This window comes from Camelina sativa, chromosome 11 (genome assembly GCF_000633955.1).
Source record: "Camelina sativa cultivar DH55 chromosome 11, Cs, whole genome shotgun sequence".
Classification (NCBI taxonomy): Eukaryota; Viridiplantae; Streptophyta; class Magnoliopsida; order Brassicales; family Brassicaceae; genus Camelina; species Camelina sativa.
In genome coordinates this window covers 15,608,296-15,680,090 of record NC_025695.1, presented here as the reverse complement: position 1 = coordinate 15,680,090, position 71,795 = coordinate 15,608,296, and the positions used below count along the sequence as shown (strand labels likewise).

At 37.1% G+C, this 71,795-nt stretch overlaps 7 protein-coding genes, 1 long non-coding RNA gene and 1 other non-coding gene across 9 annotated transcripts; 3 read left to right on the top strand and 6 right to left on the bottom strand.

Annotated features, from left to right (window-relative positions):
- LOC104723506 lies at positions 16,661–17,551 on the bottom strand. Its single transcript, XR_757360.2, has 3 exons — positions 17,462–17,551; positions 17,148–17,293; positions 16,661–17,042 (listed from the first exon to the last, which is right to left on the bottom strand). It is a non-coding gene; the product is annotated as an uncharacterized LOC104723506 (long non-coding RNA).
- LOC109127281 (uncharacterized mitochondrial protein AtMg00810-like) lies at positions 34,330–35,023 on the bottom strand. The gene is made up of 2 exons (XM_019231865.1): positions 34,486–35,023; positions 34,330–34,403 (listed from the first exon to the last, which is right to left on the bottom strand). Exons 1-2 carry the CDS (start codon positions 35,021–35,023, stop codon positions 34,330–34,332), a joined length of 612 nt encoding a protein of 203 aa, XP_019087410.1.
- On the bottom strand, positions 40,668–45,567 carry LOC104732004. The gene is made up of 16 exons (XM_010441891.2): positions 45,352–45,567; positions 44,888–45,082; positions 44,511–44,585; positions 44,194–44,361; positions 43,801–43,964; positions 43,249–43,467; positions 43,045–43,171; positions 42,631–42,819; positions 42,419–42,505; positions 42,183–42,340; positions 41,949–42,068; positions 41,632–41,857; positions 41,479–41,538; positions 41,224–41,397; positions 41,020–41,129; positions 40,668–40,952 (listed from the first exon to the last, which is right to left on the bottom strand). Exons 1-16 carry the CDS (start codon positions 45,565–45,567, stop codon positions 40,778–40,780), a joined length of 2,463 nt encoding a protein of 820 aa, XP_010440193.1. The 3' UTR covers positions 40,668–40,777.
- Positions 46,349–47,995, top strand: LOC104723504 (probable cysteine protease RD19C). Its single transcript, XM_010441890.2, has 4 exons — positions 46,349–46,840; positions 46,951–47,070; positions 47,156–47,402; positions 47,485–47,995. Exons 1-4 carry the CDS (start codon positions 46,391–46,393, stop codon positions 47,763–47,765), a joined length of 1,098 nt encoding a protein of 365 aa, XP_010440192.1. The 5' UTR covers positions 46,349–46,390; the 3' UTR covers positions 47,766–47,995.
- LOC104728008 lies at positions 48,113–48,604 on the bottom strand. The gene has a single exon (XM_010447053.1). It carries the CDS (start codon positions 48,602–48,604, stop codon positions 48,113–48,115), a length of 492 nt encoding a protein of 163 aa, XP_010445355.1.
- On the bottom strand, positions 59,270–60,655 carry LOC104723503 (probable enoyl-CoA hydratase 1, peroxisomal). The gene is made up of 3 exons (XM_010441889.2): positions 60,070–60,655; positions 59,631–59,913; positions 59,270–59,530 (listed from the first exon to the last, which is right to left on the bottom strand). Exons 1-3 carry the CDS (start codon positions 60,477–60,479, stop codon positions 59,426–59,428), a joined length of 798 nt encoding a protein of 265 aa, XP_010440191.1. The 5' UTR covers positions 60,480–60,655; the 3' UTR covers positions 59,270–59,425.
- Positions 63,926–66,010, top strand: LOC104723502 (GDSL esterase/lipase At4g16230-like). The gene is made up of 5 exons (XM_010441888.1): positions 63,926–64,399; positions 64,665–64,795; positions 64,870–65,115; positions 65,211–65,469; positions 65,565–66,010. Exons 1-5 carry the CDS (start codon positions 64,156–64,158, stop codon positions 65,798–65,800), a joined length of 1,116 nt encoding a protein of 371 aa, XP_010440190.1. The 5' UTR covers positions 63,926–64,155; the 3' UTR covers positions 65,801–66,010.
- On the top strand, positions 66,954–67,026 carry TRNAV-UAC. The gene has a single exon. It is a non-coding gene; the product is annotated as a tRNA-Val (tRNA).
- LOC104728007 (glycine-rich cell wall structural protein-like) lies at positions 68,580–69,290 on the bottom strand. The gene has a single exon (XM_010447052.1). It carries the CDS (start codon positions 69,288–69,290, stop codon positions 68,580–68,582), a length of 711 nt encoding a protein of 236 aa, XP_010445354.1.

Genomic DNA, 71,795 nt, shown 5'->3' with positions numbered 1-71,795 from the left:
AACCCGTCTAAGTCGTCCATCGAACACCAAAGGACGCTAAACCCAAACCTCAAAGAAGTGGTGAAGAAGGAGATCCTTAAACTATTGGGAGCCGGAGTTATTTTCCCAATCTCTGACAGCACTTGGGTGAGCCCAGTCCATGTAGTGCCAAAGAAAGGAGGAGTGACAGTAGTCGCAAATGAAAGGAACGAGTTGATCCCCACCAGGACGGTAACAGGGCATCGAATGTGCATCGACTACCGCAAGCTCAATGCAGCCACCAAGAAGGACCACTTCCCCCTTCCATTCATTGACCAAATGCTTGAGCGTTTAGCAAACCACCCTTACTACTGCTTCCTGGATGGTTATTCCAGTTTTTTCCAAATTCCGATTCACCTGGATGATCAGGAGAAGACCACCTTCACATGCCATTATGGCACATTCGCTTACCGACGGATGCCTTTTGGATTATGCAATGCCCCAGCCACTTTCCAGCGCTGCATGATGTCAATATTCTTCGACTTGAATGAGGATATTATGGAGGTGTTTATGGATGATTTTTTGGTGTATGGCTCATCTTTCTCTTCCTGTCTGTCTAACTTGTGCAAGGTTCTTCAATGTTGTGTGGATAAACACCTTGTTCTTAATTGGGAGAAATGCCATTTCATGGTCACCAATGGGATTGTCCTTGGCCATCGAATTTCTGAGAGAGGAATAGAAGTCGACAAAGCCAAGATAGAGGTGATGTCCAGTCTACAACCTCCAAAAACCATGAAAGAAATACGAAGCTTCCTTGGTCATGCTGGATTTTATCGAAGATTTATAAAAGATTTCTCCAAGATAGCTAAACCACTCACCCAATTGCTATGCAAGGACATCTCCTTTGAGTTTACTACAGACTGCTTGGAAGCTTTCCTAACGATCAAGCAAGCCTTGATATTGGCTCCAATAGTCCAACCACCCGGTTGGAACCTGCCATTCAAAGTTATGTGCGATGCAAGTGATTTTGCTGTTAGAGCAGTTCTGGGACAACGCAAGGATGGTAAGTTACAAGTTGTTTACTATGCTAGCAGGACACTCGATGGGGTGCAAACCAAGTATGCCACAACAGAAAAGGAGCTACTCGCCATAGTCTTTGCGTTTGAAAAATTCAGGTCCTATCTGGTCGGATCCAAGGTCATTGTGCACACAGATTACGCTGCATTATGATACTTGTTAACAAAAAAAGATGCTAAACCAAGGCTGTTACGGTGGATCCTGCTTTTGCAAGAATTTGATCTTGAGATAAAGGACAAGAAAGGGGTCGAGAATGGCGTGGCACACCACCTTTCTAGGCTGAGAATTGATGAGGAGATCCCCATAGATGACCGACTACCTGAGGATAATGTATATGTGGTTGCAGCTTTCATGGATTGCTATAAGGAGAAGGCTGATGCCAAGGTTCTTCAACAGATAGGTAATGATTCCCCATGGTATGCTGATATCGCAAACTACTTGTATGCTACAGAAGAACCTCCGAATTCACTGGATATGCTAAGAAAAAGTTCCTACGAGATGTGCAACGTTACTTCTGGGATGAACCTTATCTCTACAAGCATTGTGCTGACGGCCTCTACAGGAGATGCGTTCCAGAATCAGACATTCAAGGGATCTTTTTTCACTGTCACGGTTCTAACTACGCAAGACATTTCGCTACCTTCAGAACCGCGACAAAAGTGCTCCAAGCAGGCCTTTGGTGGCCCACCTTATTCCGAGATGCACACGACTTTGTCTCCCAATGCGACTCCTGCCAGCGACGAGGGAACATAAGCAAGTGGAACGAGATGCCACAAAACTTTATTTTGGAGATCGAGGTGTTTGACTGTTGGGGAATCGACTTCATGGGGCCTTGCCCGCCTTCTTATGGAAATCTCTACATACTTGTGGCAGTGGATTACATTTCCAAATGGGTTGAGGCTGTAGCAAGTACTACCAATGGTTCGAAAGTGGTCCTCAAGATGTTCAAGCACATAATCTTTCCACGGTTTGGTATTCCCAGAGTGGTCATAAGCGATGGAGGAACTCACTTTATCAACAAGCTCTTTGCAACTCTTTTACAGAAACATGGCGTGACACACAAGGTCGCCACTCCTTACCATCCGCAAACCAGTGGGCAGGTCGAGATCTCAAATCGAGAAATCAAGAGCATCATGGAGAAGACGGTCAACTCAACCAGAAAGGATTGGTCTTTGAAGCTCGATGATGCATTGTGGGCGTATCGGACCGCTTACAAAACACTCATCGACACTACTCCTTTCCGGCTAGTTTATGGGAAGTCATGCCACTTACCTGTCGAGTTTGAATATCATTTCTTATGGGCGACTAAGCAGATGAACTTCAACGTCAAGACCGCAGCAGAGAGACGCCTTATTCAGCTGAATGAGCTTGATGAAATTCGCATGGATGCTTATGAAAATGCCAAGATATACAAGGAGCGGACCAAGGCCTTACACGACAAGAAGATTATCCCCAGGGACTTTGCTGCAAATGATTTGGTTCTTCTCTTCAACTCGAGGCTGAAGATTTTTCCTGGTAAGTTGCGTTCTCGTTGGTCCAGACCTTTTCGATTCAAGGAAGTCATGCCTTATGGTGCTGTTGTGCTTTGGGACCAAGAAGGTAAAGAATTCACTATCAATGGTCAACGCCTAAAGCCGTACCTGGCGGATTATGATCCGATAGAGACCTCTCTCCCTCTGGAGGAACCCCAAGCTGTTTAGGCAGCAAGAACAGTCAGGCTCGAGACTCTAAACAAGTGCTACTGGGAGGTAACCCACAGTATTTGCGTTCGCTTACCCTTCTCTTTTTGGTTTTGTTTTCTTTCCTTAGGAAATTTGTTATTTTGTATCCTTTACAGAGACACTCGAGAATCACGTTTGGTAGTGAGCTTTATTTTCAAGAACAGGTTCGACACGCAGAAGATGTGAATCCCTTTTCAAGAAATGTTCCGTAGCCGTCAGGATCAGCCAGCTAATTTTGGATTGACTGATCCCCGTTCCAGGTAAGTAAATAATCGAGAGAAGTAAAAAAAAAAAAGGTAAGGAGAGGGGAAGGAAGGTAATTGGTATTCCGGGTTTTTGGACTTAAATTGAGCCGGGTTAAGTCCGGATTCGTGTTCAAATTCCCAATCATAAAACCTAATTTCTTTTCTCTCTTCCTCCTTTCTCCCTCGCCAAACCCTTCTCCTCTCGAATTATCCTTTGTTTTGATTCAATTTTGGGTTTCTACCACTCGGTTTTTCATCCTTTGTCCAACCCATTTGTTGTATCAATCGGCCGACCAAGGTAAGTTCTTCCTCTCCCGATTTATGTTCGATTTTTGGCGATCCCAAGGTTTAAATTTCTCAATTTTTCTTTTGAGATTTGTGTTATTCTCTCCTCATGTTTCCAATTGATGCGTGAATTAGTGAGATTAACTGTCCTAACTGACTCTTGGAACTAGATTTCGGCTGTTGAGGCTTGAATTTAGCATAGGCTTGTTCCATGGGTTGATTAGCATAGGGAATTTTAGATTACCTTCCTTTTTCTCACATATTGGTTACTTCCTATTTTGCAGAGGATGCCTAAACGTCGTTGAAGTGGTAAGGAGACTGCCACTCCTTCCGAGGAACCACCAAAAAAGGTTTGGGATGATGAGGATACTAAATGTTTGAAGCTACTCAATCAGTGCAAGCTGGAGCCAACTCATTTTGTTGACCGGGACCTTTTTAAACGAATGGGTGTATTAACAGACTTTGATGAGTTAGTCTAGAACATGGGGTTTGGTACTTTTGCTGAGAAGGCATGGGACTTGCATGAGCGGCTCGCACGAGAATTTTTCGCCACTGTACAATTGGATTTGCCAGAGGGAGCTGACACGGTGGCTGAGCATTGTTCGATCAGTTTCTTCTTGCTCAAAAAGCACTATATCATCTCCATGTTCGATCTCTGCGAAATTGGTTTTCCAAGAAACAGACTTTGCAAGATGGAGAAGCTCGACAGTAGGACGGAAATTTGGAAACTGATTGGAGCTGGGCAATATGTCTCTCGTGGAGCTAGACAGTCTCGCATCCGCAACCCATTCCTTCGTGTCACTGCAAAGTTCCTGAGTAACACTATCTATGCTAGGGCTGAGACTAGCACATTGCAGCTGCCTGAGTTGTGGATGTTTTTCCATGGTCTTCGTAGGTTCTCCACGCCCCGGATTCGCCTATTTACCAGCAAACTCATGACGTTAATTTTGGATTCCTGCTTGCTAAGGAGTTTGAGCAGGTGCGGAGGAACATGGTTCATGCTAAGAATAAGAGAGTTCTGATCGGTAGCTTGGTGACTCCTATCATCGAGTATTGTGACTACTTCGGCTTCAACGCGGAAGTTGCTTTATCTCAAGCATATGTTTACCAGGGAGATTTTGGTGCGTCACAACTTCTGCTACCGCTTTAAGGACAAGGCTGGTCACCTTCGCTATATGCTGATCCCTAGGCCTTTCTGTACTTCACTTCGTAAAATTCAGAACATCGACTTTGATCCTCCTGCTGATGCCGTTTGCGATATCTACGACGTTCTTTTGGAAGGGGAACGTGAACCTGCAGCCACCAGATCCCGTAGCGGCACACTCCCTGTGGTTGCATCTACATCTTCACATCCGTCTCATTCCCTTCCACCATTTCCTCCTTTCGATGTGAACCAGTTTGTTGCTGCCACACCTAAGGAGCCACCTCACTCTGAGTTTGAGAGTTGGGTATATGACACTCAGAGGAAGAACAACCTGTTTCTCACTCGACTGGCTACTTGGCTTCAGGCTCTTGCACCGTCCTGTTTTGCCCCACCACCGGCTCCCACGCTGCTAGTGACGACGAGGACGCAGCTACTGAGCCTCTCGGCTCTGACCATTCCGCGACCTCCTTGCCTTCTCGTTAGTTCTGACCAGTTGCTATTTCTTTACGGTTTCTTCTTTTTCTTTTTTAGGATTTTTTTTTCTTTTTTTTTTATTGTCGGAGGTTTCTTTTCCTTCGCTTTTCTTTCACACCGGGATGGTGTGAAGTAAGTCCGGGGGAGGGATGTCTCCAAGTTACTAATGTTGTTTTCTTTTGGTTTTTCTTTTCCTTTTATCGAGTTCTTCATCAAAAAAAAAAAGAAAAAAAAAACTTGGAAATTATGATCATTTCTAGGAATCTTTGCTTTGATCTAACACTCTTATGATTACTTTTGTACCTCTGATTTAGAATGAAGCTTGGAATGAACATGAGCAGGCTCAACACGCCCCAAAAGACACTCGCCAAGGAGGACAATAAATTGAACCAGAAGTTGTCTCTAGCTTTGATAAGACTTAACCGGATTTGATTTCTTACCTTGGGGCTTGGTATACATCGGACAAGACACCTCCCTTAAGCCATACAAGACATGCATCTCCTCACAAAGTATGCTTCCCCTCTCTCTTCCCTTCAGTACTCAGTAAAAAAAAAAGAGAAGAAGAAGAAGAGGATATAGGTAATAAAGAAGTGAACCGAGGGTTGTGCGTAAACCCGTGCATCCTTCGAAATTCATGGAAACCTGTCCGCAAGAAAAGAGCAAAGGATTGATAAAAAAAAAATGATACCCTAGAAAATTAGGGAGAAATCAATCCTTTGAAAGTGAGAAAAGAGAGAGGAAAGGAAGCATATGAAGGAGGTCTTGGGCGATAAAAGGTTGAAGGAGTCAAAAAGTTCAATGATCGATACTCCCATGGTAAGACCGCACCTTTTACTAATCTGATGTAGAGAGACAATGATGGGGAGACTGAAGGTTCTCTAAGGCTGTGGAGTTCAGAGTAGGGAGTGTTGATCCTAATCATGGGCAGAGTACAAAAATTAGTTCTTAATTTGATTTGATGAAGAGTGCAAAGATGAGGTTCCCAAGCATTTGTGAGTTTCCACTTACAAACATTTTCTCTGTTCCTGAGTTTTTGTCTGTTCTTGCTTGAGGACAAGCAAAGATTCAAGTCCGGGGGAATTGATGTGTCTGTATTTTATAGGTTTTAGCCATAGTTTTTATATTTGTTTTGAGTCTTTTATTGAGTCAAAGTGTGCTTTTAGAGTCTTTTTAGTGTTTTATGAGTGTGTACAGGTTCTAGGCTACTTTGGGAGGAAACTGAGTGTTTTGGGGATGAAGACATACATCTGGAGCCAATTTGGTGAAGACTGATCGGACTAGTAAGCAGATGGAGCAAACACAGAATAAGCGTCCAGGATCGGCTGATCCTCATTCGGATCGACCAGTCCCGTACCTGAAGCAACTTTTCCTTTTTCGTTTTAAACCGACTTTTAGGGTTTTATTTTACTATTTAATCACGAGACTCGACCTCTAGAAAGACAACTTTTATTCTACGCAGCTTTTGAGTACTTTTAAGCTTGGGAGAAGATCTCTAATCCTTTGTATCTCTTTGGAGAAGATTTCAGAACCCTTTTACTTCTCTTTGCAATTCAATTATGATTTCTTCATCCTTGTTTTGTTGTTCTGTTACTTCTATATGTCTGAGTAGTCTCTCTGTTGGGTTTCAGGTTTCAAAAAGGGGTTTTCATGATTCTTTGAATTTAGGTTGCTAGATTTGGGATTGATCCATTGTGTTCTTCTTCTATTGTTGATTATAATGCTTAAACTAGATTAGCTACCTAGTTTATGATTGTAGGTTAAATTCATCTAGGCATCAAAAGTGTTGTTGAATTACTTGAAAAGAACATAGGAGAGCAAGATGATCCTTAGCCAACGAAAGTTGAAGTTAAGGCACCTTGTGAACAAAATCAAACTTAAACTTATTGTTTGCTAGGATTGCTTAGATTCAAACGATAGTTTAGAGTTTTATCAATTCCTTGCATAGATAACTAATGCTGCGACAGTAGGTTAGTTTTACATTCGAGATTTGAGTTCAAGAACGGTATCTAATGCTTTCCCAACCTATCATCTAATTTCGAGATTGTTTCCCCTAATTGATTCCCTACGCCCAATACTTTCTCTTGATTGCAAAGCTTTTATTTAAATTCTGCTTTTAATCAGTTACTTGAAGCACAATCTTTCTTTTTGCCTTAGCTATATTCAAATCTATACAATTTCATAGTGCATCGTTTGGTCTCTGTGGATTCGATCCTGAAGTGTTACGACGATACCACTAGATCGTGGTGGAGTACACATTGGGGTTAATTGACCTATTGATCACTCTTCAACGTCAACACATCCAATGTTACCAAACTCAATGACACCAATTACTTGATGTGGAGCCTCCAGATCCATGCTTTGATTGACGGCTATGAACTCGCTGGCTACCTTGATGGATCTCACCCTGCTCTGTCTCCCACCATTACAACTGATGTTGTCACCGTTCCAAACCCAGACTTTGTTTTCTGGAATCGCCAAGATCGCCTACTCTACAATGTTTTGCTTGGTGCCATGTATGCTCCTGTTAAACCATTGGCGTCTCGTGCCACTACTGCTTCTGAGGTATGGGAAACTCTTACGTCCATCTTCGCTAAACCAAGTCGTGGTCATGTTCAAGGTATCAAAAATCAGATTAAGGTATGGACTAAAGGTAACATGACTATTGATGCTTATGTGCGTGGTCTTGTTATTCGTTTTGATGAGCTTGCTGCTCTTGGGAAACCGCTTGATCTTGAGGATCAAATAGAGAAGATTCTTGAAGGTCTTCCTGAAGATTACAAACCGGTCATAGATCAAATCGAAGGCAAAAATGTTCTACCGACCATTACCGATGTTCATGAACGCTTACATAACCATGAATCTCGCCTCATTGCTGCTGCTGCTTCTCCGACCCCGTTTCCAGTCTCCGCCAATGTTTTCCAACGTCGCATGGACAACAATACCAACAACACCAACAAAAACAACAGCACCTACAACAACAGGAACAACGGTCGCTCCTGGAACCAAACAATGCAAACTCGCTCCTTCAACAACAACAACTGGCAATAATCTCAAGGTAACAACAACAACCGGTCCTTCCGTCCTTACTTGGGTAAGTGTCAACTTTGCAACACTCAAGGACACAGTGCTAGGAGGTGTCCTCAACTCCTCTCGATGCAACCTGCTTCACGCAACAACAACTGCCCCTTCACTCCGTGGCAACCTAGGGCAAACATGGCTGCTATTGTCGACTCGAGTGCTACACACCACATCACTTCCGACCTTAACAATCTCTCGCTGCACCAGCCCTACACTAGTGGTGATGATGTTGTGATTGCTGATGGCACTACTATGCCTATCACTCACACGGGTTCTATGCTTCTTCCCTCTCAAACTAGAGCTTTAAAATTGGATAAAGTTCTTTGTGTTCCTGATATACATCGCAACCTTATTTCTGTATATCGTCTTTGTAACGCTAACAGGGTTTCTGTTCACTTCTATCTTGCCTTCTTTCAGGTGAAAGATCTGAGTACAGGGGTCCCATTACTCCAAGGTCGAACTGATCGTGGCTTGTATGTGTGGCCGGTGAAAAATCCGAATGTTGTGGCAATGTTATCTTCTTCTGGTCCAAGAACAAGTATTGTTTCATGGCACTCTCGCTTAGGGCATCCCTCTCCACCTATTTTAAACACTATTATTTCTACTTTTTCTCTCCCTGTTGCTTCTTCTACTCAAAAACACTTATCTTGCTCAGATTTCCTTATTAATAAATGTCACAAGTTGCCATTAAAACACTCTACAATAACCTCCAATCGCCCTCTTGAGTATATTTTTTCTGATGTTTGGACATCTCCAATTCTCTCCACTTAAAACTACAAATACTATCTTGTTCTTGTTGACTATTTCACCTGTTACGTGGCTAGATCCTCTTCAACGCAAGTCTGATGTTAAAGACGTGTTCCTCACTTTCAAGGCACTTGTTGAGAATCGTTTCCAAACAAGAATTGGGACTTAGTTCACCGATAATGGCGGTGAGTTTGTGGCTCTACGACACCAGCTCTCCACACATGGCATTACACACCTTACTTCACCGCCTCACACTCCGGAACATAACGGTTTGTGTGAACGCAAGCATCGTCACGTTGTGAAACAAGTCTCACTCTCATGTCTATGGCTTCACTACCAAAGGATCATTGGCCATATGCGTTCGCTACAACTGTTTATCTTATCAACCGGATGCCCACTCCAGTTCTTGGACTTCAGTCTCCATTTCATAAGCTTTTTCAACAACCACCAAATTATGAGAAGCTTCGAGTGTTTGGGTGCTTGTGCTACCCTTGGCTTCGGCCTTATACACAACATAAGCTTGCTGATCGGTCTCAAGGATGTGTTTTTCTTGGCTACTCTGCTACTCAAATTGCATACCGTTGTCTTCACATTCAGTCTGGCCGCATATATACTTCCCGCCATGTTCAATTCGTTGAACACATTTTCCCTTTTCGTGAGTTGGTATCGAATAGTTCTGTCCAACCTGGCTTGTGTGCCGGTGCACCGTCATCTCTGTCGTCAGTCACCACGATTCCAGTGGCTCCGTCGCCAGTGAAACCACCGTCATCTCCACCTTCTTCCTCATTGTCGCCGCTTTTGCCATTGTCGCGACCTCCTATCAATAATACCTATCAACGTCGTAATAAAAATTTGGGTCAGCCTCAAGGCCCAACAACACATTCTACTACACAACATGGATCCAAGGCCCAACAACCAAATGCCAATTCAAGTCATGGTCCACTTAATTCATCACCTTCCTCTGCTCCGACGTCGACTATGTCTTCTATGCCATCGAGTTTGGGAACCTAAGATAATGACCTTCACCTGCCATCGTCGCTCTCATCTGGTCAACACCCTCAGGTATCGTCTTCTTCACCCTTCTTCTTCTCCACTCTCGGGGCCTAGTGCTCCTTCTAACAATGAGTCGAGACCCACGACTCAGCCACAACCTCGATCCACTAAGCCTACTGCTCGACCACAAAATGAGTTGCAACCCACAACTCAGCCACAACCACCACAAATCCACCCACCGCACCAAGCTGTTCCCACTCGACCACAAAACCAAACACAACATAATGAGACACCGCAAAATCACCACAAAATGACAACTCGATCCCAAAATAATATACACAACCCCATCCACAAATACGGTTTTATGGCTACATCTCTTCACTCTTGCTTGACTGAACCAACAACAATTGCTCAAGCACTCAAAGATCCTAAATGGGGACGGGCGTGTTCGGTTGAATATGATGCTCTTGTTGCTAACTTTACTTGGATTTTGGTGCCTCCTAATGCTCAACAGAATATTGTCGGCTGTCGATGGGTGTTCACTACAAAATTTCTTGCTGATGGGACTCTCGATCGCAACAAAGCTCGCTTGGTGGCTAAGGGTTTTCATCAACAATATGGCAAGGACTATGCTGAAACTTTTAGTCCGGTTATCAAGTCTACAACAATTCGGGCTGTCTTAGATGTTGCGGTGAAGAAAGCATGGCCTATCAAACAACTGGATGTAAACAATGCATTTCTCCAAGGGGAACTCACTGAAGAGGTTTTTATGTCGCAGCCACTGGGTTTTTGTTGATAAAGATAGACCCTCTTACGTTTGTCGGTTGCGGAAGCCAATCTATGGCCTTAAGCAGGCCCCTCGTGCATGGTACATGTCTCTCAATCAACACTTACTTGATACTGGATTCACAAATTCACTTGATGATGCTTCATTATTCATTTGCACCTTCGACCAACACATCACGTACGTTCTCGTCTACGTTGACAGTATAATTGTCACCGGGAGTAGCTCCAACATTGTCGCTGCTGTTCTCACTGTCTTCGCAGACCGCTTCTCCATTAAAGATCCTGTTGATCTTCATTATTTTTTGGGTATTGAGGTTTCTAGGTCTCGACGTGGGATGCATCTTCTGCAGCAAAAATACATCATCGATATTCTTTTCAAAACCAATATGCTAGAAGCTAAGCCAGTCTCTAGTCCATTACCAACATCGCCCAAGCTCACACTTGCCAGCGGTTCTCCTGTTGAAGATGCTTCTCAGTATCGGTCTGTTGTGGGAAGCCTACAATATCTCTCATTTACACGGCCAAACATTTCTTATGCTGTAACACTAGTCTCCTATGTACTATTTATATGTGTGTGTAACTCATTGTTCTTAATTAAGCATTATTACAGCCTCTTTACTTCTCACATGTTGTGGTGACTGAGCTTTTGGCTACGTCTTTGTGCGACACACTCAATTGAATTTTGGCTTCATTGGTCATATCTTAACGTCTTGAGGCTCCTTTGATTATCATTAGTAACTTGCACAACCATTACTCTCATCATTTCAGCCTACATGATCATTATTAGCAATTGAAAGGATAGCTTATAAGCGATCTGTATGATCTTTATTAGCGTTTATTGGTGACCTTCACTATAGCTTATACAATTGAGATTTGACTCACACAACCATGGTTGTCTAAACTCTCACGTGAGTGATTTTTAGAAGGACTTCTAAAATTTTCAGAGGCTTTGCCTTCTACTTTTTCAAGCATTGCTGTTTGTTTACTCGTTTTTGGAGCTTTCAAGTTTCAACCTCTCGCTGACTTTTCGGAGGATGCGGTTTTCTTTTTTAAGTAGCGCCTGTCGTTTATTTGTGTTATGAGCTTACTCATCCTCTTACCAAATCTGGGAGGTGCTACACCATCGGTTTCTAAGATCGTCAAAAAGTAACACCTGCCGTCACTTATTTGTCACAGTGACGTTGGTTGCCGCTTTTATTTATGGAGGTCATGCCTCTCATTTTTTTGTAATGAGCATTCGATGCTTCTTGCTTCTTAGGAGGCTTCGCGTGAACACAAACGCATTATTTTGTTGGTGCGTAGCTGTCGCCAATGATCTTTTTGGAGGTGATTTCTCCTGAGATTCTCTAGTGTCCGTTTGTTACTATTTCTTTTAAGCTATGTGACTGTAGCCATCTGATTTTACATCAGAGAGCTTTTGTCTCTTTAATAATTTTGTATAGTTTTCTTCACTACCTTTTGTTCGTTCTTACCCAACAACCACAATTATTATTTATAGCGGTGATTGTACGTACTCATCGTTTTTCTTGGCTAATAACCGTAGTCACTACCCTTATAAGTGAGCTTTTTGTCTCTTTAATATTGAAACAATCGTGGTATAGTTGCTTTTCTTTCAGAGATTGTGCCCGATTGTGCCAGATTGTGCCCCTACTTTGCTTTGTAGTGTTCCTCGTTACTTTCCTTTCTGTAAACGACAATGCTCATCATGACTCAGTTTACTGTGAGTATTGTGGCTGTTTCTTATTTCTCAGGAGTTTTTCCTCTGGTTTTTGTAGGAGTGACCATCATTACTTTGATTTCTGTAACGATCTTTTTCACATCATATACTTTTACCGCAATCATGCATGCGATGCAACCATTATTGACGTTTATTTATAGTAAGGCTTTGCCTCTTATTCATTATAATAAATTGCTGGTCACCATTACATCATTTGATGAGGGTGTGTCCCTTTTTTTTTGGAGCGCCCATTTTTGGTGCTTTTTATAATGAGGGTTGTCCCTTCTATTTTTTGATGCGACCAATGTCTGGTGCTTTTTATTATGAGGCATCTCTTATTTGATTTGTCCTGACCATGGTCATTGCACACTATAGATTTTTCAATTATGTTTTAGTATTGGGCATCGTTGCCACTTCATGTAAGGAAGTTTTTCCTCACTCCAATATGAAGTCTGCTTCCTCCATCGGTAAGCTACTTTTATTTTGTTAGAATATACTTCTTCAATGGGTAAGTACATTTTTATTTAGTGGAGTTTGCTTCCTCAATGGGTAAGCAACTACAATATATTTGAGTATGCTTCCTCAATGGGTAAACATCTTTGTGTCTCAGAGTCTGCTATCTCCATGGATTTGCAACTACCAAGTTTATGTATTTTTAAGTTTGCTCCCTCGATGGGTAAGCAACTTCCAGTTTATCAGAGTATGCTTCCTCGTCACTTATCTTTGTTGGGAGACATCGCCTCTGATTTCTTTATATAATGAGCACTTCTTATATCTTACGAGGTTTTGCCTCAGCTTTTGTATTAAGTGATCATCATCACCTTTTCTTTGTTTGGAGGCATTGCCCCCTAGTTTATTTATTTGTGATGAGCATTATATGCTTATTGCATCTGAAAGGACTTTACCTCTTCTGTTTTATTTTAGTGACTATTGTCACTTTCTATAATCAGAGACATTGCCTCCAAATTTTAATAGTGAGCATTCTATGATTCTTATGATTTATGAGGAGGCTTTGCACCTTTGTTTAATTTTTAGCAACTGATAACTCTCTAATTTACATGTTTTAAGCATATTTTTTGTTTATATTTTGCATTATATATACCCTAACCTTAGCATTTTTAGGTCATTAACTGTAGGAATTCGCATTTAGGCCATTTAGGGTATTGCCTTCTTGCATTTGCACATTTGGGATGAAAACAGGTGCTTTAGAGCCTAAAATGGGGAGAAACAAGGTCAAATCCGAGCATGTACCCGAAAGAGCTATTGAGCAGGAAGAACAGTCCGAACCCCAACCCGATCGAAGAGGATACAAGAGTAGGAAGAACAACCCGAAGACCTATCCGAGAAGTAACCCGACCTCATCCTCGTGCACCTCATCAAGCAGACCCTTGGGCAGGACTGGGAAGCTAGGTTAAAAGGGTTTCCATATATAAACCCCCCTCTTCTTCCTCTCGCCCTAGCACGCAGAAGACACTCAGAACAGAGAGCTAGAGCTTCTGAACGAGAGACTGAGCGATTCAAACTCTTTTTCCTCACTTTGTTAGGATTTATTTTCATTTTTGTTGCTATTCCTTTAGATTTCGACTTTGTACTCTTTTGCTTTTATCTTATTTTCAATACAATGCAATTTTCGTTTATTTGTGTTTTTATGTTTTCTGCAATGAGATCTGAGTAGTGAAACAAAGTTTCTAGGGATGAGATAGACAATTATGTGTTCTTGATCAGTTATGATGTCTTAGCTTGATTGTTTATGTTATATAAATTCTTTTCTAGATTGATGTTCTTAATGCCATTTTCAGACCGAGAGGTTGAGACTAGGTCTAGAGTGTTTTACCATCGAGAGATGTAGATGAAATGCTTGAATCAATCAATGCTAGAGATTTACTCACTTAGCCTAAGAGATTAGATGTGTAAGGAGTTTATTGACAATAATGAATCGGTTTGTATTGCCTGCTTGGTCATGTTTCTCCAACGAGAGTTGGGTAGGGGAGTGATCAAGGTTGATTGTTTCTATCACGAGAGTGTTTTAACAAGATTTTAGAGATTCATTGTCTAGGGAATATTTGCTTGAAGCATGTAGGACATCCATACTGGTCAGGAACATTTAGGAGTCGATTACCCCATCCTTAGGAGCTTTCACATCTTGATTGTTTACGTTTTTATTCATAACTCGACCCTATACCCGAACTGGTACCCGATCACCAGCTTCGTGTACACCTTCGAGCTGTTCATACTCTTCTTCTTTACCCGTTCACTCCACCCGATCTTGTACTCGAATGCTTGCATCGAGTGCTTAGGTCGTGTGGTTCTTGTTTATTTAATTTCTTTTAATTATTTTAGGATTGTTAGATCAAACCCCATAACTGCTTGGCTTGACTTGCATAGTTTGATCATATCTCATCTGTTAGCATAACAACCATTTGGATTGATAACCCTTTGTACTACAACTGCATAGGGAATTGATATCCTGAGTGAAAATCCTGTTATCAGCAACCGTAGCTACTTTATTTCCATTAAGCTTGTGATTTTTGTCTGGCAATGACATCCATCGCAGTCATCTATACCAACAACATCAACCATGGTCGTTGCTTGTTATGCTTGTAAGAGGTGTTGCCTCTTATTCGATTAGCATTGGTCATGGTCTGCAGGCAGGCCTTTTCCTTTACTTTGTTCAGTAGTGATCGTTGATCACAACTTTTTTTTTGTTCTTGTTTTTCTTCTATTTTGAAGCATTTCCTCTTGATTTTGTTCAATAGTTGAATTTCGTCATAATTCCATGCACGTTATGACTTTGCCAATTATTCCGGCGACGTCTCGCTAATAAGTATTCTTTAAGCGACCATAGTCACTTCTATTTGCTAGGAGGCATAGCTTCTGTTTCCTTTTTGTATGACCTTAGTCGTTGATTTTTTTTCTTCTGGTTGTTGTATTTCCTCTCAACATATGTGATTGTAGCCAATTTATCCTTTACGCGACCATAACCACGTCTTTTTGTGTAGCGATTGTAGTCAAATTATCTTTACGCGACCGTATCCACATCATTCTATATAGCGATGGTAGCCGCTTCTGTTCTTTTCATAGCAATCGTGATCACTTTTTCTATTTCTCATGAAGCTACAATGTTTTAGCCAGCTCCTTTTCAAGTAACTTAAAAAACAAATGTATTGCTTCAAGTTACTCGATGAACTTTGACCTCTGTTGCAAGGCACTTAACCTTTACCGTAGATGAACGTAGTCTTCCAGGCTATTTTAGATGAGCACATAGCTTCTGTTACCTTTAGAGACACATCTATATTTATTTATTGTAGATGCTTATTGCTAAACCTTTTGTGATCTTACGGATCCCTTGTTCTTAAGAACTTATTTTTTTTTATCAAATTCTTCTACAATACACGTACACCAATATATTTCCAATGTGCATGCATGCTCAATTCTTAATATATCGTTTTTATACGTATATACATACAAGTAGCTAAGCAACTAGTTACTTATAATTAAACCATTAGTGACAAGGGCGTGACTTATCTACTTATCTCATGGAGCACAAAGAAAGGATCTAGATTCTAGATTTAAAACAACTATGGTACTTTAAAGAGAATTTATGAATGGTCATTAGAAAACTTATCTTGATTGGTGCCATATTGGCTGTGTTTGCAGTTGAAGCTTCCGGGAGCCGCTATGAATTTTTGTGGATCCTCTTTTGGCTGATGCAAAACAAGCTTCGGTTTGATCTCCACGGGAAAACTAGTCTTGTCATGTAGTGGATGTTGGACCCCTTCTCAATATCCTCAACAACAGTCATAATGACTACTTGAATGTTGGAGTGACCGTGGTCACTGCTACAATTACAGAACTTTTCTTTAATATATGAGACTTTGCATCTGTTTTAGAATACAGCTTTTGTCTTGATTTCATGTTGTTTTGCGCCATGCTTGCATAGTTGCATTAATTATTGCTAAACCATTGTTGCTTACGATTGTCAGAATTTATGAAGCATCACACAGTAATAAAAAGTAATACTTATCTTCTATTGGTGTTTTTTGTTCTTCCAATTTCCTTCCTTCGTCCTTGTGCGTAATTCTGATCTTACGTTGCTCGACAAGCAGGTTTGTTGTTGAATCAGGTTGTTGTTATGAAACTTCACCATCACTACAAGAAAACACACCATTTGCAATTCCTAAAAACGTCACAAAACAGTCGTAAAAAACTATTTTACAACTATTTAATAACTATTATTATAGATGGTCGCTAAATAAGTAAGTCTTAAAATAGTCCTAAATTTACGATTCTTTTGTGACAGCATAATATGGTCGTGTATTAGAAACTAAATTGTGACCATAATTATATGACAGATTTGAGACAATTTTGCGACAAATTAAAAAAAATTAATTAAAAAAATTAAAATAAAAAATAAAATTCATATATTTAAATTATTTCGTGACAATTTTTCTTTAAATTAATATATATATATTAATATTAACAAACCATCCAAACTGGGAATTGAATAATTTTTACAGAATTGAACCGACCACTAAATCACGGTTATACCGGATGCTAAAATCAACCAAAAAAACCCTAATCACCCTAGTGAGCCCTCAGCCGCCGCAACCAAATGCTGTTTGCCGACGATCCCCGCTCCAAGGATCCTCGGTGGTCTCGTGGCATCGGATCTGTTTATGTTCTTGAACGACGAAACAAACGGCGGTGAGAATCTTTCGCTGTCTAAAGCTTGTGAATGGGAGAGACGGAGAGAAAACAGAGGCGGAGAAAGAAGAGTGGTTGAGTGGTTTGAGTTTAACGCTTCCAATCTGTATGACCTAAGAGAGAAGCAGTGGAAATGGAGAATGAATCTGATAGTCTAAATCTTAATCTGAACTCGACAAATCACGAGAAAGAGAAGAGAAAAGAGACGAAACAAGTACCTGTTAGATCAGAATCATAGGGTTAAGCGAGATGGTGGTCAGCCTGTCGACTGGGGAGACGCATGGCGAGTCGAGGAGGAAGAGATCAGAACTAGATTGTAGAGGAAGAGATCGGAGCTAAATCGAAGAGGAAGAGATCTGAGTTTCTACAGTGCATGAGAAGCGTAAGGTTCAGGTTAGGAAGCGAATAACAGATGAACTAGAATCGTTAAAATTTTTGTTGAATCACTTGAAACTAAGATTTGATCTGTGTATAATCAATGGAAATATATGTGTTTTGAGGTTAAATCTGAAAAAACTGTAACTTCTCTTACCAGCGGCGCTGCAAGGTAAAGCAACGAAGAAGAAGAGCATTTAGATTTATTTTAAGTAAACGTGGCTTCTTATTTTTTTAATTAATGAAATAAAGATATGACATACTATATATAATACAAATATATGTCGTATCCTCACCTGGTCACAATTTACATAACACTATAATAATGTCCAAACGAAGATTTGGTTTATAGAATATGAAAATTGGAATGCAATTGTTTAAGATATGATAATTTAAATTATTTAGAAATCAGAAAAATACAATTAATTATATATAAACAGATATATAATTAACCCACTACCCTTATTCCAAATAATTTCACATTAACCGGAAAAACTAAATAAAATAGTGGAATGGTTGGAATTTTTGGGTTTGACCGCCCAAACCAAATAATTTTGGTTTCATATTTATTTTAGTTGTGTATATGATTTTGAATACAAATTCAAAATTGTTTATATAATTGTCTTTTTTCTGTTCATAATTTAGGCTTTCAATGATTATGTTTTTTTTTTGAAGATTTAAGTATTGGATTTTAATTTTAGATATACTCAGTTTTAAAAGATAAAAATCTCAGTTTAAAAAGATAAAACAATGTTTTGATAAGTTAGTTTATAAGATACATAACTAACAAGTTTCAACTGAAACCACATGTAACACTTGTACATGTCACAGAAAATACAAATATTTTGTTTAAAACATTGATAAACAAGAGTTTTATAGAGATTTTGTGTATGTATTACTCACGATAAAAGAACATGTAACACTTAAGATAAATTTTGAATTTATGGATGTTTAGTTTATAATCATTGAAATTTAATACTTTGAGAAAGTTATTATTGATAAGGTGAGCAAAACAAATCATAAACATCAACCTAAACATGTAAATGAATCTCAAATGTGAAATTTCAAAATTTCAAAATATACAGAGTGGATAAACAGTCTTAAAAGAGTAACTAAATGAGGTATTAGTCGCAAAGTCTTCAGATATCAGTCACAATATCATCGCAAAAAGGTCTCTAATTGGTAGCAAAAGAGTGACTAATTGAGATAGTCGTAATGTAGTGGCAAATCAGTCGCAATGGGTGACCATTTTAAGACTACCATATATACGTCACAAAACAAAAATCTTGAATTCTACACATTATATACAAAACTGTTTATATAAATCACTAAGGAGAACTCATAGTAGTAGTATAAAGTACATGTAATAGTAAGATTTGGTAAAACAATGTTTACATCATTTAGTTTTAAATTTTTTTTCATTGAAACACATTCTCGTAAAAGAACATATAACACTTGAGATAAATTTTGAATTTATGGATGTTTAGTTTATAGTCATTGAAATTTAATACTTTGAGAAAGTTAGTATTGATAAGGTGAGCAAAACAAAACATAAACATCAACCTAAACAAGTAAATGAATCTCAAATGTGAAATTTCAAAATAAAAAATATAGAGAGTGGGTAAACAGTCTTAAAATAGTAGCTAAATCAGGTGTTAGTGGCAAAGTCTTCAGATATCAGTCACAATATCATCGCAAAAAAGGTCTCTAATTGATAGCAAAAGAGTGACAAATTGAGATAGTCGTAATATAGTGGCAAATCAGTCGCAATCTGTGACCATTTTAAGACTACCATATATACGTCACAAAATAAAAATCTTGAAGTGAAGTGACCTTAGTGCAGTGGCAAATGGTAAGTCCTTAATGCACAAGGCACCATCACACCCGGGATCGAGCCCCGCTCCCTACGAATATAGGGATTTGGCTAATGGGCCGGTCAGTTGTGGTCCAATGGTTGACAAAAAAAAAAAAATCTTGAATTCTACACATTATGAACAAAACTGTTTATATAAATCACTAAGGAGAACTTAAAGTAGTAGTATAAAGTACATGTAATAGTAAGATTTAGTAAAACAATGTTAACATCACTTAGTTTTGAATTTTTCTTCATTGCAACACATTCTCATAAAAGAACATGTAACACTTAAGATAAATTTTGAACTTATGGATGTTTAGTTTATAGTCATTGAAATTTAATACTTTGAGAAAGTTATTATTGATAAGGTGAGCAAAACAAAGCATAAACATCAACCTAAACATGTAAATGAATCTCAAATGTGAAACTTCAAAATAAAAAATATAGAGAGTGGGTAAACAGTCTTAAAAGAGTAGCTAAATCAGGTGTTAGTCGCAAAGTCTTCAGATATCAGTCACAATATAGTCGCAAAATTGTGATGTCTTTGTTACTAAATAAGGGTAAAAAATGCTAACGCAAATAAGTCCTCAATATGCGACGTTTTTGCAACTTGCTTTACTGACTATATAGCTGGTCACAGTGTAGTCGCAAATTGTGACTATTTTGAGATGAATTTATTTTCGACGCAAAATAGTCCTAATGTAATCGCTAATTTTGTGACAACCTGTCCCGTAGACCCCACTAGCCCCCCGCTAGCTTGTCCCCATAGGCCCTAATCTGGCCCTGCAGGGCATCGATCCTAACCCCTCACCGTGGAAAGGAACTCACATCCAAATCCACCATTAGGTTATTGGTGCGCCAGACGTTCCTCGAACCCTAGTCCCCACCCTTTTAACAACCTTCCGACAGGACAAGCTGTCACCAATTGATCAACAATTTTTATGTAACAACTCGTCCCGTGGACCCCACTAGCCGCCCCCATGGACCCCAAGCTGGCCCTGCAGGGCATCGATCCTAACCTCTTACCATGGAAAGGAACTCACATCCAAATCCACCAGTAGGTTATTGGTGCGTCAGACGTTCCTCGAACCCTTGTCCCCACCCTTTAATAACCTTTCCACGGGACAAGCTGTCACCATTTGATCTGCAGGTCAATTGGTGACCAGGGTTCGAGGAACGCCTGGAAAGGTTGTTAAAGGGTGGGGATCAGGGTTCGAGGAACGTCTGGCGCACCAATAACCTACTGGTGGATTTGGATGTGAGTTCCTTTCTACAGTGAGGGGTTAGGATCGATGCCCTGCATGGCCAGCTTGGGATCCACGGGACGGGTTGTTACAAATTTAAGACCCTTTTGTGACCTTTATGTTTTGTCGTTAATAAGCGACATTTTTCTCTCCAAATTTTTTTGTAGTCGTTAAGTCGTCGCAAAATAGTCTCAAAAGCATCGCTCTATTTTGCGACTGAATAAGTAGTCACAAAATGTAGTCCCAAAATGCACGTTTTCTTGTAGTGTGCGAATTATATTCTTGTTAATACATTCCAGTGATTAGGCTCCGATCCCTGTTCGGTGCTTGGTTCTTATCAAATAAAATCCATGAGACGAATGATACTGATCTTCCGCAATGCCAATCCACCGTAATACTGATCTTCCATGAGAATGATACTGATCAACCGTCACTATACACAAAGTCTCAAGTGTGTTCCTCCATGCGTCATGGATCATGGTAGTGTTTATCATGAGACGAACGATACTGATCTTCCGCAATTGTCTTTTGTAGTTTCCTTTGAACGACATGTGCTTGTGATCTTATACCTTTTAGTGTTGGTGGCTTTGCCCCCAATCATTAGATTCTCCATCACCATAGTAGATTTCATGAGCTTATCTTCGATCTCATATTAACTCATATAAATTACCTCTCACGTCGTTCATACTCACGTAGTTAAAACTGCCCCTCCTTCTAGCGCCAATTGTTTGGGCAAATTTTAACCGTCTTGGATCAACACAGTTCTACGGATAAACGCTTGAAGAGATATTTTATTCATGAGCCTTTTTTGTTTACAGAATTTGTAATAATAATAGATTAGAATCCTCTAACACATATGGAAGAAGGGTTTTCAGAAATCTTGACATAAATATGTAGAATCCATGGGCGTGTCTATGGCCATAGCCATTGATTCTTCATCATTATCTCTTAGAAGGTTTTAGGGTTTTCTCCTTTCCTTGTGGAATCTCCCCCTCCTCCTCTTTACGTTTCAGGGACCTCTCTTTATAGTTGCCACTAAACCCTAGTTATAGTTGGGTTGGACTTAGTATTATCGGTTGCAACCTCATGTGTAGACTTAATAAATAAGTCGGTCATATGAGGATTATATATTAAAAATATAAATTATTCCTATCTTTGTGTTGAATATTCACAATATACACGACCCTCCACATGATATATAATCTTATCAACATAACATACGGTCTATTAAAATAACTAACATCGGTTTAAGCTTACCTAACCAGAGTATAACTAAGAGTGAATTTATTTTCTCCAACAATCATAGTTTTTTTTTTTTGCTATTTTATTATTATGAGTTTTATGTATGTAATGATTCAACATTATCTTCATATTAATAATCAATGTATATCCATCCTTATTTCTTGAATCACTGGAAACAAAACACAAGAATGGTGAGAAGCGATGTTCTTGAATATTAAATGGAAGAATGTGTAGTGTTTGTGCTGAGGTAAGCTTCGATTTGTTGTTATGTAACATTGATATTATTATGAAGTTTTTGGTTGGTATTGAAACTAAAGTTTATCGGCTCTATGTTATAAAGTTGTGTTATCTTTTATGATATTATGGTTATAGCTTTCCATAAAAGATTGTGGGTTTATCTAATAGATGATTCTTACTGATTCTTATTGATAGTTTAAATAGAGTATAAAAATAGAGATTAGCTAGGGACAACACCAATAATTGACAATATGTACTTTACATAAACTTATTTTAGTGCATAACGCCATAACTTATTTAAACAAGGAGATACTTACAAAAACCTCATGCTGGTCAATTTTGAGAATGTATATGGAATATTTCCTAAAATTTGTTTGACCTCAGAAAGTTGAGAATAAGATGATTTAACATGAGGAAAAAGAAGATAAAAACTAAACAGAAATCAAATTAACCTTCTAAGCAGTATACACCACCTTGGTGAGAATAGTAGAGTCCGAGCTTCCCAAAAATGAATCAGTCCGACTAATTAAGACTCCATCAATTTCAACAAAGATCTGAAAGGTGTCCGGCTGGGGAGAAGATATTGTACTTTAGTTGGTGCCATGTTTTGATTATAATGACTCTTTGGAGAGTTTTATTAGTAGTAATGCTCGGCGATGTGAGATTTTTTTGAAAGGTTATGATGAAGGTAGTGGCGATTAATATTGTTCGATGTAAATTGATGGGAGGGTGAAGATAACGAAGTGGAGAGGCGGTGAGATTTGATAACGGTAGCGTTTTTTTCTTCTTTTTGGAGGAAGATGAATCGTTCGAGTTTCAAAGGTGGAGATGATGGTCGATAGTCAAGACAATGACGACGAAGGATAACAATCCAAACCAAAAATTAGATTGATTTATGCTGCTGATGTGGCATAAAAAAGAGTGTTTTAGAATTGCTGATGTGGACACTCTAAGAATGCTCAAATTTTTCCAGTAGTAAAGTTACTTTAAAAACATAACCACAAGTGTCTTACTTAAGCAAAGAAAAGAAAACCTATATTAATATTTTTGAAGTACAAATTTTGTGTTATACCCTTTTAGTTTTATTTATTAAAATTTTTATTTACAACATTAACCCCTCAAAAATTTCTAAAAATAGTATCACGATAGATTTTGTTTCCTAAATCTATATTAACATCTATAAAGTACATTTTGTGTTTTACCCTTGAAGTTATATGTATTTAAAAACTTATTTACAAATTTAATCCCTAAAAACTTTCCAAAAATAACATCATTTCAGATTTTGTTTTCTAAATATTTTACATTTCATTCCAACCAAAAATAAAAAACAGCAATCAATATTATATAGAGACATAAAGTCATAAACTATGATATATTTTCCATTTTATTTTCCAAACCTGTGAGTTTTGATTCTTAACGTAAAAAAGAAGAACTTCGATTCATAATTATTTAAATATTATAATTCATATATATATATATATATATATATATATATATAAATTTAATAAAATTTAAAATATTATGAATATGTAAAATTAAAAAAGTAAAAATACTATATAATGTGGTTATAAAAAGGACATGTTGGAATTAATAAAATATTTTAAAATATGTGCTAACACGGGTTAAATCCTCATTTTTTTATTTGCCAACACTATAAATATTATAATATCTGACATATAAAATCAATTTGTTTTACCTAAGATTGTGTAAAATAATTAATTCATTAGGAAAAATGTGACTTAATCACGTCATATAAATGACTTATTATGTATTCAGATCCCTTATTTTTTGTTATAATAATTAAAAATCGAAATAGAATCTCAAACACTAAACAAAACAAACTAAATATAATAAAAAAATGGTCATATAGTATTTTATAGGTTAAAAATTAATATAAACATTTAGTCGCACAAACGGCAGAAAATAGGTTATTTCTCTATTTATAAAACATCCAATATTTAACAAACGAATAGAATATAAAATATAAATAATAATAAAACTATATGTACGCGGTGTACCGCGGGTTAAAATTTAGTTTTAATTAGCCCTGGGCATTCGGGTTCCCGAACCCGATCGGGTTTGGACTTTCGGGTTTTTCGGGTTTTTGGGTTTAGGCATATAGAACCCATTCGAATTTTTTGTACTTTCGGGTCGGGTTTGGGTATTATCCGTTCGGGTTTGGGTTATTCGGGTATACCCGAATTCAAAAAAATCATGAATAATTTTTTTTTAATCATTTTAAAAATTTCAGAACACATGTATATATAGAAATATTTATTCACATTAGGAAAAAGAAACTAAGATGGCAAAATGGTTTAATATGCACTTTTAAATGTCTAAGGTACTGGGTTCAATTCTTCCTAGATGCATTTTTACATTTAATTCGGATTAGTTCGGGTTTTATTTCGGGTTCAGATATTACCCGAACCCGATCGGGTATCCGAACCTCAGAGGTACTGAACCCGATCATGTTTTATACAAAATCCGAACCCAAACCGAACCACTTACTTTACTTCTCGTCTAGTTTAAATTAAGAAAGAATACGATTGTGTTTTGAAATAATTGAATAAAATATTTAATTAGAAAAATATTTTCCAGTATCTCTTAAATTCTAAATTAATTGAAATCTCCTCAAAGATACCATGCATCGAGGTATAGACGCAGCCAAGGTCCATTATAAAGTTAAGTTTGAAGAATTTCTGGTAAATTATTTTTTTCTTTCTTTGTGCATTATAGCAAGGTCTAACAGTTATATCTTTGTATCCTATTCCCAGTGCATCAAGAAGGTTGAGGATTCTGAACACAAGTGGGAATTTGCAAATGATGATTTTGTGAAAGGCCATTATGAGCTTGTGGACAATTCATTACACTAGGAGTTGTGGCAAGACTGCAATGAATAATCAAGAAGGAATTGGCTGAGAGTGTTTGGCCAAAGCTAATAAAAAGTCTCGCCAGCTTGGTCGTGGTTTTGAGAATCTGATCAATAAACCTATCTGTCGTGAACCCTCTATCTATTTCTGTTTATGAATTCCTTCATGTATCTTTATAAACTTCTGTTTGTGACTTTTTTTTGATAATTTTCTTCTTAGAACAATGTTGCTCTGTATCTCTCTGTATGCATGAAGACTTTTTCCTTTCACCAAACACTGTCCAATTACAATACATCTTAAATTCAAATCATTTATCTAAATCAAACTTACAAAATTTGTCCCCAGACTACTTTGTCATCCTTCTAAGAATCGTTGCTTTTCAAAAGTACAATATATTGTGTAACACCCGTCCCGCCTTATCAGCCAAGACAATGTGTTATTCAAATGGTCCTGCCAAAATGCTTCTTTCTTAAAAATAAAACTCTTCAATCATAAAACTTGTTCAACAACTCACAAAGCCTTTAACCTGAGGAAAAAGATAAAAGGGTGAACACAATGACGACATTCTAATCACATTCAACAATAAATGCGTAGCATAGAATCAGACTCCACATTCTTGACATATATCCAACAAACATAACGGTTTCACATAATACTCAACCTAGCGTATTCATAATATTTCTTAAACCATATTTAAACACCAACACATTCATCAATACACACATTCATAAACTACGCTAAACCGAAATCTCATCAGCTTAGCATGGCACGAAACAAATCTCATGTTCGTCCAATCGCCAGGTACGAAACAAATCTCATGTTCGTCCAATTACCAGGTACAAAACCAATCTCAGGTTTGCCCATCACGAGTCACGAAAAAAATCTCATGTTCATGCCCCCATCACATAATCTCATTTCATATCATCATTCCACAATCATCATGTTACACATCAACTCATTATATCATGCATCATATCATCATACCATGTCATCATACATTATAATCATATCATGCAATATCAAACAATAGACATAACCAATCACATAGTTTCCAAACCTATACAAGCAATTCATGAAAAACATGCTTAGAAAATAATCATTGTGTTTCTGCGATTACCTTTGCCACTTAAATGATGGAAATCAATTCTCCTTTCCCATGTCAGAACCAATATTAGAGAACACTCATACAAGTTGCAGCTCCATCCATCCTCAGTTTGCCAACCAAACATTATAATGTCACCATTTATTCTATACCAATGAGCCTCATAAACACACGGTTAAAACCATAACTAACCGTTAAAACCCCGATCCCACCGTTGAATATTTAGGTTATAGTACCGTGAAGCTCCCCACAAAATCTCAGCTTGATCAGGTAATTTTTGGACCACCAAACGCCGTTCCAAGGAGACAACCTCAAATCAAGGCTAGTTTTGACACTATGACCAGTGTGAACATAAACGTTTGTAACATCCACACTACCGTCGATGTCTTGAATTTTATCAATAGGTGAATCACCATCTTCATTAGGCTTGAGAGATCTGTTCTTGTGGTTGGAGATATGAGGCTGTGAACATGTTAGAAGCGTGTTGTGGGCTGTCTTTGGTTGTGTGTAGTCCGTTTTTCTCTGTTTTGCAAAGGTGAGTGCGTGACCGTGACTTATCTAAGCCATTAGATGTGTAATTTGTGTGATTTGGTGTGTTTGATTGCTTTTGTGAGTGTTTGTAGTGATATTCGTGCTTGTGGGAGGCAGATTTGGCATCACCGACGTTGTGGCGACGTTTGGAGCCAAGAGAATCCAAGAGAATTTGTTTCGGCGATGATCCGCGCAACTGCATAGATCGATACAAGATGTGTATTGGTCGATGCAGCTAGGGATTAGATGGAGACGATGGGCGTTGCATCAATTGATGTAAGGTATGCATCAGTCGACGCATCTAAGGATTCGATGAAGATGATGAGCATTGCATCGGTTGATGCAAGAGGTGCATCGGTTAACGCAACTAGGGATTTGACGGTTGCATCGGTCGATGCAAGGGACGTTGCATCGGTCGATGCGAGGAGTGCATCGATCAACGCGGAGAGGTTGCATCGGTCGATGCAAGGAGTGTGTCGGTTGACGCAAGGGCGCAGTGTCGACACATGTATTCAGAGTTGTTTGGTTTGCTTGCTTATTTGTGTGTTGTATGTGTTTATCTTTTCGCTTGTGTGTATAGCCCAGTAGATGGGAGGATCGCCTCACTAAGTATTTCTGGTAATACTTACGCCTCTCTTTTGTGGTGCAGGTAAAGGCAAAGTGTGATCGTAGAATCAAGGCAATGAAGAGGAGAATGTTCTAGAGGCTCGATTGTTTGTTCTATGTTGTTGTTAGGTTGCTAGAATGGAACAATATGGTGTAGAACGGTTGTTAGGTTGCTGGTTTGCTGTTATATGACTTTGTTTATGTTATTGGTATTGCTGGATAGATGATATTGTTTAATCGTTTATTTATTATTGGTTATTGGATTAATGGTAGTGATTTATGTCATCCACTCTTGTTTGATTGGGGTTAGGTTGCTAGTGAGTATGAGATCAATAGATGTTAGGGAATTAAAAAAAAAACGGATCGGGTTATTTCAATCACTGACATTTGTTTTGAAATTTTTTTATACACAATACCCATTTGATCTTCTTTGTATATAAGATTGACTTTGGGGAGAACAAAGAGCATTTGACTGTTTTAGTTTTGTTCAAAATTCTTGGACGTTCATCTGTACTGCTCTGGTGTTATATGTGTTTCCTTAACTTGGAAGTTCATTCTTGGACCACGTTTGGTATATATTATATATTCCTAAATGTGATCCATTTTCTCAGGACAGAACAATAATTGATGAAGAGCTTAACGAGTCACATTTGTCTAAGTCACAATTTTGGACTATCAATCTTACTCTATGGAGTTATGTAGATGAAGATCAAGAAAGATACACAAGCTTCTAGAATAAAGCTTCATGGAGTTCCAGCTTCCATTGTATCTGGCATAGGCAGTACCTTCTTAAGTGTTTTTTGGAAATATTGTTTCAAATTATCTCGGACCAAGCTTAAGTAAAGCACTGCTTCACTTTGTGTATACAAGGAAGAAAGAAAGAAGTGGAGGAGGATGTGTGGAAGAATCAAATGAAAAGTGCGAACAAATAGGAGTCAATTGTATATAAACTATTGTAAACAACTCTTCTTTATGCATTGTATTGCAATACAATTGAGAGTGTAACAACAACATATGATTGTTGAGGGAGAAGAGTGATGGTCTAGAGAGAAGTTATTCTAGAGATATTCATATCAAACAGTGTATCAATTCATTCCGATAATAAAGAGATAACTTCTTATTTCTTATCAAATTCATACTAGAGATTGTCTTCTTCACAAAAAGTGAAACATGTATTCTCATTACTTGAATGTATAAATTAGCCCTGAGAGTTCGGTTTATTCGGTTGGTTCGGTTCAGTTATTTCGATTTTTTGGTTTTTTCAATTATAAAAATGTATACCGAATTGAACCGAAATTAAAAACGGTTCGGGTCGGTTCGGTTCTCGGGTTATTCGGTTTTTGGGTATAAAAACCGAAAAAACCAATTTTCATTGTTAAGTCAAAAATAAATGGGCCAAACTAAAATAAAAGCCCGTTACTTAACATAGAAAATAAAGATCTGTAATAAAACAAAAATAAAATAAAAGCCCGGTCCACATCAATGCACTCCTTGTGTTGCCCTAGCCGCTAGCCGCAAGCCACAAGAGATAGTTTGTTCTGTGAACGGTGATGGGAGAAGAAGGAAAATAATTGGAGAAGGACATATGAGAAGAAAAGAAGAAGATCAGAGAAGAAGAATAATAAGAATAATACGGAGAGGAAGCAGAAGATGGAGATGATGGGATAAGATTGGATGAGAGAAAAGAGTATGAATAATAAAAATAATAAGAGAGTAAAAGAAGAATAATAAGGAGCAGAAGACTGTGCCCTCGTCACCGTTGAGCCGGAGCCATTGTTCGTGAGAAGTGAAGAGTTGTTCGTGAAACTCTTTTCTTATATAATAAAGAGTTTAGAGAATCTCACCAGAATTGTTGTTTTTTCTCTCTATCGAATATATGTCTAGTTCGTGAAAAAACAAAAAAAAAGACGAAGAAGTGAAGTCACTCGTCAATCATCAATGTATTAAGGTTTAGACTTTAGATTTAGTTCGGTTAACCGTTTGGTTCAACTGAACCGAACCGAAATAACCGAGAACCGATTTTAATTTTAGAAGCTGCCGATCGGTTCTGCCCTAATAACCAAACCCAAACCGAACACTCAAAATTTCGGTTCGGTTCGGTTCGGTTATTTCGGTTCGGTTTTTTATCCTATGGCTAATATATGTCAAAAAGTCGTCTCTCCAAGCTTTTATAATTCTTGGTACTACTGAAGATAATCTCAGCAAAATGAACATGTAATCCCCGCTCTAGAGACACATTGCAAAGTATGTGAGGGAGATGGGTGAGAGACATGCATGCGCAAAGAGTCGTGGATCTGTTGCGTTTATATATATATTGCTACATGCTTTACCTCAAGGACATTGGAAGCTTTTCATATAGAAAACACTCAAGCTGTAAGAATAAAACATATATATATCATCAACCTTTCTATAAGAAATAAACCAATATATCAGAAACATGCATATCTTCTTACATATATGTGTTGGTCCACACAATTTTTGGTGGTTAGATCTTGTGGAAGTCAAAGGAAGAAACTCCCATTATATCTCCATCCTTCTCCTTTGGCATCCAACTTGGAATTGATCCGTTTAGCATATTTCCACATAGATAGCTGCAAGAGCAGTAAGAAAGTTTCATGCATGAACAAAGACTTCTTCAACACAACATCTTCCACTCTATTTATTATGTTTTGGAGTGAGATATTTTACCCATTTGCAATAGCTATAACCACTCTATTGATTTGATGGTCTATATTTGGACTATGAGATGAAGACAAACAACCACAAAAATGTTTTATTTCTTCATAACAAATGCACAAAATTTGCTAAAAAATTGCACAAATATTTACATAGTCAGAAATCCTAACATCACTATAATAAATGTATAAACTAATTGAATTTTAGTATAAAAATTTTATGCATAATACTATAAATAGTGAAAATTACATTAAAATAGATAAACTGATTAAATTTTCAGTTTAAATTCAAATTTTGGGATGAGGTTTGAAGTTTTTTATTAGAGAAACAAGAGGTAACTGAAAATTTGTTCCTTTGTTAATGTAATGTTTTAAAATTTAACACACACCTAAGAGAATTAAAATGTTAAAATATTTAGTTACCAAATCAAATCCATGATTTTGGATCAGAACAAGACATTATTTTTTTGGATAATTGAGAAGATGCTTGTAGAATACAAATGATCTTTGGAAAAATTTTATTCACAAATCTTCATCTTGGCTTATTGGAGTTACAAAATTACATTATTCATATAATTTGGTCTTGATCAATGAAGCTTATAATGATGCAATAAATAATTTTGTTGTAAACATGCCCCTCATTTAAACAATCCCTTTCATATTTCTTATAATAAAAAATTTAGGTGACAATTTAATTATTTAGCATAATAGAATTTTGATTTTTGTTTTCACTTGAGATGATGAAAAAGAAAACAAAGAAATAATGTAGGAAGATATGAATCCAAGATACTAATTTGTTGTATTTTTATAAAATTTAATTATTTAGCTTAATATAGTTTGATTTTTGTTTTAACTTTCAAATGATGGGAAGGGAAAAAAATAAGAAAATTAATAGAAATTACACATGTCAACAGGTTTTCGAATATTATCCGAACCAAACCCTAACCACCAAGACACTAGCCCCATTCAAATATTTATCACTAATGTAATGTGTTTGAATCATGATTAAATTTTCCGGTTGAGGTTTGGATTTCTAGTTTTTGCTCAAACCTAACATTGATACTTGAATTGAATCCGTAGATTATTTAAGAAAATATATTTGCACATTAGTACAGACTTATTAACAAATACTTATTTAAGAAAATATATTTACTAATGGAAGTAAATATTCCCAATGCTAACATAAAACTAAATATAAAACTAATATACCTTTTAGAGAAATTATCTCATAAGTTGAATTAGTGCGATGCGAATTAGTCAAGTCAATAAAATAAACAAAAATTATTAAGTAGCCAAGAAGTTAGTATCTTATAAAAATACATCTCTTCAACAAGAAACTGTTACACTTACATAATCTATGAGACCGAGTAAATAAGTTGGCGAGAAGGAGGGGAAGAGAAGAAAATGATAAGAAAATATACTAGAAAACTAGCTACGAGTATTCCTCCGTACACTAATGTTTGATAAGACTTTACTCCAACTGTGTATTTGTACTCTATCTTACAGCATCTCATGTTCTCCCTTTCTGTTTCCAATACATGTTCTCCCCTTTTGTTTCCAATACCTGTTCTACGTACCTGCAACCACGTTTATTCTGTAATGTTACATTTTTTTTAGTAAACAGAAGGAAAGAAAACAAAAGGTTTTAAAACTTACTGTTGTGTAAACATGGTGGTCTGAAGAATCTCTGAGCTGTTGAGATGTGCATCGTATAGCTTGTGGTCGTATAACAAAAAAGATAGATCCACCAGTTGTTCTTCTACAGTCTGTTGTTATAAGAAACAGACACAAAAAACTAATCCTGGGCATTCGAGTATACGTTCGGATTCAGGTAATTTGACTTCGGGTTCGGGTAATTTTGGGTATACCCGAATTCAGTTAAAAAAAAAAACAAAAAAATCTATTTTCTTCTGTCGTGAAAAAAAAAAAAAAAAAACCTTTAATTTACATGCTCTAATTTTGTCTCCTTTAATTTAAGCCCTCTTCTTGTCTCTTTTTTCTTCATCTCTCTTTTCTTCAGCCAAAAACCCTAATTTTGTTTATCCATTGCCACCACTTCAAGCATCAAATCTTTTACATGTTCTACCAAATCTAACAATATCTATAGCAAATTATATGTTATGATTCATATTTATCTTCCAACCTCATTCACTCTTCAAACCCATCAAAGAATCACTCTTTTTTTTTTGTTCAGATTTGCTAGTAATGTTTCTAGTAAAATTGATCTGGGTATGAAAAAAAATAAAACAATTATCGATTTTGTTGATTGCAAAAGAAAAAAATAAGTCAATTTTAGAATATATGAATATATATAAATACTTCATGTTTTTATACTATGACAGAATAATCAAGGTAGCAAAATGGTTTATGATTCATCAATTAATGTCTAAGGTAGTGGGTTCAAACTCACTTAGATGCATTTTTGTATTTATTTCGGGTTGATTCGGATCTACTTCGGATATCGGGTAATACCCGAACCCGATCGGGTATCCGAATTTCAAAGAAACTAAATCCGATCTGGTATTTAATACCACCCGAATCCGAACCGAACTGCTTATTTCGGGTCGGGTTCGGGTTCGGGTTTCGGATTCGGGTAAAATGCCCAGGCCTACAAAAAAGAGAGAGTAAGAATATAATCCCATTATGGTAAGAAAACTGAAATCGTGGAGTGTTCTTCACTTACGTTTAGATATTTCTGTAAGGGTATAGAGGATTAACACCACAATCTTCTGCTTGGAAAACGCCAAGCAAACACTTTACTATTTATTCTTATCAAACTCTTAAATGGGTACAAGAATAAATCTAAGCACACTTCTCTTCTCTATCTAAAACTCTCACCAATATAGATCTAAGAGAATAACCCAACACTCACCTTCTTAGCTTTCTTTGATCAGCCTTGAAGTTACAGTCTCACACAAAAGGTTTTTCCAGTGTTAAGAAAACCTACCCCGATCCCCCAAGATCTTTTATATTCGATCTCACTAAATCCTAACAAAAAGATCTTCAAATCTTCATTTTAAGGCAGTTATTTGTTTGCCAAGAACTCCCTTTTCTTATCCACCGAGAATAATATTCTCCAAATATCTTCTCTCTCGATTCTGCATTATCTTCTCATTCCACCAGCGATCAGACTTGCCACGTCAGCTGCGCTTCCTTGCTATTCTCCACTTGTCTGTCCTCAGATGCAAAGTTCTGTGTCCTAGCAGACCTTTGTTCCAAACAACATCCTGCTGCAGCAACTGCATCTACAATCTCCCCCTTTTTGACTATGTTTGATAAAGAAGCACCCAATCCTCGAGAACATGAGAGAATAAAAAACCACACAAAACACAAGACACAAAGCAAGGTCCAATAAGAGACAAATGCAACCGCCTATTTGCTCCCCCACAGCAAAACAGTCAATTCACAATCCAAGTCCACATCTCCCCCAGCTTGTTTGGCAAACATGAGTCAAAAACAAGTAGAAAACAAGTAGTCAAGTCAACCAGAACACTTACATGTAGCCATACATAATAGTGCTGGGATCACCCCTGAAATCAGGTTAGACAACTGTAAATACAGTCTTCCTAGCACAAACCAGCACCTGAAAGTATTGATTGAGCATGCAAACCAAGCTGAAACCTCTTGTTACTGCAACCACTTGAGCAACAACTTAGTGCAATAAAGTCCATTCCGAGTAGGAAGAAAACAGTCATGAAGTTTTACGCAGCTTAACACTCAGAGACCTCATACCTCATAGAGAATTGTTGAGGAACCCAGAGAGAGATCAACCATGATATTTTAATTTTAAACATATGGAACATACCTGGAAACCTCTCCTTGTGAGCTCATGCCAATCGTTTGTATCAGCACACACCTCAGATACTACCACAACCTCTTGGATTGTCAAAGATCATCAGTCGACAATGGTGGCTAGACTTTCACATTGTCATGCCTTCAGTCCTTTCGATGCAAACCAACCATGCATAGTCAGCTGGAAATTCTTTGGAGAATCGAGAAGCAAGATTCGTCCCCTTTTGTTTTTTTTTTTGTTTTTTTTTTCTCCACTGCTTTGATGTTTCACATTGCTTGGGACTGCCACCTTTTTGTGCTTCGAAGATCTTGACATGCAGTGATATCATTTGGCTTAAACAATCACTGAAGTCAGCTTAAGCCTCTGAATATACCATAGGGATTTGTCTCTCCTCAGCTCTTTGACCTCCTAATGACATGACAACGTTTTACAGGGACATGGACCGGCATGACAGGCAGCTATTTTCCACTCAGTCTTTAAGTACAAGACAACTACTAACCTCTTATATATACTAGGATTTCCACAACTCAACAAAGAATTAGATTTCACAGATCCCAATGGACTTTCGCAGATTAGTGAATCTGGTAAAGTCCAAAGGTTTAGTAAACAAATCAGCCAGTTGAAATTCAGTACGGACATGATCAATCTCAATCAGTTTCGCCTTAACCAATTCCCTAATGAAGTGATGTCTAATATCTATGTGTTTAGTTTGCGAATGTTGAACATGATTTTTGAGATGTTTATTGCACTTTGGTTGTCACAATGGACTAAGATAGATTCAGAAACAATACCATAATCGACAGCCATCTGCTTCATCCACATCAGCTGTGTGCAACAGCTACCCAGAGCTATGTACTCAGCTTCAGCTGTTTACACTGTTTTGCTTCTTGCTGTGCCAGGATATGAGATTGTTTCCCATGAAGAAGCATCCACCGCTTGTGCTTCTGCGATCATCCACGGAACCAGCCCAGTCAACATCACAGTAGCCTGTAAGACTGGTGGTTGTGTCCTTGGTATATTAGATACCAAGTTCGACTGTGCCTTTGATGTACTTGATGATCTTCTTCACAGCCAGGAGATGTGACTTCTTAGGTCTGGCTTGATATCTGGCACATACACCAATAGCTAAGCCAATGTCCGGACGACATGATGTCAGATACAGAAAACTACCAATCATCCCTCGATACAGCTTCTCATCTACATCTTCTCCTGCTTCATCCTTTGAGAGCTTGTCATTCACCCCCATAAGTATCTTGGCCTCCTTACTGGTTGTAAGGCCAAATCTTGTTACCAAGCCCCTCGCATATGTGCTTTGGGACATGGAGATGCCATCAGCTGACTGTTGTACCTGCAAGCCCAAGAAATAAGTTAGTTCACCACACATACTCATTTCAAACTCATCAGTCATATTCTGGACAAACTGATTGACGAGTTGCTGGCAGGTTGATCTAAAGACAATTTCATCGACATAGATTTGCACAAACATCAGGCCCTTGTCAAGACTAAGAACGAACAGATTTTTGTCCACACTTTCGCGAACATAGCCTTGATCCATAAGAAACATAGTCAACCTCTCATACTAGGCTATAGGTGCTTGTTTGAGTCCGTACAAAGCTTTCTTCAGTTTGTACACATGTTGCGGATGCTGTGGATCCTCAAACCCTTTGGGTTGCTCGACATAGACCTCTTCTTAAAGAAACCTGTTAAGAAAGGTACTCATGACATCCATCTGATGCAATGTGAAGTTCAAAGCACATGCCATGCCAAACAGACAGCGAATGGATTCCAACCTTGCCACTGGTGTGAAGGTTTCATCAAAGTCGACTCCTTTTACTTATGAGTAACCCTGAGCATCAAGCCGAGCTTTATTTCTCACAATATATCCATTTTCATCACTTTTGTTCTTAAAGATCCATTTGGTTTCCACCACATTGACATCCACCGGTCTGCTTGTGAGTTCCCACACATTGCTGCGAGCAAACTGTTCAAGCTAATCTTGCATAGCAGCTATCCAAAACTCATCTGTCAGAGCTTCTTTGTGATTTTCGGCTCAACCGAGGAAACAAAACAAGCAAATTGTACGACTTCAGAGTCTTGAGGCACCTGCTGAATTGATCGATCGCTGTTTCTTCCCAGCTAGATGAAGAAAGTCAATCTGCTTTCCCCTTGGTAACTCTGCCCCCCCCCCCCCNCCCCCTGAATCTCCCCAATAACATCATTAGGGGAGTGATTCCAATGCACCTGAGAGACATCCGGAAGAGGACAATCCTTAGAAGGAACACAGGGAGGTGTTGTGGAGGCTGGAGACTCAGGAACACTAAAAGGCTCAGGAGCATCAGTTACCGAGTCATCTGGGTGTGGAATTGGAATGAGCGAGACTCACTGGAAAAAAATATCATCGAACACCACATTGACAGTTTCCTGAACAGAACGCAGACACTTGTTGTAAACACGAAAAGCAGTATTGTTTCCTGAATAACCCAGAAATAACCCATCATTGCTCTTGGAATCGAATTTGCCCAGCTGGTCTTTGTCATTTAAGATGTAGCATACACAGCCAAAGACATGGAAATAACTGACTGATGGAGTGCGACCCTTCCACAATTTATAGGGTGTCTTGGAGGTTCCTGGTCGAACATACACCCGATTGATAATGTAACATGCAGTATTGACAGCCTCATCCCAGAACTGTTGAGGAATTTGATTCCCATGAAGCATTGCTCTTGCCATCTCCTGAAGTGTTCTGTTCTTCCATTCAACTACACCATTCTGTTCCGGCGTCCTGGGAGCTGAGAATTGATGCATAAGACCCTGAGCGGTGCAGAACTGATTAAACTGCTTGTTCTGAAACTCACCATCGTGATCACTGTGTATTGCATTGATAGCCCACTTCTCACCTTTGATTTGGAGGGCCAAGATGCGAAAGCATTCAAGTGTATCCGACTTTTCCCTGAGAAAACGCACCCATATGTAGTGAGAGAAGTCATCGACCATAACAAAAATGAATCGTTTACCAGACAGGCTATTGACACGAATTGGACCCATAAGATCCATGTGTACCAATTCCAAAATACGACCAGTGCGAACATCATGAACCGCCTTGTGTGACACTTTTACCTGTTTTCCTTTGTTTCATGGTCCACACACAAAGTGTTGATCAGATAGGAGCTTAGGTATCCCTTGAACAATATCTTGATGGGCGAGTTTATGCATGGTGCGGATGTTCAGATGACCCAACTTCTGGTGCCACAACTCAGTGTCTGTCCCTGTGGACGCATGAAAGCAATGATTTGTTGACTTCCACATACAACAGTTATTACTCGACCGCTTCCCTTAAGGCTTCACAGATCCTTGTTAATCAACAGCTTTGCAATCCCGTTTAGTGAAAGTAACATCCAGACCTTCATCACACAAATGACTGACACTGATGACATTTGCCTTCAACACATCAACTAGAAATACATCTTTGAGACTAGGTTGTGCACTTCCACCAGTAACACCTTTGCCTTTGATTTCCCCTTTTGCTCCATCACCAAAAGTAACATGACCAGTGGATATATTCTCAAATTCCGACAGATTAGTGTGAGCTCCAGTCGTGTGTCTGTAACAACCACTATCAAAGTACCACTTCTTTTGTTCAGAACCAAACTTACCCTCAGCCTGAGCTATATTACAGTACATACCACTCCTCTTGAGAAACAATGGCTTGTTGATCGGTCTCATATCTCTAGGATAAGCTGCTTGCTGGGAAAACCTTGACAAGCGATTGTTGTACTCATAGCACTGTGCGTTAAAATGAGTTAGATTTCCACAGTACCAACACTCGTTTCTTCGACTCCGTGAAACTTGGTAAGCTGGTCTGAATGCCTGATGTGCTGAAAAGTTATTCACATCCAACCCATATGTATCAAATGACTGAGTCACATGCATAACTCCAAAAGGTGCTCTATAAGAAGACTGAATTATCCTTTGAGAATGCACACTTCTTGCTTGGTGAGAATTGGTTTTGACCAGTACTGCCGCTTTTGTCTTTGATTGGATGGGTACAACCTCTTTGTTTTCTGCATTCAGGCCCTTGACAAACTTTGTAGATGTTGAAGCATCATTCCCTTGATACCCGAGTCCCCACTTAGTATTACCCACTCTTCCGCTACTTAGAATGGTATCAAGATCCTTTGTTCCTTTGCTCAGCATTATGATGTTTTTAAGCTGCTCTTCCAGTTGCTTCTCAAGTCCCTGAGACTTGGCTCTTTCTTCCTCAAGATCTGAAGACAGCGAGTTGAACCTTGCCACCAGATCTAAATTTTCAGCCAGCAACACATCATACTCCTGAGTTTTCTGAACCAGACTCGAAATTAACAGGGTAACCTGTTCCTCAGCTGGTAGATCCGCATCTTCAACTTCAGAATCTGACACAACAGCCGGTTGTTCCTTCACTTCCTGCTCCACCACTTCACCTTCCTCAATGACTCCCAGCAGAGCCTCATAGTTATTAAGGACTTCACCCTCTTGCACGTCATCATCCGAGTCACTATCACTCCAGACAACAAACGATTTGGATCTACTCTCTTTGGTAGGACATTCAGCCTTGATGTGTCCATATCCTTTGCATCCATAGCATTGCATTAACCCTTTGCGCTTGTAGTTAGGGCATTCTGCCTTGAGATGTCCGTATCCTTCACACTCCAGACATTGGCGCTCTTGCCTATCACCCCTTTTAAAGTCCCTTTCCGACTCACTTATGATTGTAGATGAGGATCCTCTGTGCTGACCACGCTTCATTTTTTGGAAGAACTTCCTCACATGTAACCCAACTTTTTCTTCATCTGCAGTATCTTGGGTCTCAGTATTCTTCTGTGTTTCAACAGCCTTTAGAGCAAATGATCGTTCAGTGCGTTGTTCTTTTTTCTTCAGCTGCATCTCAAATGACTGCATCATACCAACAACTTGACTGAACTTCAACTCATTTGAGTTCAAGGAAACGTCAATGATAGATCTGTGTGGTTGAAATTTATCTGGGATACTCCTAAGAAATTTCTTCACCAGCTTCTTGTCCTTGTAGCGTTTTCCCATGATAACAGCTTCTTGTGCGATAGCACTCAGATGACTGTTGTAACTTGCAATGGTTTCACCTTCTTCCATGGACAGATTCTTGAATTCTGATGCCAAATTGTCCAGACGTGTCCTTTTTACATTTCTAGTTCCTTCGAAGGTAACTTGGATGATATCCCAAGCTTCTTTCGCAGCCACACAACCCTGGACACTATTGAACTGATCCAGCGGCAGAGAGTTGAAAATCACCGACATGGCTTGCGAGTTGTGCTTAGCCTCAGTCTTTTCTTCTGCAGTCCACTGCTTCCGAGGTTTCAGCATCGATTCACCCTTGTCATTTTTCACCATTGGTTCGGTCCAGCCATCTTCAACAGCAAACCAGGCCTCCATGTCGATACCTTGAATAGCCTGCTTGACCGACACCTTCCAATGCCCATAGTGCTCTGGATCCAGTTTCAGAACTTTCGGTATTGCAACAAAAGCTTGTGGTTTCTCCATACCTCTTATCACAAGATCTCACCTGTTGAAAAGGAAACAAGACTTTTATCAGCTGTCCGCTCTGATACCAATTGTAAGGGTATAGAGGATTAACACCACAATCTTCTGCTTGGAAAACGCTTTACTATTTATTCTTATTAAACTCTCAAATGGTTACAAGAATAAATCTAAGCACACTTCTCTTCTCTATCTAAACTCTCACCAGTATAGATCTAAGAGAATAACCCAATACTCACCTTCTTAGCTTTCTTTGATTAGCCTTGAAGTTACAATCTCGCACAAAAGGTTTTTCTAGTGTTAAGAAAACCTACCCCGATCCCCCAAAATCTTTTATATTCGATCTCACTAAATCCTAACAAAAAGATCTTCAAATCTTCATTTAAGGCAGTTACTTGTTTGCCAAGAACTCCCTCTCTTTATCCACCAAGAATAATATTCTCCACATATCTTCTCTCTCGATTCTGCTTTATCTTCTCATTCCACCAGCGATAAGACTTGCCATATCAGCTGCGCTTCCTTGCTATTCTCCACTTGTCTGTCCTCAGATGCAAAATTCTGTGTCCTAGCAGACCTTTGTTCCAAACAATATCTTGCTGCAGCAACTGCATCTACAATTTCTCCACTCTTTCAACTAGCTCGTGTGGGAAAGGCTCCGACAATGTAGATGTCTTTTTGTAGAATTTCTCCACCCATAGCTTCGTTTTGGTTTTGTTATTTTTATTTTTCACAGGCTCTCCAAGTGGAGTCTTGAGGTATTCAAATGCAAAGTTTTGTACTGCCTGCTGATAAGGTTGGTCTAGTGATTCAACAACAGAAGAGAGTGCTGACGTAGCCAATGAGCTGGCTGGTTGAAGAGAAGACTCTAATTCTCTGAGAGGGTTTGCAGTTGAGAAGTATAAATAAAGGAGAGGAGTGTCAAGGGAGGATTATGTTGAACTGTGTTTGTAATTCTCAAGTGATGTGCTTGGGTGCTTGAGTGATGTGCTCGAGAGATGATCAATGTTGATCAACTCATTCTCAGATTAAGCTACGTCGTGTTTGATTTATGATCTTTGTAACATTCCTTTGATTTCTAGCTGAGTATAGAAGCATTGTTCTTAGTTGAGTTCAGATCATCAAGGATCTATCAATGGTGCGGTGAAACTGTGATCGGAGCTTCAACGCGATGATGGACTCTGTGATCTCTGAAGATGATGGTTGTAAGGATGTACCTATGTTCACCGGAACAGCTCCGTCGCTGTGGATTCCAAAAGTGGAGAGGCTTTTCAATCGTGGCCGTTTCTCAGACGATGCGAAGCTTGATCTTGTTTTTTTGTGTTTAGACGGAGTTGCATTGACATGGTTTATGCGAGAGATGAATAAAGAGAAAATTATGGATTGGAGTGTCTTTAAGCAAAGAGTGTTGGCTCGTTTTGCTCCGGTGAAGAATTGTTCTTCATCCGAGGTCGAATCGTTTTCTGTTCATGAACCGGTTCCAACAGAATCATCCGTTCAAAAAGTAGAATCGATTTCAGAGCTTGAAGTGGAGACAAATGAATCACACATGGAGAATGATGGTGTTGCACAACCTCAGGTATCGAATTCAGAACTGGTTACTAGCCTTAAGTTTAACAATGAGTCATAAGTTGAATTAGTGCGATGCGAATTAGTCAAGTCAATAAAATAAACAAAATTTATTAAGTAACCAAGAAGTTAGTATCTTATAAAAATACATCTCTTCAACAAGAAACTGTTACACTTACAGAATCTATGAGACCGAGTAAATAAGTTAGCGAGAAGGAGGAGAAGAGAAGAAAATAACAAGAAAATATACGAGAAAACCAGCTACAAGTATTCCTCCGTACACCAACGTTTGATAAGACTTTACTCCAACTGTGTATTTGTACTCTATCTTACAGCATCTCATGTTCTCCCTTTCTGTTTCCAATACATGTTCTACGTACCTGCAACCACGTAATGTTACATTTTGTTTGGTAAACAGAAGAGAAAGAAAACACTTTTAAAACTTACTGTTGTGTAAACATGGTGGTCTGAAGAATCTCTGAGCTGTTCAGATGTGCATCGTATAGCTTGTGGTCGTATAACAAAGAAGATAGATCCACCAGTTGTTCTTCTACAGTCTGTTGTTATAAGAAATAGACACAAAAAACAGAGTGTAAGAATATAATCCCATTCTGGTAAGAAAACTGAAATCGTGGAGTGTTCTTCACTTACGTCTAGATATTTCTCCACTCTTTCAACTAGCTCGTGTGGGAAAGGCTCCGGCAATGTGGTTGTCTTTTTGTAGAACTTCTCCACCCATAGCTCCGTTTTGGTTTTGTTCTTTTTATCTTTCACGGGCTCTCCAAGTGGAGTCTTGAGGTATTCAGATGCAAAGTTTTGTACTGCCTGCACATTAATACACCAACCACAATTGATGCATTCTCTGCGGAGGAGACTAAAAGAATATAAAAGTTTCAGTTGGCTGACCTCTGAGGTTTCACGGATTTTGCGTAGAGCAGAATCAACCCGTGCATAAATAGTATTCCTCTGCGGATTTAACATACAAATATCTCACGAGATTCAGAAGGATTTCAATGCAAATATATATTCAGAAATCATTATGATTGAACTCAGGCTCACCAGTGCAACATCTTGAAGCATTTGACTGATCAGGGAGACGTTTGAGAATGGTCCAAACGGGTGACAACCAGCTGCCCAAAGCCAATTGGTGATAGGTCTTTCATGCGCGTGAGAGGTCTTTTCATACGGTGCACTTACACCGCCTAAAGCAGAAGCTATGCCAGCAAGTATGTGCCGCTGTACCTGTGCTGGAACAGCGTGCTGCCTCTCTGTTTCAGAAACATAACTGCAGAAACAAGAAATTAATATCAATATGATGAAAAGAGTAGCAGGTTTATCATTGTTTTATACTTTTATCGTTCTTGTGTTTTGCTCACCTCAAAGGTATGTTCTCGTTTAGATGCTGAAGCACAATGACTACATCACTACTCGCCCACACAAGGCTCTCATCTTCCATCATGAGCATTGGATCCACATCAGCTAATGAGAGGATAAACCTTTATATTGATCAAAGATTTTAGTTTGAAAGAGTAATTCACACTTAATTTTTGGATATAGCTTGGCCAGTGTAATGAATAATCTGATCAGGTGGTTGATATTAATCAACTCACACTGGAATAACTCTTGTTCCATAAGTGCGGTAAAGATCGCCTTTTTTCTTAACTGCTTTCTTCTTCTTTCCCTTCTGAAGTTTCGAGCTATAAGATGACCAGAGAGGCCTATGTTTTACTATGGAATCACCCGAACCTTCAGATTCATCATCCCAGCTCTGAGTAGAAAAACATATGGAATCTTTGCCATGAAAAATATTTGTGAAACAAATTTGCATGAAATTTTCTGAGATTACCTGGCGGAGAAAATATTTATTAGAAAGCCCAGGGTCAGACACGTCGAGCAAACCAGCAGCTAGAACATCGGTAGACCTTTCCATCTCCTGCAATACCCAATAAACAATCACAAGAGACTTCAATGGTTGGAACAGTAACAGCAGGTTAAGAACTATTTATTCCCAGCTTAACCTAACTCGCAAGCCACAGTTACCCAAATACCGAAACTCACTTCTTTGAGGATAGCACCATCTAGGTATGTTTTGGTATGCACATGAAATCTTCCGTCATTTTTAGTTTCCTGAAGGGAATGCCCACGCATGGCTTTTGAGACGGCAATAGCTAACTTCTCATGACGATGTAATGGATGAACCCCTCCAACGATCACTACCTCTTGCCCATGATGAATCATTTTCTTTACCTGTAAAGACTCAGGAAAGTTAGCATGTGAAAACCAACAGAGTCAAATCTTTTAGTGTACTTTGGAAAATATTTTGGGTGCTAATTTTCTAATAGACTTAAACTAGGCAAACATGTAATTTTACTTATGACTCGTAGGGGCGAAAACACCATTCGGAGAACAAAGAAAATATAAGAACTTCTAGTATTTCTAGAACATCATTCATTTAACACAAGAAGTCTTTACCTCGGATTTTATCTCTTCAATATTTATGCTGTAGTTTTGTCCTCTTTCCATGATATTATATCGATTGTGGTTTTGGAGCACAATGATGGGTACCAGCACTCTAGTTGCTAGGTCAACCGTCTCAAACCTGGTTGCACTCAGAATGAATCATCTAAGCACAATTTTCATTGCTAGAAGAAAGTAAAGTTTCACATATCATATTACCTGACATCAGGAGCTATGACGTGCTCAATTGTAGTAGCTACTAACGCTGCTAACTGACCAGAAAAGATATCATTGGTAGACTGATGACCAACAGGGCTAACGTTTCCTGGAAGGACAATGTTTCGTATCCTTGGCACTGTTCTAGGACTAACACTTCCCTCTTCAGTTTCAATCTTCCCATATGTACAAGGCCCCGCAGACAAATCGATGACAACATATCTATCAAGAAGGGAAGATAAAATCATGTTGAGAGCTTCAATGAAAAATTGTAGCAGATAAGGACAGAAACAGTTCGCCAACAATATCTTGAATAAGGGACCATGATATAATTTGATGATTAGACAGATGTAATAATTTCAGAAGAGGGTGGTAAATTTTGGTTGATCAAATCTATGGCACAATCACTCATAGGGATAACAAAGAGATACCAATGAAAACCACTGAGTAATTTTGTCCTTATACTATACCAACCCCGGTACGTACTGTTTTGTGAATCCTAGTACATAAACTTATTTTACTGCAACGAGGAAAGAAAAACAAAGATAAGTTTACCTGCCTGATCCAAGCCAAACTTGGGATGCTCCTCCACCATTGTATCTATATCGATAAATATAATCTGCCTCTTGTTTCTGTTTGTCTGCATCACTAAGCTCTGGTAGCTTTGAAAACATCAAACTGTCTAGATTGATCTCTGTATTTCGAGGATCCATTCTTACCTGAATAATGAGTTAAGAAAAGAAAGGGTCAGTTAGGAAATACAGCAGGATATAATCATTTGCCCAAACATGAGAAGACAAAAGCTACTTCAAGAACAAAGAGAAATATGGGGGTTATAAACCCAAGAAAGCATAAAAAAGAATTTCCAAACAACACAGGTAACGCATTTAGACATTCTGCATACCATATGCAAGATACAAGAAGTAAGAAGAGCACTGGAAGCCATACCTTATCAAAATTCACTACAAATATGGCACTTGGTATAGGTTTATCTGCCGTTGCTGCTGATCCAGCTCCCACATCCATATCAAATATATACGAGTAAAGCTGGTTAAATGCGGACTCAACTTTTGTTGCCTCTACGTCATAGGCAGGTAAGTGTCTTCCAAAATCAGTCTAAATGCAAAAAAAAATGCAACTTAGCAACATTTACATTAAGATGCAGATTTTACAGCAATAAAATTTACACTTCATCAACAGATCTGATATGTAATTAAATTAGGTGGGTTATGAGAAAAAATTAGATATGATAAGATCAGAGCAACCTCTAGTGCAGTTCCAGCATACACCATGGCTTCTTTCACTGCCTTCTCCAGAGCTATTAATTCGGGTTGCCCACTCTAACATAAGAAAAATGACGAATATTTTAATAAGTCAATGGGTTAACAATGAAAATAATGGCTTCAGAAGTCACTAAAACATAATATCAAGCGCAAACAAGTGCATGTACAGTAATAATCTGCTCGAGATGCAAAATGCATTTCAGCTAAAGCAAATACACGATTACAGAACTTGCATAGTTTCGTTTTTGAACAATTCAAAAACACGAAGAACTACTATTCATATAGAATAATCGGATCTTGAAACAGGGAAGGTAGAAGCGATATGAATTCGTGAAGACTGGTTTAAGATAGATACTCACAGGAAAGATATTGTAAACAAGTCGATGCTCAATATCAAGTGGCTCTCCCGTCTCCTGGCATGAGGGCCTATGAGTTGAGAAACTAGCTCTCAAGAACTCCTCTAATTTATGATGATCCATGGAGTACCTGTATCCTCCATCTCCATTCAAACCTACAAGCACTATATTCACTTCCAGAGGAACCTGAAATGGTACCTGCCAAACCAAAAAGTAGAATGGAGCATAAACAAGACAAGTTTTTATAATGTGGAACTTCAATTCTCAATGTGTCACCCAAAATCAGCCAATCTAATAACCATATTCACGAACAAAGATATGATCATAGGCATTAGCTAGACACTTTCAATTGCAATTCGGTGACTCTAGAAAGCCAAATTAATCAACGATTTCTTCTTCTTATTCTAGCAAATCCAGACTCAGTGATGATGATGATTCATTCACATAATTCAAGGATGAGATATTACCTCGGCACGGGAGTGAAGCATACGGCGGACATCGGATCGAACACTCTCTCGTACGTCGAGGAAAGCGCTGTGATGCCAGTGAGGATGACCCGGCTCGCGGCGGAAAGGTTGCTGAGCTGAGTCGGTACGGGAAACGAATCCGCTGAGAACCGATAGAAGCACGACGAATAGGAGAGAAGAAAACGAAGTCGATCGTGAATCCGATCTCAACTCCATGACTGGAAGAAAAAGAAAAACAACCGGAGATTTCGCTCACCTCCCAATTTGGACTGGACTGGAGAGAGTCGCTTTACGGCGAGGGAGGCGGAGAAGTGGAAGATCAAATCCAATTACTAATATACCCCTCAATTTATTTTATAAAAGGTTACAATTTTGATTTATGTTTTCTGCCCCCTCTCCCTTTTGATATGCCAAGTGCTAACTCTTTATATGTCAATTAGTTTGTGAGTGTTACAAATCGTATGCTAACAGCTTGCAGCTGCGTGTATGGCTTGGGGAATTAGCAGAATCAGGCAAGCAGTTCATAACTTCTATTATCAATGGATCTGATCGTGAAGCTGAATAAGACACTATATACGTACGAAAGGGAAACTGATACATGCTCAGATGGTAGTTGTAGAATTTGGTAACAACGAGTATTTGTAACGCTAGCTGTCTTGTTTAATGGACAGGCTCTCTGGCATGTATGACCACAAGAACTTGTAATTAGCTGAAAAAAATGTGTTTCCAACGATGCTGTAGCAGTCTTTCATATTAAGAAGCCCTTTGAGAATGAATAATGCTAAATTATTATCATACCCTCAGATTTTAGCTGAAATTACAACAGAGAGAAAAACAAATATCGTCATAGCTTACGAAGAAGAAGAAGCAACAAGCAACGTGTCGCTTGTCATGTCGATCGTTTACCCCAAGAAATATCCAAACTAAGCAACCAACTACGACACGCCACGTGTTTACTCACACTCCTTTTAAACAAAGGCTCGTAACAGTTTTTTCTTCTTCTTCCTTATCTCTCGGAAAAGCCAAGAAGAAGTAAGGGATGGATCGTGTGGTCTTATTCTTCCTCATCGCAGCCGCGTTACTAGCAGTTTCTCTCGGATCCGGCGAAGGTTTCGATAATCCGATCAGGCAAGTCGTCCCGGAGGAGAACCATGAACTCCTCAACGCAGAGCATCACTTCTCTCTGTTCAAATCCAAGTACCAGAAGACTTACGCTACTCAGGAAGAGCACGATCATCGCCTCCGTGTGTTCAAGGCTAACCTAAGGCGAGCTAGACGTAACCAGCTTCTGGATCCGTCTGCTGTTCACGGCGTCACGCAGTTCTCAGATCTTACTCCCAAGGAGTTCAGCCGCCAGTTGATGGGGCTGAAACGCCGCAAGTTTCGTCTTCCTACTGACACTGAGACGGCGCCGATTCTTCCGACTACCGATCTCCCCACGGAGTTCGATTGGCGTGAACAAGGAGCCGTCACTCCTGTTAAAAACCAGGTTTGTAGATAGAGATTTTCGAATTCGTGTGGTTTTAAGCTCTTGTAATCGTTCATGGATTTGTAGAGAAGAAGAAGTGAGTCTTTGTGTGTGTTTTTAATTGTGAGTAGGGTATGTGTGGTTCATGCTGGTCGTTTAGTGCCACTGGAGCTCTTGAAGGAGCTCATTTTCTAGCGACTAAAGAGCTTGTTAGCCTCAGTGAGCAGCAGCTTATAGATTGTGACCATGAGGTTTGTTTCCATTATCAATCGTTGGTTTCCCATTTGATGTGTTTTGGTGAAGTGGTTGTATATATGAATCGTGCTCTTCGTGCAGTGTGATCCAGCACAAGCCAATTCATGTGACTCTGGTTGTAGTGGAGGACTAATGAACAACGCTTTTGAGTACACTCTCAAAGCTGGTGGTCTTATGAAGGAAGAAGAATATCCTTATACAGGACGTGATCATTCCGCCTGCAAGTTCGACAAGAGCAAGATCGCTGCCAGCGTGTTTAACTTCAGCGTTGTCTCTGCTGATGAAGATCAGATCGCTGCTAATCTAGTCAAGCACGGACCTCTAGCTAGTAAGTTTGAAAACTCTTTTTTCCTTGTTACTGATTTAAGAATTAGCTAGAGATTAATTTAATCTTTGTTGCTCAAAAACAGTTGCTATCAATGCGATGTGGATGCAAACATACATAGGAGGAGTCTCGTGCCCATATGTATGTTCAAAGAGCCAAGACCATGGAGTGCTCTTGGTTGGGTTTGGTTCGGCGGGTTATGCACCAATCCGTCTTAAGGAGAAGCCTTATTGGATTATCAAGAACTCGTGGGGATCGATGTGGGGAGAGCATGGTTACTACAAAATATGCAGAGGACCTCACAATGTGTGTGGTATGGACTCAATGGTATCTACTGTTGCTGCTGTTCATACCACAACCAAGTAGAATTATTAGGACACAACTGGATTTTACATGTCCTTGTGTATATAAATATGTATGTATGGATGGATGCATAAACAAAACTATGAACTGTTATTGTTAGTATTGTCTCTCTGTTTCAGCTTTAATGTAAAATAGCTTGGGTATATTATCTTTGTAGCATCGAATGCTGAAGGTAATACTGATTACCAACATATTAAAAGTTGGGAATAATAGAAATCTTATGTTTTATATTATGTTTGAAACAGTGAAACTCGTCAGTCATAGAAGACACATCAGCAAGAACTAAGTTTATCTGTCTGTTATTTATTATAAAATGCAATCCATTAGTACAAATAGCATATCGATGGTTGTCAAGACAAAAACGAATTCCAAGAATAACAAATATCAAAGTGCTTAGTTTCATCGTTGAACCTACAAGGTCCGGTTTGTCTTATCTTCCACACACACTTCTCGCACCAGTTATCACCGGAACTATCTCGATGGTCTTTATATATATCAAACCAATACAATTTATTTGGAAACCTCGGCCATCGAAAATCACAATAAAACAGTGTCCTTCCAAAGAATTGACGCTTAAAACTAAAAGACCACGACTCACCTGGCTGCAAAGTCCTGTTGCCAAGATCATCGTCTTTTGATCTACAGTGATACAATAACGTTAGCTGATTACCAAGATCGTTTGTGATTTCCACAGTTATTTTCCCGGTAGGAAACACAGATTTTGTTGATGGTGGATCGTTGGTAACCAGAATGTTGCTTTCATGGCCGGCATGTGATGATGTTGTAGTCAAGAAGATGATCAATATGAACAGTGGTGGAAGGTATTGCTTTGGAGTATCCATTTTTTTTTTGGTGTCTAGTAGATGGGAGTTTAAGCTAACATTATATATTGTTTGTGCTCGTTGAAATGGGTTCTAATATAATTTGTTGTTCCATATATATATTCTATACGAATATACCGTTTCTTAAAATGAATGCATGTGGTCAAATTAAGTTACTTTTAAAGGGATGTTAATTGCTGTCAAAATCATAATAACAGCATTCAAACTTAACTAAAAAATTTTATATAACATGAGAAGGTTTTTGCAGCTTTTGATAGGGAGATGATGAGATGATACTTGGCATGTTATCTATCTAACACCTGTTCTCTTTTGTTGTTTAAACTTAATTAATTAAATTTATTTGTATTTTGGATCTAAGTAATTAGAGATCCATAAAACAAATAAAAAAACTCTCTTAACATTTCATTTTTTCCTTCTTCAATAAGAACCAGTTGTAGACCCCATCTGATCTAAAGCCACCATTTATCGTTTTGTGGTTTCATCCTAGAAAAAAAAACTGATTATATTTATTTTGAAATTCTAAATATGGGGTTCAGTCTTTTATATAATTCATGTAGTGGCAGAGGGTGAAGGAGGAGGGGTGTCAACTGACACCCATAAAATTTATAAATTTTTTTAATTTAGGCTTATATATATTACATAATGGTAAATTTGGTTTGTTTTTAGTGAATTGACACCCATGTCTCAGGTTCTACTACCCTTTTTGACTCCCTTTTTTATTTTTTTATACTAAATTTTTTTTGTGTTTATATAATCTCTTAAGTTTTAAATAAAAACTCCCCATAATTTTTACATATTAGCAATATATGACCTCCATAATCCATTATTTCTGGCTCCGCCACTGGATTCAGGGCAAAGTTGGATTCTAGATTATGTTCTTATATAATATGAGAAGGTTTTTCTCAGCTTTTGCTAAGAAGATGACACTTGACATGTTATATATCTAACACCTGTCTTCTTTTATTGTTTGGACCTAATTAATTAAATTCATTATACTTTGGACCTAAGTAATTAGAGGCCCATAAAACAAACAAACAAAATCTTAATATTTCCTTTTTCTCTTCCTCAATAAGAACCAGTTGTAGACCTTTTCTCATCTAAAACCATCATTTACCAGTTTGTGGTTTTATCCTAGGAAAAAAAAACTAATTATAGTTTATTTTGAAATTCTAAATATGGGTTTCAGTCTTATGTATGATTCAGGGCAAAGCCAGATTCTAAATTATGTATAAAATTTATTTTTGGGTTTCAATCTTATAAATGATTCATCATGGGCAAGAAAGGATTCTAGATTATGTTAGACCATGGGATGTTTATGTGTTCTCAAAATTCTCTTATAAATTCATAAATTTTTGGATTCCCATTTCTGAATTAGTTTATGGCATTTAATCTTATATAATCTAATGGTGGGATGTTTTCCGTAAGTAATTTGATAATTGCTTACTCATTTATTTCCCATTAGATCTTACCAATTTTTTTTTCCATAAAAGTATAATTCATTCCGTTTTCCATGAAATTAGAATTCAATCCCTAAGTACTCTCCTTTTAAAACAAATTTTAAGTTATTAATATTTAATTTCAGTCATTAGGTTCCTATAAAGAATTATCTTATTTTTATATATCTTTCTAAATTTCAATAGGTATTCTTGAAAAATTTTAAAATTATTTTTGCAGGTTATCATGTTTGTTGTTCACATTAATACTACATAGATAAAAATTATGTGATAATGTTTGACAAATTTATTTATTCATTAGAGTGTTTATGTATGTCTTTCCTACTCTCCATGAGTCAGTCCGGCAATTTTTGATGTCATACGCTAATATTTTTTTAAAACCCATTTTTATTATTGTAAACAAAATTATAAAATATACTAATAGAAAAATATTTTCATTTTTTTCATATTGTAGTTCATTTTTTGCTTGCTCACATTTTTCTTTCTCTTTTCAATGTTTTCATGTTCATTTAAATATTCATACGAAAATAAATATTATATTGCCAAATAACTCATTATTCTTTTAAAACTTTTCGAATATGGAAACTTTTTTATTAGATTTAATAACTAAACTTATAATTTTAATTTTTTCCTACATAAAAAACCTAAAACTTTTGGCCTAAAATATGCTCCAAAAAAATTGATGCCCTAATCTTTAACTTAACTTGCTTGGCCTATGGGTATAGCCTTGAACCATGTTTTATTTTTACTTCAGGATTGTCGTGTTTGTTTGTTGTTGTGTTAATATTACTACTTCATGAGAAAAATGAACTATATCATGATTTAATATGTTGGGCATGTTAGGTTTTGTTCCTTTTTTATATTTTAGAATTTCAATTTTTTTTCCTTTTGGACATTCATGTGGTAAAGCAGGATAAACTTCTTCTGATTTGATGATGCATATGAATTTCTCTATTGTAAATTTAGTTTCTTAGTAGTCTTCATCTTTAAGCAACAAAAACGTATTTAAAACTATTATTAAAAAGGAAAATTGTATGTTTACTATCATATGCTTAAAAAACCATGTTTTTAAGCTTGTGATGTCTTTTTATATCATGGTACAATATGAATTGCATTTTTCTATACTATATTTGACTAATTTGACTTATATAGTTTTGAGTAGTATATGCTAATTGTATATTGGTATCATATATTTTTAAGAATCTTAGTATCAAATAGCTTTAGAATTAACCATCTTAGAAATAAAAGAACAAAAAAAATTCATATAACATTTTCCACTTTCACATTTAATAGTTTACTTTTTAAGAATTTTTTTTTTTTTTTTTTTGACCTCAAACTCCATATTTTATTACTCAAGATCGAATAGGTTGGTTTCTAAAGCCAACCATTCCGGAACCTTTAATTATACATGGGAAAACAAATAACCTCGTACTCGAGCCCTTTTGGCAAGGCGATCGGCACAGACATTTAAAGTTTTAGGAATATGGGAGATAGAAAAAATCACAAACTTAGCTCTTAAATCCCGAAACCTATATAACTCTGTGGAAAAATTAGGCCACTCATCAATCTCCTCAATGACCTTGATAATGGTATCACAAAATCTGATTCGAAATGAACTGATGTCAAACCATGTTGTATCGCTGATTCCATCGCCCAGAGAAGTGCCTCCAACTCAGATTGAGAAACAGAGAGGTGTCGTCTCATACATTTCAACCCGAAGTAAGTTGCAGAGCTCTGCAAAACAAAGCGCAAACCTGCAAACTGATCCTTATTGTCCCAAGATGCATCTAGTTGACACCGAACATCACCTATGGTCTCCTCGTCCTCCTCAAAATCCTCTGGTTGTCCATCTTCCGACTCCTCGCAAGCTTCGACGACCTGCGCCAAACGCCACGCTAAAGCTTCAGCCAAAGCAAGTTCTAAAGTATCAATCGGGGAGATATCCTTGTTATTGAACATTTTCTCATTCCTCGCTTTCCAATTGTACCACAAGATCCAGGGAAAAACCTTTAATTGTTCCTCTGATGCACCCTGTTCCTTAGCTCGCCACAAGAGATAATCAAAATTTTCGTAAATGGAGTTACTCGGGAACACACCCGGATGAGTTGCTATATTGGACGAAGCCCATACCTGTAGATCTGGCGGACACCTGAAAAGTACATGATTGATTGATTCCTCCTCAACTCCACATCTAGAGCATGACTTATCTGAGCCGCAATGTCGCCTACTAATCGGCTATTGGCTGCCAAGAATCCTGAAATGGCTTGCCACATGAAATGTTTGATTTTTCTCGACGATATCAGCTTCCAGACCTGACTCTTAAGTTTTGTTGTGCTTGGTTCTAAATCCTCTTGGCTCGAAAGAGTAGCGATAGGATATCCCGACCTTGACCTGATTTTGTGAAGCTCCAAACATAGTCATCAACCATAAACCTCCTGTTGGGTTGTAGACAAGTTATTAACGAGATGTCCAGTACATCCACCAGTTCGGCTAGCTTGTCCATTTTCCAAGTCTTCGTCTCAAAATCGATCAAATGGTTCACATACACATTTGGATCTCTTGTTACGCCTCTATCCTTTGCTGGTCGTGCAGGAGTTGTAGGAATCCAGTTATCCAACCACAATCGGGTATTAAAACCCCGAGCGGATGTTCTTCCATAGTCCTTGCTGCAAGAGAGGTTTGGCTGCCATCATACTTCTCCACCCAAATGATGGGGAATTTGCTTTTTTCACATCTATGGGGTTTGTGTATCTGAAATATCGTCCCTTTAGTACTCGGCTAAGTAAAGAATCAAGGAATCTCAGAAGTCTCCTTAGCTGCTTGGAAAGTAAAGCCAGATTACTATTTGTTGAGGAAGTAGGAAACAAGACATGACGTACGTTGGTAAAGCTTGTGCAACAGACTTTATCAAGACTTCCTTCCCACCCTTTGAGAAGAATTTTGCTGACCAAGAGTTTATCCTAGCGTTTAATCTGTCCTGTACAAAAGCAAAAACCTGTTGTTTAGAGCCACATATCGTCTTAGGTAGCCCCAGGTACGTCCCCATTCCACCTTCTTTTGAGATTCTGATCGCCCTTTTTAGATCCGCTTTAAGAGTTTGATTCACTTTATTACCAAAGAGGATAGCCGATTTTTCCTTGTTCAGTTGTTGTCCCGAAGCTGCCCCATATCTGTTTATGATCGTAAGAAGCTCAGCACATTGCTGGATATCTGCTCGACAGAAGAATAGGCTGTCATCAGCAAACAGTAGATGTGACACCGGTGGGCTCCCTTGAGCTATTTTTAGGCCAGTGATACGTCCTTCTGCCTTGGCACCATGGATTTGTGCTATCAATGCCTTTGTACATAAGATGAACAAAAATGGGGAAAGCGGGTCGCCTTGGCGTAATCCCCTTGTAGGGATTATATTTGCTTTTGCTTCCCCATTGATGAGCACTTTGTAAGAGACTGATGATATACAACACATCATCATCGAGATCCATTTGCTATCAAATCCCAACCTACACATAATTTTTTCCAAAAATGACCATTCCACTCTATCATACGCCTTGCTCATGTCCGTCTTGATAGCAAGAAACTTGGAACTGCATATTGCGTTTGTACGTAGGGCATGAAAATTCTCTTGTGCTAGTAGGATGTTATCTGTAATCAGACGTCTAGCCACAAAGGCTGATCGTGTCTCCGAGATCAGCTTAGGGAGGGCTTTCCTCAAACGATTGGAAAGAACTTTTGAGATGGTCTTATAACTTACATTACATAAGTTGATGGGTCTGAACTCCCCCATTTCCCTAGGCCTTTCATTCTTGGGGATCATACAAATGTTTGTATCATTCAGCCTTGGATCAAACGAACCCGTTTCAAAAAAATCCTTTACCATTTTAATGATATCCTTGCTGGTGAGTTTCCATAACCGCTGAAAAATAGACTTGTCATCCCATCTGGGTCGGGCGCCTTATCCGGGTTGATACCAAACACAGCCTTTCTTATCTGTCCATTTGTTGGAGGACGAATTAGAGATACATTTATTTCAGGTGTGACTTTTTTTGGACCAGACCGGAGAACCTCCTCTACCCCTGTGATGTTAGACGCAGAAAACAGTTCCTGAAAATATTGAGTCGCCACATGTTCGATACCTTCCTCCGACTGCACCAAGGCACCCTCTCTGTTCTTTAAGCTGCATATACGTTTTCGAGCTCTTCTTTGCTTCGTAGTAGCGTGAAAGAACTTTGTATTCCGTTCGCCCTCTTTTAACCAAGTGACTCTACTTTTTTGTTTCCAATATAGCTCTTCCTCCCTAAACGCAGCACAAAGCTGCCATTTCATCTCAAGTTCTTCCTCCATGGTCAGCGAGTCATTATCCTGAGCTTGATCTAATTTATCTTTCAGAGTGTCAATGGTCTGCTTTGCATTACCCGGGTTTTCTCTTTTCCACATAGAGATTGCCTTCCGGCAAGCAACAATCTTTGAATCAACATCAGATGGGCCTTCCGTAGTCAACTCTCCCCAACCAGCCTTGACTACATTCTTGAAACCCTGTTTCCCAAAACATCTTTTATCGAATTTGAAACTCTTTTGCCGCCGACGATTATTTGATGAGATTCTAGCCAGCACAGGTCGATGATCAGATCCCCAAAGCTTAAGATACTCCACATTAGTGTGGGAAAACAAATGATGCCATTCCTCATTTCCAACCGCCCGATACATTCTGCAACGAACCCTCTTACGGTTCCTTCTCTTACCGATCCAGGAGAAGAAATTTCCTTTATATGGGAAATCGATCATCCCACAATTAGCAAGCATATTTCGAAAAGGAAGAAAAGTTGACTCAACTCGTCTTTTACCTCCTTTTTTCTCCTGGTTCCCAATTATCTCATTAAAATCTCCTATCATGAACCAAGGCCCGCACCTTGTAAGACTGATTCTTGTCAACCTTTCCCAAACATCTTCTCGATTTGCCACAACCGGATCTCCATACACGAAAGTCATGTATACTTTGTGTTCGTCCAATGTGGTTTCAACATCTATCATCCGATTATCAGAATATAGAATAGTCACATTAGGAGAATTCATGTAAAACAAACCTAAACCTCCGCTTCTCCTAGATGGATCCACGGTAAATAAATTATCATAACCTAAAGAAAATTGAATGTCTTGCATAAAAGAAAATTTGTTTTTTGTCTCAGAAAGAAAAAGAAAAGCAAGAAAAAAATATCTATTGAGCTCTTTGAGGTGCTCTGAAGTCAAGTAGGCTCCCGCCCCTTGACAGTTCCAGGCAATTGTATTCATATCTGGGAACTGGGTGGTTTCTGGGACACCACCGAACCAGATTTAGCAGTAGACTTCTTACTTAAAGCAGAAGGGAACACCTCAGCACGAGGGACAGTATTCGATCTTGCACGCCCAGTACCTTGCCTCTTCTTTGGGGATTGTCGGGCTCTTAATGCATTAAGTTTTCTGGAAGCAGCCCCGGAGATATCAGGGCTCCTAGGAGCTCATCTTCGATCCTCACCTTTGTCTTTTGCAGGAGCTTTCAAACGCGCATGCCCTACCCACGCTTGCAGAGAGGCTGCACCCATTTTACCCTGATCTTTCCTTATCTTTTCCTTGGCCTTTTCTCTCGTAGTCATCATTTTTGTGGTCACACTAGGCTTTTGCCTTATGATCGGTGATAGCTGAGAAATAGCTTCAATTTGTTCATCACCCTCCCCTATGATCACTTCTTGCTCTGTAGTACCATGCAAAAGACCTGCATCACGGAGATAGTCATCCACTGGGGGGTATCTTCATCTAGGAGATCATCATTATTAATCATTTCCTCATCCATTATCAGTTTGTCCTCCATCTCTGCATCCTGACCGATTAGATCTTCATTATTATCAACCGGAGTTGGGCGATCAGACTTCTGCTGCTCCATATTCCGTTCCACACAGACCTCCGCCGGAGGAGTGGAAGATTTATTAGGGAAGCCCTCTTCAACCTCGAGAACTACTTCCTTGCTCGCCTGATCAATGCTTTTATCCCTTGTTTCTCCGAGCCGTCCATGTTTCTGTATAGAGTTTTCTCCCTTATGATAAGAATCCTTCTTGGGTCGGGACTTCACACTCCATCTGGGAACATATTCTCCCATCTCTCTATCTTGATAACTCTGCTTCGCAAAGGCCTCTCTCCTCTGTGCCTCATAACTTACATGATATATTCCCTCTCCTCATGTATGTCTATCAAGCCGCAACTTTGCTAACTGATTCCTTGTCTTATAAATATCCGAGATCGTTCTTTGTGAGTCAGAAGTTGCCATGGAATCTCTGCTAAAATCTCCATCTACATGTCGCTCATAAAAACGGTTCTCAGAAAAGGATGCCCGAGACTTCCTCTGTTCTCCTTCATTTGCTCCATAGTTCCTGTCTAGCTGCCTGCTTTTTCCGGAAGGTCTATCTCTTGAATAGGGATGAAATATCTCCCGATATCGGGGAATACCTTGAGGGCTATCCTGATCCAGCCTATCCCAGACACCTTTACTCCGGGAAGCACGCTTTTCCCGCAACTCTTGGCGAAGATCTGAGTCAATTCTCTGTCCTCTCTGTTCGTAATCTCTCGCAATGTTTCTCCTGACCTGTGCTGAAGATTCAGCTTGGTCCTCCCTATTTTCATACCCTCCAAGACCCTTTCCCATCTGAGAATCCGACTAGGACGAGGATGCTCTTCGAGATTTATTTCTCAACCTTTCTAATTCCAAAAGTTTAGGACATGACCTTTCTTCATGAGAAATTCTTTTACAGGTAAAACAGTATCGGTCAAGATCGTCATAACGAAGAGTAACATTAACACTCCCACCATTCTCGAAAACAACTTTACTCTCAAACTGTAAGGGATTGTCTCCGTTAACTGAAACTTGGACCTTAGCACCCTCAATATCAACTACAACCACTGTCCCAAGAGCTTTACCAATTCCCCTGTAGGTTTGGTCCTTCTTATATATCGTCGGGACTCCCTTTATATGCACCCAGAACAGCATTGTATTTGGAAAATCCTCTCTGATATTTGTTTCCCATCTCTCGAGGGAGAAACTCCAACGATTAAAATGACATGGGCGTCTCTGCAAAACCTTGAGAAGGTCCTCTTCATTATTGAAATCGAACTGAAATTTTCCATTCCCAAGATCTGTGCCCTGAACCCTTCCTTCTACATCCCAGATTCGCTCCTTGGGCATAAAAGCTAATAGAGCCTCCGTACTCCTCCCATCCAAGTGAAACATTCTCCCAACCAAATTTTTAAACTTATCAATCAGATCCGAAAAATCAAATTTCGGAATCCGAATCACTCCTTGCTCCTCCTCCTCCCGTTCCTTATCCAGCATCGTTTCCTTCCTGCTCCTCCTTTGAAACTCAGATCTAGACATCGGTGCATAAACTGTAAAAACAAAAGCCATAATACCAGAGAAAAAGAGAAAAACTCGTAGCAGTGTGCTAGAAAGGTGACAATCTCTCCAATCCGAAAGATGAACTAAACGAAAAGCACTTGAAGATTATCGAGGTGAGAACCTCTTGGAATCGCCTTTGAGATCGCCTAACCCTAGGAGCGCCGCCATTACTTAAAAGAATTTTCTAAGAAATTTTATTATTATGACATTTGACATTATAATATTCTATGGTTTGTCTTCTAAGTAGATAAGACAAAATGATTATTCATTTTATTCAATTGCATCTATGATGATGATGAAATAATATCATTGCATGTTTATACTCATCCAAAAATTAGTGTAATTTTTTATAACTTTATTTACTTGGATTCATTTTCATTATTAAAATTTCGTAAAAACAATTTTAATTTGTATTAGAATGTATAAATAATAACTTATATTATGAATAAGTATTCAAATAAAATGATATTAAAATATTAAGTTACATTAAAAATAAAAATATTATATTTACGAGAAACTTACCAATGGACACACAATATTAGAAATATGTTCTCAAATTTCTGTACACTAAAAAATAATATTATATAATGAGAAACTTAATGAGTCTTTCACCTAGGGCTGGGCAAAATAACCGATAACCAAATAACCGACCGAAACCGAACCGAAAAAAACCAAACCGAACCGAACCGAAATTCTTCAAATACCCGAATGGTTAGTAAAAATCTATATCCAAACTAACCGAAACCGAACCGAACCGAACCGACAATTAAATGGTTAACCGAAATATCCGAAAACCTAGAAGATATCAAATATTATATACTTAATATTATGCAAAACTATAAAATAAACTTAAAATATAAATTATTTCTAGATTCAAAACAATTAAATATTTTAAATAATCAATATATGTAAATGTTATTATTTTGAATTTACAAAGTTAAATACTATTTTGTAAAATTGAATCCATATTTTTCCCTTTTTTGTATTTTTGTTATTGTATATTTGGTTAATTTTGGTTATATTCGGTTAGTTTTGGTTATATTTGGTTTATTTGGTTAATGTTAATATAATTTATGTTAGTTATGGTTATTTATTTAAATAACCAAACCGAAACCGAACCGAAAGAAACTGAACCGAACCGAACCGAAATTTCAAAAATATCCAAATGGTTACTATATTACTATATCCAAAATAACCGAAACCGAATACAACCAAACCGAAACCGAATGGTTAACCGAATGCCCAGGCTAGTTTCACCAATGCATATGCTCTAATATGTATTAAAAATCTAAAGGGAGAAAAAACCATAAACTCTACTATGCAATCAAAATTTTCTCCATGTGTTGAAATACTCTAATAATATATATACAAGGAAAACTCAAGTAACAAAAATAACCATTGCTGAGAAAACAAATAAAAACTAATAATTTCCAAATTACTAAAATTGAACAACATTGTAAGCTAAACCCAGCACGGAATGACTTCTAGTATATATTGAACATTGATTTGGGAGACTTTGAATGACTTTTTACTTTTTAGTTAAAAAAAAAAAGCTGTAACAAGGATTTTTGTTACAGTTATGAAACAAACAAATATATATATATATATATTCTTATTGAAGACAGTAATCAAAATGTAAACCTAGATAATAATGGTACAAACTAGAATGTTATGTTTTGGATATTTGCAGGAGATGGACAAGGCAGGTTTATGCATGCTAGATGAAGGATTTATTTACTAACTTAAAAGTTATGTTTTGGATATTTGCAGCTTGTTCTGTCTGAGACATACATATATGCGAATCTTAAACTATATTGAGTAACCCAACTTTACTTGATTTGCGTTACACTTTTGAAACAAAGATATTATTATTGAGGATAGTAATCAAAACGTAAATTACCATAATGGTACAAAGTAGTAATATTTCAAGATCCATAGAAGAGAAACTGTCTACAACTTGGAAGAAGGTTTCTTGGATCCACGTCCAGCTATAAACTCCTGCATCTTCTTAAACTGTTCCTTCGTCATCCCACTATAATACGCGTGAGCTCGCTCCTGCCAATTCAAATTACAGTTTTAATTAGACTCTCTCTCTCTCAATAGAAGGACTGATCAAAAAGTTCAAAAAAAAGGGTAAAAAAAAAGGTTTAATAACCTTTTCGAGTGCGAGAGCATGTCCAAGATCAAGCTTTAGTCCATCATTGATAACAGATTTAATCCTCAGAACCATGCCTTGTTCATTCTTGATTATAGCCTCTGCGATCTCTCTAGCTTTCTTGAAAGCTTCTCCTTCTTCAACCACATGGTTCACAAACCCTAACTTCCCAGCTACGTCAGCTGTCAATGGCAATGATGTTAAAGAAACTTCCCTAGCTTTGTTTGCTCCGATGATCCTCGACAGCTTCTGTGACAAACCCCATGAAGGAAATATCCCAAACCTTCACAACCAAAAACAGAGGATTCACATTCATATCATTCAGAAAGATTCATCACAAGGCAACACTACTTTTCACAATGTTGAACTGAGAGCAATATGATCTGTTCTCATGATCTCTATAAACATTTAAAACGACGTCGTAAGAGAAGAGATAAACCTGGCGTGAGTATCCATGAACTTAGCTCCTCTAGAAGCGACCAAAATATCACAGGCCAAGGCGAGTTCGAACCCGGCGGTGATGGCGAAACCGTTGATAGCTCCGATGATCGGTTTACGTAACCGCTCCATCTGCACGACCGGGTCGGTTTCCGGATCCTTCACGTCTCCTTTGAAAACAGACTCCGCAGCAGTCAAATCAACGCCGGAGCAGAAAGATCGACCCGATCCGGTGAAAATAACGACCTGGACAGATTCTTCGGAGTCCATGTCCTTGAATGCCTTGGCGAGATCCACCATCATCGCTCTCGTGAGCGAATTGAGAGACTTCGGACGGTTGATTGTGATGACGGCGATCCCGCCTGATTCCTTCTTCACCATGATGAGATTTTCCGGTACCGTTTGATCCATTTTTTCGACGATTCCGATTACTATGAACGAGTATTCGAGTTTTCTGATCGGGTTTTTTTAAAAGTTTAGTCAATGAGGAAAGAAGAGATGACGAAGAACTTGCTTAGGTTGGTGTGCCATTGTTTTATCTTTAGTAAACTGCCTCCCGTTTTTGGCCGCTCTTTCGACGCTGCGTATTTTGTTTCTGAAATATGAAAACGCCAGCTTTAACACAGATAGACAAAAACATTAGATCATAATTCACTACATTTTTTATATATGATAAGATATATGTTTGTAATTTCTAGTTTATGATATTAATTAAACTTTTCACAAAAAGGTGATTTTGATAGGACCATATATTTATTATCTTATTATATTAATATTATCAAATTGTGTTAATTTTACACTAACGGAGAAATTTGTTATTATATGATTATAAATTTATCAAATCTTAATGTATATAGGTTTTAATGTATCATATATTATGTGAACTATATATGAAATCAAAAACCAATGAAAAAAATTGCTCTAAGCCGATGAACACAACTGAGACCGGTTCAATTCTGGTTTACAGGTCCTTCCGCATTTGAATGTTTGATTTCATTTCACAATTGCAATTTTTTTTTTTGAATATCAAGCAACATTTATTTTTTTTTTCTTTTTAAAAACGTTTTTTAGACCGACCGAAGTCCATAGTTTCTCACTTTCGCCAATGTTAGTTTTTTGTTACCTATTTTTCTATTATCAGAAAATTCGAGACCCCTCCGAAGCAAAGTTCAGTTTAGAGAAGCCGGATTCAACATCCTATATATGGAGGATACTAACCAACACTTTGTTAAACATTAGTTTTAGTCACCAATCCATTAGTTTGACAAAAAAAAAAGTCACCAATCCATTATACATTAGATCAAAGATAACAAAATGCAATCGTCTTTATTTATTTATTTATTTATTTGGACAAACCGATGATTCTATTCATTTATATAAAAACCATACAAAAAAGAGGATATAAACTCCCAGACTTCAAAATATTACAAGCAGAGACTTTCCCCAAAGTCATAAACAGAAATAAAGAGATAGAAAACATCAAGCAAAAGTCCATAAAAGCTGTGAAACAGGTGCAAAAAAGCAGTTTGAGACATGTAAGGTCATGATTGCAAGGTCATGATTGCAAGATTGGCCATCGTGGAGGGACTCAATAGATAACAAAATGCAATCGTCTATACACATATTAGTAGTACAATTCATTTTTCCTTCAGTAAAATTTTAAATATACAACAACATCACATAATCCACACAATGTGCTAAGTTAACTAATTCAAAATCTTCATCGTTAAAACACAAGAAAACTTTTGGTCGAAACCAAATAGGACATAATAGATGTTCCGCCAAATGTTGGAAACTTGGTAAAGATTATGCAAATGCACCGAAACTGAAAAATCCTAACATAATTCGTGGCTTAGGGCATGTGGAAAGTTAAAACTTTATTATAGAGCAACATTTGTTCCAATCCTACTCTATATTGCTGTGTCTATAGGTTAGAAAAAAGGCATTTGCTTCAGGCCCCCAAAGTATATAGTTTTTTTTTTGTGTTTTTTTTTACTCTCAGTTATGAAAAATATGGTGTATCATTATGGTTTTGAGAGTCTTTTTATTTCCTAAACAACCCATGTATAATTCCTTTGAATATATTTATTTATAAAAATATATAAAAATGAAAACATAACTTTAAACTGTGAAAGACCAAGTAAGGTCGTAAAACAGAAGGAAAAAAGATTAAGAGAAGTTGGTGAAATAGTTTATTGAAATAGAAAGAAAAACGATTATGTTTAAGGCTTTTTAGATTTTTTCTTTTGTTTCTGAAAAAATTTTATAGCTTTAAATTTTTGATATTTATTTTATTATAATTTTGAGTTTTAATATTTATTTATTTTTATAAAATATATTAAAATAATTTCTAATGTTAAACTCGCCTTAAGCCCCGATAAACCTGGGCACGGTACTGACTCTAAAATATAGAAAATGATATGATTACTCTATATATAGAGCAACTCTATTTTCACTTTTATTTTTTTACACTAACTCTATTTTCAACTCTAAAATAGAGTAATACATTGGAGGAAAATAATGTTCTATTTTAGAGTTGCTCTTTTGGAGGAAAAAATGGAGTAACACATTCGAGATGGTTTTAATTATGACTATTGAAACAAAAAATTTGTTTTTCTGTACGAGTCGTTCCGCCAAATGTTTTATTACATTTCGTTCACTAACAATCTTTTGTTTTTGTTTTTGACAAACTTATCGTTCATTAACTATTTTAGAAGATTTATTTTTAACCACACAATATCACAGCATACACACAGTACTGATATTTAGGATAGGAATCTTAGAGTTTTTGTAATTTACCTCTACAATTGAATTAGAGTTCCATTGGAGCAGCTTTAGTTATCCAATGACACGTTCTCTCGACTCTCTATGTGGTACAATTAATAGGCGTATAATTCAAAATCAACCACTTGCTTCGAAATTTTTTTTTCCTTGACTCTATTCAATACCCCTATTGACATATTTTATACAACAGATTGTATTATCCAGACACAATATTAATTTTTGTGAAGCTTTTATTCATTTTTGTTTTCTTTGCTGTTTCTATTATATGACCCAGAGTTTGGTGGAAGTTGCACCGCAGTTGCAGAGTATAATATTAACTTCGCTATTGCTGCAAAATCAAAATATTCCCACGTTCGTCTCATTATTAACAGTATGGGTTTTGTGTATATTTAAAGTGACATGTAAGGTTCATGAATAGATTAAAAATGAGAGTTAACAAAAAAAAATACCTAATAATTATTGGGTTTATCAGTTATGATTAATCTCGTCACAATATAAATTAAGAAACAACTTATATTATCAAAAAAAAAAAAAAATCTTGGAGTCTCATGACAAAACCGTGTAGAGTACATACGGTTAACAACCTCATATATAGAAATATAGAGTGATTCGTTTTATTTTTCATTTCATGAACAACAATAGTTTCATTGTCCCGGGAAACTTTTTATTATTTCATATCAACAAATCAATGAGTCCTTCACCGTTAGGTATATCCGTATATAAATAGAATTTTATTAGCTTGGTTAAAATAATTTTAGGTGACTTTTACTCAAATATCTCTCCAGTCGCTCTGAGTCCAAATTGCATCGGACAATATTTTTGACAAATATAAAAGCTTTCGTATAGATTAATCTGCATTTGGATGATAACATTATTCAATATAATTATTTGATCCTACGTACACGCTCATGCATGAGCTTTGTAGGTATAGGCCATTAATACTAAACGTGCCAACTATTTCAGACTCTAACCTTTTCATATATATAAAAAAATTAAGATTAGTGGATCTATATATACACACTAAAATCTTTATTGTTTATTTCCAATTTTTTTTTAGTGATAAAGTTCTCAATCAAACTAACAGTGGTTCTGTGCTATTCTCAATGAAGGACTCCATTTGTGGAACAAACAACAAAACAAAAACCCTTATATAAACCTTTAGTTCCTTCTTTATCTTTTATTCTGATACGCACCTCTCTTCTTCAAAATAATATTCGTCTTTGGTTCTTCACAAAAAGAGTCCGGTTTTCTTGTTGATATTTTGTCTCGAGATACCTATTTTAAAACTGACAAAAAATCAGTAATGTCGTTTCTTGTTTCTCTTTGCCAAGTTATAGCATTATTGTTCTTGTTCTTCACCGAGATACTGTGTCTTGCCGGTAGTAAGAACATTCCGGCGAATTTTGTCTTCGGAGATTCGTTGGTAGACGCCGGAAACAACAACTACTTAGCCACATTGTCTAAAGCTAATTATGATCCTAATGGGATCGATTTTGGATCGCCAACTGGGAGATTCACCAATGGAAAAACAATCGTTGACTTCGTATGTAAGTAATTTGTTATTAATGAGTAATTTTCTTATGTAAAATTTTCTATAATAACTATATACACAAGTTTCCATGCAATGCAATGGTCAAGCGTCAAGCCGCAATAATAAAGATTGTATTTATTGTGAAAACATTATTCAAACTGAGTTGACTTCCAACATGTAACAATGTTCTTGCATTTTTGGACCGGTTTGTTTTAAAACCATATTTTGGTTAGTGTCTTTTACGGATAGCTAGATGACCGGATATTTTTGGTAAACCGCAGATCAAGCATTGGGGTCAGATGAATTAACTCCACCGTACTTAGCACCAACAACAAGAGGATCCCTCATTCTCAACGGTGTCAATTATGCTTCCGGCGGAAGTGGAATCCTCAATTCCACGGGGAAGTTATTTGTAAGCATATTTTTAATTGTCTTCCTTATTTTTCACATATTTTGTTATTCATTGTTATAAAATTTTAATATTAGGGAGAACGTGTAAATGTGGATGCACAATTAGACAATTTTGCAACCACGAGACAAGACATAATTTCTTGGATTGGTGAATTCGATGCGGCTAAATTAGTCCGGTCTGCAATTTTCTCGGTTACGACCGGTTCTAATGATCTAATCAACAATTATTTCACTCCCGTCGTATCAAGCGTTCAACGTAAAGTCGTATCTCCAGAAGTCTTCGTTGATACAATGATATCAAGATTCCGATTACAACTCACCGTAATTAATTTCTTCTCTAATTTCAACTAAACCGAATTTAAACCAAACCGGTTTGACAAACTAACTTATTTTATTACTGTATATGGTTTTGGCAGAGATTGTACCAGTTGGGTGCGAGGAAAATCGTGGTGATTAATATTGGTCCGGTTGGTTGCATGCCGTTCTCGAGAGAGTCATCTGATCCAACGGCTGGAAATGAATGTTCAGTTGAACCTAATGAAATGGCACAAATGTATAATCTCAAGCTTAAAACCCTCGTTGAGGATTTAAACAAGAATCTACAAGGCTCAAGATTCGTCTATGCTGATGTTTTTCGCATTGTTTATGATATTCTCCAAAATTATTCATCTTACGGTGCGTGACTTCAACCATTTTATATAGTTTAATAATGCTATGATACTTCTTTTCAGATTTTTAACGTGTATGGATTTTGTAATTCAATATTGTAGGTTTTGAGAGTGAGAAGATTCCGTGTTGTTTGTTACTTGGGAAAGTAGGTGGGCTGATTCCATGTGGCCCGACTTCAAAAGTGTGTATGGACCGTTCCAAATACGTTTTTTGGGATCCTTACCATCCTTCGGAAGCTGCTAACATCATCATTGCCCGGCGTCTCCTCTCCGGAGACACCTCCGATATTTTTCCGATCAATATTCGGCAACTTGCTAACCTCAAGATAAACGCGTGAACCGTGGGAAAAAAACTCATCTATATAGGGTTGTGCTGGTTTGGCGATTGGCGTTTGCATTTTAATATAGTTACTTTTATTTCTATGACACATTGATATGCTCCTTATTGTCATTTTTTTTCGTATGTAATGTTTGGTGTTGCTAGCTTTAGAATGTTGAGACATTAGATTTTTTATATCTAAGACGTACTACAAATGATTTAATTTCTATTGGTTCATCGTTATTGTATATTGTTTAGTGTAAAAGAATAGTGTGGATATAAGTATATTATTTTTAATAAAACCTCTAGAAAATCATTCTTTAAGCAACAAAAGGAATATATAGTTAGACAGACATGCATCTGCTGCACTAAGGAGAGAAATGAAATATATTCACTTGTCTTGTCTTTATTTAAAAAACATTTTTAAATGTAAATGATAGTGTTTCGTGGTTAACTAACTTTGCATGCTCCAAAGGATGAATTCCTTATCATACAGAAGTGATATTTCATTTTTGTTTCGTCACTTTTGAATGTAAGTACCAGTAATTTATAATGACGTAAGAATATATATGTTGACTATTTCATTACTTTTTAACAAACAGAAAATCATTTATCATAGTATTCTAGAAGCTTTGTAACTTTTCTTGATGTCATCTACATCTCTGAAATTTAGAAGGAAAAAAGGGGGTTCTAGGAGACCTACTTACGTACATGGGAGAAGGTCATAATACATTATCAAAGACAAAAAAGAGTTTTAGATAATAAACTCAAATACTTTTATCTTGTTAATATAGATATATTGAACTTTGCATTCGATTCTCTAAAAAAAAAAATTCCTAAAGCTTAGTCCATTTATTCGTTGAGTGACGTTTTTCTAACTCGTCGTTCTATGCGTCATCTCGCTCATGCTACTTTTTCAATACCTCTATTAATGGTTTAATTCGATTCAACCACTCGTGTAGAAGAAAATCAATTCATCTAATATAAACACTAGTTAGAGTCTCCTACACTACAAGATTTAAAATGGTAGGAGTGATCAAATATGTGTAGGTTTAAACTTTATACTAGAATGAAGACGGTAAATGTGAAAAAAATAAAATAAATAAAAAATAAAAAAAGACGGTAAATGTATAGCGTCAGATATTATAAAATGATATCCCAATTAATATAGCGATTCTGTGGTGTAGTGGTTATCACGTTTGCCTTACACGCAAAAGGTCTCCAGTTCGATCCTGGGCAGAATCATTTTGTTCTACTTTTTTGGTTACCCCATGCCAAATTATATGTGATTCGACTTTAAGGATGACTGACGATGTTCCAAAAAAAAAAAAAACATTTGTTTTTGTTTGTGTAATTTACGTATAATATAAGTGGGAGGGTGAGCATCATCAAAATTAAAATTGATAATTTGCATAAATCTCTTTGCCTCTTTAAGGTTTCTCCAAACAAACTTCTGTGAATCTCAGATTTTTTCACACTCAAATTTATATATTTTTCTTTTAGTTTCTTTAACTACGTACTATTCATACTTCATTATGCAAAGATCAAACTTTATGATTTGTCTTATCATGGTCATTCATCATTAGTGAGTAGTCTTTTTAGGATTCTTAATTAGGATGATTATGAGTTGATTATTGGAGTTAAAGGTTAGAATATCTTATATCCTTCTTTAGAATGTATTCTTAAAGCTAGATTGACTTTGATTATTGATTTAGATTTTAGGCAATTTCATACTAGCTAGGAATGTGCTAAATGAAATTCGTGAACCAAATTAGTAAAAGTTTTAGCCAATGGAAATTGGTGACAAAAAAAAAGCTAATGGCAATTGGTGATTATGGTTGTTTAGTGGCTATTTATGCTAGTTATCCATGCTTATTGATCATTTGATCGCGAATAAAAGTTATTGATGATTAGATGATTAACGAAGAGATTAGTATCATAGAAGTGAATTAGTGTAGATTTGTGATCTAGGGCCTAAGAATTAGCTTTGTTAAATTGTATGAATTCCACTAGTCAGCAAGTAATCATCCTAGACTCTTAGTCAATTACTATATTTCAAAAGTTCGTCTTTCTTTCTTTGATTTAAACATGTTTGCTTTATTTCCCTGCTTTGTTTGATTTCAAATATTGTCAGCTTTTTGCAGTTAGCTTGTCACAAATCAAACCAATACTTATTTTCTCAGATTAAATAGTTACATGTATTTTTGGTGAGTTGTTTCTTTGTTTCCTGAAAGTTAATACTCTTAACCACAACGACTTGTCATGCATGTGTGGCATAAATGATTATAAATTAAAACATAATCGTTATCTCTGTTATGTAGATGGTTAAGTTAAAAATTCATGTACATTCTCGACTTTTGCAACACTATGAAAAAAAGTTTTGAAGTTATAAATACCAAATCCCCATTGATCTTGATGATGACTTTTACTCAACCTAAATCTGTAAAACGAAAAATCAAACAATTATCTCAAGACGTGAAGAATGCGACTCGCTTTAGCCGCTTTAATTCTCATGATTCGGATGGTGCCATAATTTTAGAAATATTTATAGGTTTCCGTTTTTAACACTGTTCATGTTATTTGCAGACAATTTTTTTACAACGTTTTATTTTTTATATTTTTTCATCTATATACTAGTGTGGTATCTGGTCTGTTCATTAGAGTGAAGAAATGAACATCAAATAGTTATAATATTTTAAATATCATTTATTTCATCATAATAAAATTCTCAAGCAAATATATAATCTCTTCCTTTTAATCTGGCTTGGGATACAAGTAAGTAACCTATAAAGCTATATTTAAAATCCACGACCATGGCCTCCTCCAGCACCACCACCAAACCCTCCGCCATGGCCTCCTCCTCCACCTGCACCGCCACCAAAACCTCCACCAGCTCCACCACCATGGCCGCCTCCACCTCCTGCACCACCACCAAAGCCCCCTCCAGCTCCACCACCGTGCCCTCCTCCAGCTCCACCACCAAATCCTCCACCGTGACCTCCGCCTGCACCACCACCAAAGCCTCCTCCAGCACCGCCACCGTGACCTCCACCAGCCCCACCACCAAATCCTCCTCCTGCACCGCCGCCGTGGCCTCCTCCTGCACCACCACCGTGGCCTCCTCCAGCACCTCCGCCAAATCCTCCTCCTACACCACCGCCATGACCACCACCACCGCCATGACCACCACCACCGCCTAATCCTCCTCCAGTACCACTGCCGTGGCCACCTCCGGCACCACCGCCAAATCCTCCTCCAGCACCGCCATCATGACCTCCTCCAGCACCACCGCCAAGTCCTCCACCGTGACCACCACCAAACCCTCCACCAGCTCCTCCGCCAACACCCCCACCACCGCCTTTTCCACCACCGAATCCTCCTCCAGCACCTCCTCCAAAACCACCTCCTCCCAAAGTCTCTTTCTCAAGTCTCCTACATTCCGCAACTCCAATAATGAGTACCACAAGCATCAAACCCAAAAACCCTAATCGCCTAGAAACTTTCCCCATTTTTTTTTTCTACTCTCAGAATCAGTTGGTTGTTCTTCACTTCTTTGTTCAGTGCAATTGGTTACTCACCTTACTCTACTTACTAAATCTATTTATAGGAGCAAAAATGAGCATTTAATGAGAATTGGTTGAGGCCTTATACATTCATCATACACTAGTTTGAATTTCTCATACAATTCCTCACTTCGCAATCTAGGATACAATTTTCTTCAAGGTAATTAATGAGTGCGAAGCAAGTGTTTCTTTTTCAAATTGCCTATCATGTTTTTTCAACCCTATATATATATTTATGTATCATTCTCTTTAATCATAACAAAAAATGCATGCGTAGCTAGAGTATTTTTTATCACCGACTAAGTCAATAGTCCAAATGTAATATAGACTATCACACCAAAAAAAAAAAATGTAATATAGACTATGTATACCTTGATAGAGTCATTAGTCATACGTTATAACATGTAATATAGTTATATAGACTATGTATACCTTGATTAATGTCGTTTTGACGTATTCCTACGCAGGAATTTCGAAATGTGTACTTACTTATAATCAAGCTTACTAAAACTCAAAAATATTTCACCGTACCAATCTTATACACGAATTTCTTAGTTTAAAAATAAATATATACACGAATTTTAAGTTTTTAACATAAGGCCATATACATAATACCTATCTATTAAATATATTCATTTATATTTCTATATCTCCTATATAATAAAACAGAAGTACACGACATTTTTTTGTAAACTATATAATATATATATTTATGATTTTTTTGTTATAAACTTGTAACATAGGTGTATCATAATATACATGTTAATCTGATTTTTGGTAAGTAAGAATAGTATGGATTTAGTTAATTATAGTAACATATAAATCAATTATAGGTAACATTTAAAAGATAAAAAAACTCTCACCCTAATTAAAACAAAAATATGTGATTCTTATTTCACATTTATTTTATTTTATATTTAAATTATTTAATTTTTTTATCTAATATATTTAGTTAATAAAATTTATGATTTTTTATGTATATGATGTAATTGAAATTTTTTTAAACAGACATATATTGCTTAACTGATGAATAAAAAAAATATACAAAATACCCTACATCACCTAAGAAAACCAGGCAAAGATTCAAAGTCATATTAATAAAAAAAAGACCAAAATGATTTTGAATACGAATGAGCAGAAACATTGATTTATCAGGCATTGAAATTAAAAAATTTATGCATTTTATTAAATTTTAAAGAATTTTAAATTTCAATAACTTTAAAAATTCAAATGTATAACTTTTAAAAAAATTTAAAGATGATTAATATTTCAATTATTTAAACATTTATCTTTTTATAAAATGTTTAAGATATGAATAATATTTAAACTTTATAAGAAGTTCAAATATTATAAGTATTTCAATTTCTAAAATAATAAAATTTATTCAAACATTTAAATATTATAAGTATTTTAATTTCTACAATAATAAAATTTAGTCAAACATTTTAAATTTTAATAATATATGCGAATTAAAATATCACATGACAGGTTATATGACAGGACATGTATGAGCTGATATTAATAGAAAATTAAAATGTCATTAATTCGGTGCTACACGGGTAAAATATCATCTCATTATTTTGTGAACTTTTTAAAAACTTTAAAGATTATTAATATTTCAATTATTAAAACATTTAATTTTTAAAACTGTTTAAGATATTAATAATATTTAAACTTTATAAGAAGTTCAAATATTATAAGTAGTTCAATTTCTATATAAAAAAGAAACTTTATTTAAACATTTTAAATTTTAAAAATATATTTAGATTTTTATGAAGTTTTTTTCTAAGGTGTACAACGAATTAAAATATTACACGACGGGTTATATGGTTAGACATGTTTGAGTAGATATTAATAGAAACTTAAAATGTCATTAATTCGGTGCTACATGGATAAAATATCATCTCATTATTTTGTTAACAATATGAATATTAGATTAACAGACGTATCTAATTAAATCGACTAATTAATATTGTAACAAAATAATTAATATGCGGTATAGTGTAGGTTAAGTCATATAATTAACAATAAAAATATAATATATAATTTTAAAAACTAAACAAATCAAATAAAATTAACAAACATAAATTAATATTTTTATCAAATAACTTTAACTGCAGTGTACCGCGGGTCAAAATCTAGATTTATTAGAATAGATCTTACAAAATAGATGTTATTTTCATAAGTTATATTCAACATATGATTTCATTGCTTAATGTTTGAGCAAAAAAAAAATAAAACAAATAAAACAATCATAAATATAACACTTTAAATAAAAATTACAATATAAATAAAATAAATGTTAACCCGTACTCTAGCACATGTCCAATTCTAGTATATACTTAAGAGTTAAGATACAATATTAAACTACGAATTTACGTTTCTATATACAAAGTTATTTGATCAAACACACACAAAATGCAGGTTTTTAAATTATGAGACATACATTTT

Coding starts and splice junctions, on each gene's coding strand:
- LOC104723503 (XM_010441889.2), bottom strand. CDS start 60,479: ATGGATCAAACGGTACCGGAAAATCTCATCATGGTGAAGAAGGAATCA. Junction 59,914..60,069: donor TTCATGGATACTCACGCCAG/GTTTATCTCTTC, acceptor TTGGTTGTGAAG/GTTTGGGATATTTCCTTCAT. Junction 59,531..59,630: donor ATGCTCTCGCACTCGAAAAG/GTTATTAAACCT, acceptor TTGAATTGGCAG/GAGCGAGCTCACGCGTATTA.
- LOC104728008 (XM_010447053.1), bottom strand. CDS start 48,604: ATGGATACTCCAAAGCAATACCTTCCACCACTGTTCATATTGATCATC.
- LOC109127281 (XM_019231865.1), bottom strand. CDS start 35,023: ATGTTTCTTATGGATCAAGGCTATGTTCGCGAAAGTGTGGACAAAAAT. Junction 34,404..34,485: donor CAAAGGCACAGTCGAACTTG/GTATCTAATATA, acceptor GGATGATCGCAG/AAGCACAAGCGGTGGATGCT.
- LOC104723504 (XM_010441890.2), top strand. CDS start 46,391: ATGGATCGTGTGGTCTTATTCTTCCTCATCGCAGCCGCGTTACTAGCA. Junction 47,071..47,155: donor TTATAGATTGTGACCATGAG/GTTTGTTTCCAT, acceptor CTCTTCGTGCAG/TGTGATCCAGCACAAGCCAA. Junction 47,403..47,484: donor CAAGCACGGACCTCTAGCTA/GTAAGTTTGAAA, acceptor GCTCAAAAACAG/TTGCTATCAATGCGATGTGG.
- LOC104732004 (XM_010441891.2), bottom strand. CDS start 45,567: ATGGAGTTGAGATCGGATTCACGATCGACTTCGTTTTCTTCTCTCCTA. Junction 44,586..44,887: donor TTGTTTACAATATCTTTCCT/GTGAGTATCTAT, acceptor TTCTTATGTTAG/AGTGGGCAACCCGAATTAAT. Junction 42,506..42,630: donor ATGGTGCTATCCTCAAAGAA/GTGAGTTTCGGT, acceptor TGGGTATTGCAG/GAGATGGAAAGGTCTACCGA.
- LOC104723502 (XM_010441888.1), top strand. CDS start 64,156: ATGTCGTTTCTTGTTTCTCTTTGCCAAGTTATAGCATTATTGTTCTTG. Junction 64,400..64,664: donor AACAATCGTTGACTTCGTAT/GTAAGTAATTTG, acceptor GGTAAACCGCAG/ATCAAGCATTGGGGTCAGAT. Junction 64,796..64,869: donor ATTCCACGGGGAAGTTATTT/GTAAGCATATTT, acceptor TTTTAATATTAG/GGAGAACGTGTAAATGTGGA.
- LOC104728007 (XM_010447052.1), bottom strand. CDS start 69,290: ATGGGGAAAGTTTCTAGGCGATTAGGGTTTTTGGGTTTGATGCTTGTG.